The sequence below is a fragment of the Centruroides vittatus genome, unplaced genomic scaffold (genome assembly GCF_030686945.1).
Source record: "Centruroides vittatus isolate TY-2023 unplaced genomic scaffold, ASM3068694v2 contig_390, whole genome shotgun sequence".
Lineage (NCBI taxonomy): Eukaryota > Metazoa > Arthropoda > Arachnida > Scorpiones > Buthidae > Centruroides > Centruroides vittatus.
This window is the reverse complement of record NW_027122206.1, coordinates 8,581-80,669: the sequence shown is the minus strand read 5'-3', so window position 1 is coordinate 80,669 and position 72,089 is coordinate 8,581. Positions and strand designations below refer to the sequence as shown.

General features: G+C 30.4%; 1 protein-coding gene and 2 long non-coding RNA genes across 3 annotated transcripts; 1 reads left to right on the top strand and 2 right to left on the bottom strand.

Moving 5' to 3' along the window:
- Positions 1–39,206: 39,206 nt before the first annotated feature.
- LOC136975845 (uncharacterized protein F54H12.2-like) lies at positions 39,207–40,511 on the top strand. The gene has a single exon (XM_067270987.1). It carries the CDS (start codon positions 39,207–39,209, stop codon positions 40,509–40,511), a length of 1,305 nt encoding a protein of 434 aa, XP_067127088.1.
- Positions 40,512–49,646: 9,135 nt separating this feature from the next.
- Positions 49,647–50,440, bottom strand: LOC136975855 (uncharacterized). The gene is made up of 3 exons (XR_010880836.1): positions 50,379–50,440; positions 50,162–50,235; positions 49,647–50,086 (listed from the first exon to the last, which is right to left on the bottom strand). It is a non-coding gene; the product is annotated as an uncharacterized lncRNA (long non-coding RNA).
- On the bottom strand, positions 50,435–50,906 carry LOC136975856 (uncharacterized). Its single transcript, XR_010880837.1, has 3 exons — positions 50,810–50,906; positions 50,592–50,666; positions 50,435–50,507 (listed from the first exon to the last, which is right to left on the bottom strand). It is a non-coding gene; the product is annotated as an uncharacterized lncRNA (long non-coding RNA).
- Between the last annotated feature and the right edge of the window lie 21,183 nt (positions 50,907–72,089).

The following is a 72,089-nucleotide window of genomic DNA, read 5'->3' as shown; positions in this document are numbered from 1 at the left end:
TTCCCTTTTCAACCGGCTGCATTTCTTTTTGCCATGTTTGTGGATTCCACGTGGGGTGAGCCTTTGCGATATTAACAACTTTAATTTTGTGATCCGAAAAAAGATGGTTTACCTTTTTTTTTCTCCTGGTTCATATTCATCTGATGAGCTATGGTCTTTGACTTTTTCAAAAAATTCCTCGTCACAGTTTTCATTTTCATGAACATGTTCTTCATCAGTTACAAGTATTTTTTCATCCAGCATGTCTATAGTAAGTTCGGAAATTTCTTCATCCATCAATATTGCTTCACGAGAAACTGAAGTTGAAGATTCCGATGTAGTCAAATTATTTTCAGCAAGGAAAGTTTCGTGATAAACGACCGCATCTTTTAACCTCAACTTCGACATTTCACTGTGTAATGAATCTTGACTGATTTCGTTTGCAGCTTCTGATACTTTCGCGATTTTTCCATTAACAGACATTTTCAATTTACAATATTTTAAAAATTCCGATAATATTTCACAGTACAGAACGCTCCAATCCTGCGAAAGTAAAGAATGTACTGGCACGTTAGTTCGAGTTACTAGAGCAATAAGGGTAGGTAAACCTGTATGTATTGTACTGTAGCAGATAAAGATCATGGTTCGATTAGTTCCGTTAGAGTATTGAAAATTCCTGACCATCTCTGCCTATCTTGCAACGTATATTTTTAACCTCTCCACAGCTTCTAATATTTTAAAATTTGTAATAACTTTTTAATGACAATAGAAATTAAAAGTTTAATTTACTTCCATTAAAAATGTATTTGAAATTATTCAACTTTTTAAAAATAAAATATTATTTTTAACCTTCGGGGTGCCTGGTGAAAAAATTTCAGCCAAATTCCTGGTGGGGTCTCAGAGACCCCAAAATAAAACACTACATTATATGGCTTGTAAAGATATTTCCAATATTATGTTAATAAAAAAACGTTAACGTTTTTTGTTGTAACAGAAATATTGACTTTGTTTTCCTAGAAATCATAATGTAATCTTATTATAATTAATGTATTTTTGTTTCATTTTAATGGCACATAATATAACTATCTGTTAAGGCATAAAAATTAATCTTCTTCGGTTAAAATTTGAAATCGAGAATTCAGGCATTTTCCCCATAGTAATTTCGCATGTTCCATGCAAATATATCCGAATCATTTTTTATAGACGCTCAGTAGCTGCATAAAGGTTTATCTATTGACGACGTAAACATGTTAAAAATCAAACAAACAAAAAATACGAATTTTACACAAAAAATATTACTTACAATTTTGCAACGCCGCGCGCCTGGTAGGGTCTGTGAGGCCCGGCACTTATTCAAACACGTCTTGTTCGCAGGATATCGCCCGATAAACTAGAAATTTTGTGGGGATCGCAAGCGCATGAAAAGAACTGAAGCTACTAATAACCTTAACTCGCTAACGCAAATATTAAAATAGTTATGAACTTTTGAAAATGAGTCGGACCTCTCAGACCTCACCAGGCACTCCGAGGATTAATTCACACTTTTATTAGGTGTAACAGTCATTTCATAAATACAATAGAATTATTTATGATTTAATTAATAATACTTTTAGGTCATTAACTGTATTTAAAATTTGTAATAAGTTTTAAAAAAATTGAAAAACAAAAAAAAAAAAATGATGTTATAACGAACCCAGCACACGCGGGTGGGAAGAGAGGTCGCTACAGTCCAAGCCATTTCGCAATGTTGCCATGCCGTAAAATCGGTCGGTATAGGAGCTGCACTTAAAATTTTAGACCCTTTTTTTTCGGAATCTTCTGTCTAGTGCGCTTTAAAATTTTTCTGGGGGAACTCTCTCGAGGTATACTACTAACCTGCGAAGTCTCATCCCAAACTAAATTTCCGAGACCGTAAGGTCCTCTTGTTACTATTAATCGATTCGTTAGTTTTGACCGTAATGAATACATATCGAAGTATAAGCTCTAATAGTTACTAACGCCGAGTGGTTCGTATTCGTCACAGTGTAATCGGTGAATTAATATTTATTTATATTAAACAGTTAATTAAAACAATTAAATTATATCCATAGTAATTAATTATTCTAACATCGAGCGAAGTTCTTCGTATCGTAACTAGTAACGCGTAGAGTAAGCTTAAATTTCTTTCTAAATAATGTATTCAATTTAACATTATCAAGAAATTTGAATTACGTTTAGTCTAAATTGATTAGAATTTAACCAATTAGTTATTATATCAATGAGAAAACAATCCGGCTGTAACATTTAATATTGTGCTTTATTAATCATTATTAACACCAATAACATTATTAATTGAATATGTGAATACATGAGATTTGACATACATAGTGAATTCGAGCAACGCATAATCGAAGTGTTCATGATAACAATAAAAACAACAGTTATAATTCTTAAAAACGCAATAAAGTGTTACAGTTTTTAAGAAAGTTTTACATTTTATCCATTTATTTTTAATGTTTTTGTGTACAATAGATAGTGCTAGCATTTGTCTCAATATTACGATGTTGCACTGGTTAAGAGTCAGGTAAGCGTAATTCACATTCCAGCTTAACAGCAATTACTTCCAAAATGAATCTATGTTTCCAAGACCAGAATTCTACGGATGACAAGTAATACTTACTGTAAGTTTCCTGTTACAAAATATTGCAAGCAACCAGATTTTTTTGCTTCTAGCAGTGCTAGTTTCTCTTTTAAGACACATTGGCAAATGCTTATGAGTAAACCAGACAGAAGCTCAATTAACAATTGTATAAAATATTTTTAACATTTTTTTCCACGCCGTATTATAAATACCGTATTAATAATTCTCAAGTTCAGATCACGCACAAACTAACAACGAAAATTTATTAAATCTCCAAGACAATACTGCCGACAAAAGCGCCAAAGTGTGGGTTTCCATACAGGTAAAGATATTTAGAACTAGATCTGTTGCAGCAAATCGATTCTCGTTTACCAATAATGTACAACAAATGATCCTCCTTAGAAAGACGTGATTGGTTTATGTCATTTATTTCCGACAATTTCAAGAAATTGAGTGCGCGATTAGCACAACAAATCTGTTCTAGAATTTCTGAGTAAAATTTCTAACACAGTGTTGCGATATAGATTTTATTACCGTTTACAATGTTACAATTAACTGATACATAAAAGTACGAAGGAATAATTTTTCATCGAAAATAATTGGAATGTTTTATAAATATGCTGAAATCACTACAAATATTAAATAGATAAACGATTCTATATTTCTGTACATATACGATAAAAAGGTATACATATATTGTCAATTTTTTCACAGAGAAAAGGATAACCATCAGATATGAATATCAACGAACTAGAAATACTATTAACGGGAGCATTCAGCATGAATGTTTTTTCCTCCACCAAGATAAACATAAAGGCCCATACAAAGCCTTACCGTTTTTAAATTATTCTTGTTTTTATTACTAAAAACAAAATTTTAAAGCCGCATTCATTTATTAATGAAATATTCTACGTATTTCATTTATTCGAAATAAATGGTCAATGTGCCTGCATTACGTCCGCTCTACATGAAAGCTCTCGACAATTGTAAATATACAGGTGGATGACTATAAATGCAGTGTATTATAAATAAGAGATCGTTATATTTCGTGCTATTATGATGTAATAATTCACGAAGAAGTGACAAAACAAGAAAATTCACCTCTCACAGTACTACCTAAAACATATTTCAACAATTTGCATATTGAAAGTATCTTACATCTAATATCGAAACGTGTAACTGCGATTGCAATTTATAAACAACAATACACTTTCTGTTGAATATGAACTACGCTAACTAGCAATTGAATATTTAAACTTTTCGGTCAGTGAAAATGAATTTAGCTTTTTACTTGAACTTACATTTTTAAATTCAATACGCTTTTTACGGACATTGAAATGAATTTACGCACTGCTGTGTTCTGAACAAAGTAAATGATACAAATTTTGAAGTAGTTAATAATCATTACAAAACTCCGTAAGGGTAATGTAATCGTAAAAAAATGTAAGTTTACTAAAAAAAATTTATTATAAATATAATACGAACCTTGTGTAATTTACACAAAATTGTTCTCAGTGTAAAAATAATGATTGTTTAAAAATTTACGAATTAAACCTTTTGGGGAAGGAAGTGAAAATTATAAATTAATAAAAAATATATTTAATACAAAACAAAACATTTCGATCGGCAACACTAAAAATATAATTGCGTGAAATTTAAGTGTGGAATTATTTGATCATTTTTCCAATTATCAATTCGACAAGAAAGCAAGTAAACGACAGAAGGTAACCGATAACGAGAATTGCAAATGCCCCATAAAAATTGCTTAAAACCAACGGATCAACATCAGAACTAATTTCTTGACTCATTTGAGCATTCTTCTTAATTTTCCTCCAAATTGGGTTGTACTTCATCGCGTCAACTTCTCTATGATGATCTTGAACGCCACTTTCGAATATGTTGTAGAGACTGAAATGAGTATAAAACATAATTTCGAATTTTTTACTATAAGAATTCGTAGACTTAAAATACAAACTTACATTTTGTTGAAATATTCTTTATGGGAAAATCCTTTTCTCATAACGAATGCCGCCGGATTGGAAAATAATACATCGTCAGACACTGTCACACCCATGGCTACTTCGATATCGGAGATTTTATAAGAACCCATGTTATAAATGTATGCAACACGACTGTAATCGAAGGATTCGTCGTTACCGTTCATAAATAAATCGTATTCATATATAATATAATTGGTTAAAATTTCATCATATAAAATTTTCAAATAACTTTGTTTGGAATTCTGAAAGTAAAAATTATTCAAAATTTAATATAAATTGTTTTATACAGTCAGGAAACTATACATCAAATGAATAATGCCATTTAAAAAATTAATTTTATGAAACAAGCTAAAAACTCCTTTTTCACCTCTGCAGAATTGATTAGGTTGTTCCTCTCCGAGTTATTCACGAAAAACAGAAAGGACCCGTGTGAATTTTATGTTTAAAAAGTTGGATGCGACCCTCTTTTTTTTCTGAAATTTCTGAAACTTTTTTCTATTGAATACCGTCGGGAAACCGTGCTTGATGGACAAATCTTTTGATTAATTTCTCGGAGATTCAACGTATATAGAAAAAAATACACCGAGAATCAACATATTTTACAATAAATGATTTTTTTTTTTTTGTTTTTGTTTTAAGATTAGAACTTTATTTCGACGCCATCAACACAGTCCTATTTCTGACGTTAAAAATATCCGTTTGACGCCGTTTATAAATATATTTTTTATACTTACTTTTCTGACACCTTTACTCCACGCCAATTGCCCAAATTTTGAATCCAGAAAATGTCCGATTCTCGAAATGACGAATGGGTCGAGATTTATTTTATCCGAATAAAATTCTGAGGTACTTCCACGTAATCAATCTCAATCTCGTAAAAGTCTTCGTTTAGCATTAAGGTGCATTACTTAATGATAAGTACTCTCGGTTTATAAAATATATTTCAGATGGTGAAATGGATTATGCCAAATTTCATTTTATATATTACATCGTGCTTTCATATTTGTATACGAAGGTTTCTGATATAAAAACGGTATAATCATTTCATTGAGAATGAGTTTCTTTAAATTTTTAATAATTTTAAAATCAATTGTGAATAATTAACAAAAAATGTCATTTCCAAAGTTATTTATGAAAGATAATAAACAGAATGTCGTTATTTGTTTACGATTAGTTTTGAAAATCTGTCGTTAGTTCGATCGACTGTGGAAGAAAATTCTGAAGAATCCTTTTCCATTTCTCAATCATTTCAGTCTTCGGGTCAATCGTGTTATCATATTGCTTTTCATTCCCCTGTACTGACCTTATCAAAAATATCTAGCAATTTTTCATAGGAATTAAGTCTAGTACTCCAACTGACTGATTCTTGACTTGCATCCCGTTGGGGCGCACCAATCTCAAATGTTGACGATATGATTTGGACTGTCATAGATGACCCCCAGTCTTCCAGACTTTATACAAAGGAAAGTCGATGCCTTTCCAGCTGGTGGATGTGTTCTTTAGAATTTTGCCTTTCTCAGTGAAGGCAATAATCCTTTACACTCTAACTCCTAAAGGCTAACGTAATTGAAACCATTACGGAAGTCGCACCCATTGGTCATTTGAAAAGATTTTTTTGATTTTTGTTAATACGTTGCTATTGTATTTTCAACCATCAGAATCAACCAACATTCATTCACTGATTACAATGCTTCCAGTAATATCTTTTCGTATTACGTGATTTTGCAATAGGTAAAAACGCATTTACCTAGCTAGCTTCTACCCTTCATTGTGAAAAGCCTCGGATTTTCTCATTGTTTTGTGTTGCTACATATTTAAGCAGATTACCAATTGTCATTGTAACAGCCAAAATGAGAATTTGAAAAATCTTTGAAACAGCATTTTTAGCAGAACTGTCGCATTGTCAGCAAAAAAGTGTTTATCCAATTCAAAAATTAACTTGTTAAAATGATAAAGCTTTTCGCTTTTTTCAAGACAAATATTATTTATCTGAAATTAAATATTTCCTTAAAATCAAACAATGAAAAATAAATTGTTAATATTAAAATAACTTTAGATTTCCGATTTTTTATTGAAGCAATTCACGCAGTTTTAATGGTAAATTTGGGAGAACCCACAACTTCCATACGTTACGTAAATATATGGCTGTATACTTGACGGACTTCATAAAGAGATTCGAAATAATTTACGTAAGATACATTTTTACGTATTTAAGAACAGCAACTTGCCTTAAAAAAGCTCATTAGAACTGGATTATCAATTGCAGTACAAGTAAATTCTCCTTTCTGGACAGCTGATGCTAATTCTTCAAACGTTTTTGGCAATGACTGTTTTTCGTTGATAAGCATAAATGAAGTTAACGTCCCACCGTAAGCCCAACATATAATCAAAACGGGAAGTATCCAGAAGATCAAGGCCACCCTGGAGGAAGAGCGTCTTACTTTCAAATCGACTCCTGAAATAAAAACGAAAAAAATAATGTGCTCAAAATACAGTTTTTAAATAAAAATATTGTTTTGCGTTACAACGATTCTTACCTTGATTGAGAAAACTTCCGAACAGAAACCAAACAAAACCTTTTTTACTCCAACCTTTGTTGTTGTCTTCTGCTGACTTGTAAGTGAGTATTCTAAATATGAGTACACCGGCAACCAGAGTAGTGAAGAAAATAACCAGCCATACCTATATATGAAGGATTTTTTTAGTTTAGAATAATATTTAAAATTTTGTATCAATGAATTTATTAGGTGTTACTTACCCAATAAGAAAAAGGAGATATTATTGATTTCCAGGAAAATTCTAAATACGAGTTTTTAATGACGAAACGAAAAGGTGTATATGTGTTAATTGGAGTAAACTCCACAACACCACTCATATCAAGGGTGATTAACTGGATCTGGTCGGCGATGTCTGCGTCCTGTTGAAACGAAATATTGATAGTTTTCAAAGTGATAATAAATATGTTTCTGCTAATGCATTCGTAAAGAGCAAATAAAAGTATGTTAGATTTGACAAGAAATTGTTTATTTTGACATCGACTCAATGCGAAGATGGAACTTTTAATCATAGTATAATTTATTCAAAGTAAAATATACGCTGTCTATTTTGAAATGAGCGCAGTGTTGTTCCTGCACAATATCGTTTAGCTATCGAGTCGTGCTCGTCATTTTTAAAACTTTTTCAGAAATAATTTTGGAATTGAAATAACATGACGTCTGATTATTTTTCAAATGTTTCTATAGCGGGACATGTGGCCGTTTCGCTTTGCGAATCTGTTCTCGACATTCATTTTTCTAACTTCGTTCTCGAGATTGAGGAAGGGCATGCTGACAGACATTCGCAAGTGACAGTGGTGTTGTGTCTTGAAGATATTCTTAATCTAGATTAATAATTGTATGCATTGAATTGTTGTCATTACCCCTGTGTGTTACTGTGCTGTGAGTAATCATCCCTGTTAAGGCATCACCATCAGCTTTGATTATGTTGTCAATGTTAATGTAGTTTCATTGTGCTGTATATTTGTACATTTATATTCTGGTTATATTCTGTGATATGACAGCACTGTAGGACATGTTGGTGCTGTGATTGTTGCTGTAAATGTTATTTGCTGTATAAACTATAAAATATAATACTTTGCGCATCGATAAGACATCAATGTATAAGTTGTTTATGCAGTGCACTCAACTGTGGCTTCCCCACTGATGTATATCTGTACATAATTACTTCTTTATCATCGTTGATAAGACATCAATGTAACTAGTGTAATACTTTCTGTTTTCCACCCCAGTAATGCCTAGCGGTACTGGGGCTTTTTAAATAAAGAGTTTACAAAGTGTAAGTGTGACAGACATTCGAACAGACAGTGCGAGTTTTTATATCTACAATTAATTTTAAATTCGAGTCTAATTAGTAAAATAAATTGAAATTATGGAATCACTTTTACTGAAATTTAGTGTAGAAGTACTGCCAGTTTGCCGATAGAGAATATTGAGTTACTTACAAATTGTTGAATAAAACTTATTTTTTTTCCCCATGGCTTTTTATTCGGTTTATCTTATTCAACACAAATGAAACATTGTATTCAGAGAATGAAAGCAAACAACAATAATGTTATTATATATATAATTTTTTTTCGTCAACGTGGACATTAATTATTAATAGGACAATTATAAGCTCAAAACCAGTATAATTGTCCTATTAATAATTAATGTCCACGTTGACAAAACAATATATAATAAGGAAATAAATGACAGTAAGGCAATAATAATTAAGAACAATGCTACTTCTGCATTTTCATGATATAGTTTTGATAGTGTAGTGTATGAGGAGAGATATGCAAAAGTCACACTCTCCAGTTTTTAAGACTTTTAGAAGAACGCAAAAAATATTTATTGTTGACACTCACGTTACATTATAACAATTTTCTAATGATATCTTTGTTGGCATAGAAACTACTTGCACAAAGTTTCAAATGCTTTGTAAAAGAGGGTAAACTATGATTTAACTTTAAGATATGGACAATGTACGTTTTGCAGCGAATTCTGGTTAAATCTGAGTTTTGAAATAAACTTATATTGATAATGTTAGTTACGAACCAAGACAGTTACCATAATAGAAAACAAAAAGAACATAAAAATGAATCTTAACATTATTTTATTGAACGAATAATAAACATAATAAAACTGACGAAAACTGTCAGTAGGCAGCAGGCAATTATTACAGGAAGAGCAACATCGACAGAACTGGAGCACACAATCCCATGATGTTTTGTGTGCGCCAGAGGTTTTCTGATTGGTTGAATTGAAAAGTGTGAATTCTGTTGTAAATTCGCTGTTGGATAATGTGACGTATGCTGAAAAACGCGATTTTCAGTAATTTTTTCAGCTTAAAAATCTGTGTGTTGATCAACAAGATTATTTTAGTCTTAATCGCCTTTTACTGAACAAACACGGAACAAGCCAATCTAAATACCGCCAAAAATTGGATAATGTGACTTTTGCATTTATTCCTTTCATACTAAGATTAAATAAAAATGAAATTATCGCTTCGATAATTATCCGCTAATTTAATTACAGATTAAATGATACAACAAATAATATTTTTTGCATGACCAATGATTCACACTAGAAAAATAGTAATCTTTTTCACAAAAATTGTTGATAGATTTGGGAATTTGTGAAAAAATTTATAAAATAACATATACGTGATATTGTTTCAAAATGCAGTTTAAATGCTTCGACGTATTACCTTGCAAACGAGTTCACTGTATGCTTTCTTTAAAAATTATGAACTTCTGTATATGGTAAAATTTCAATCTACTGAAGAATACATAAATAACATTTTATTTTTGCCGACAAACGTATTTATTACACTAACAAACGTTTTCAGCCCGATTTACAAGCCATCCTCAGGTTGTGAACAAAATTAGAACTAAAGCATTCCATCAACACAATACAAAATTCAATTTAAAATTAAAAAATCAATGCAATAACATAAAAACAAAATCAAAATTTTAAATCAAAAAATTAAAATAATCAAGGGAATAACATAAAAAACAGAACAAAAAATATACATAGAACTAATAAACTCAAATTAACATAACACCGCTGTTACAATTTCTAGTTTAATTCGATAGCGTTCTTAGTAAGCTTTTAACCATAAATTTCCATGCAGAGAAAAGACTTTCTGCATTTTTCGCATTCAAACATCCTTCCTGTAGTTTTCTTCTATAAATCTGGAACTTTTTCTACTCAAGAATATTAAGAAAATCGAAAGAAAAAAAAATTAAACCACAAAATTTTGCTCAGCAGAAACACAAAGCATTACACTTGTTTATAGAATACTGCTGTATACAAAGAATTAGCTACTAGATAGTAATTTGTAGAAGCTGCCCACCTTACATGTAGTACGCTATTAACGAGTAAAGAGTGTTAAATAAGTAGAATAATTTTACTACAATTACAGAATGACCAACTCAATATTGCACTACATCACATTTTATTTATTTGTTTTCTTATTATATACGTTAATATAAATAACAAGAATAAAATTTCTGTTCCTGTATTCAGTTACGTAAATAATAAATAATTATTTAAAAACAAATCTTTCAAACTTCAAATTATTCCAGTAATATGTTTATAAGCACAGAAATTAAATAGTTTTTCTTTAAAGAAAAATTTTAAGTTGCAAAAAAAAACATTTGTAAAGGTTTACTTCTGAAGATTAAAAAGTAAGCGTAAAGAAAAATTAGGCATCTTCATTCGTTTTTAAACGTGTTACTGACTGCGAGTATTCAGGTCACATTGTATCATTGCATGAAAATAGAAATGCGAATAAAAACGTCTTTTAATTTATATACTTGATCATTTGTGTTATTAATAAACCGAAATTGACTCCTTTCAACGTATTTTTATTCGGTCAATTGATGACATGGCGTAACTTCGAGAACAGGGATAGCTCGGTTGCTAAATCATTTTTTATTTCATATATCTTCGTTCAATGCTTGGTTTTAACTGTTTTAATTCGCTTCCGTAATGTCAATTACTTTGTTTAATAATCTATGATTTGTTGTTGCGCTATAATGAATGATTGCGTGCACCAACATAAAAATTTTAATTACTAAACGAAATTGTTATTCTGACATTCAGAAGCATCAACGTACGGTAGAGCGAAATAGTAGATTAACTGTTGATAGACAACGTATGGTAGCGTTACAAAAATACTACAGTTTTCCGTTACATTAGGGGGACCAGGTTACCGAACATCGGTAGTTAGTTGCAGCTTCGCAATGAAACAACTGCCACTTCTGGCATCGGGTAGTGTTCTTCGGTATTCTGGCCCTTCTTAAGCAAACATAGAAATCTTTTCGCCCGATTGTGGGCCTGGCCGAACCCATAATGGGCCTACTAAAAGAGGCCCTCTTAGTGCCCACAGGGCGGAAAGAGTTAAAAAAAAAAGTAGATCAACTATTAATAACATGTTGTACGTTACAAAAATACTACAGTTTTCCGTTACGTAAGGGGGACAATTACCGAACATAAATAGTTTGTTGCAGCTTCGCAATGAAACAACTGTCACTTCTGGCATCGTGTAGTGTTGTACGGTTTCTTTACTTCTCAAGCAAACATAGAAATCTTTTCGTAGACATGTCACTAATCGTGGAGCATATGTTTGAGCAAACAAATTATATGGAAATAGCCTTTAAAAATATACAAAACCTACCAGTGAAATTAGCATGAACGGATAAGAAATAGAGGAAAATATTTTTCTTATGTTCTCTTTGTAATATTTTGGATTCCAAAATTTCATTCGATTGTTGTAATGCTCTTTTCGATAAGTTTAAAATCATCTTAAAATAAATCATTTACAAATGACACAATTAAAAGCACACTATTGTATTATGTATCATTATTTGATGGTTTTATTTAGTTGTGAACAACTATTGCACTCAGCTGGAAAGCATGCAAACGAGTTAAATTAATTTAACAACATGTTCATTAATTTCAGGAAAATAGTTCAACACGATTAATGAATTTTCTCGTTCTAAATGTATAAATCATTACAAAAAATGTGTAAGAAATTAAATTTAGTTTCTTTCGTACAATACAAAAGTTGGTATTAACAGTCTCCCTCGTGTCTAATAGTGAAAACATAACACTATTTAATAATAAACTGACGATAATTTATCATTATTTCATTTTTATATTTAGATACAGTTAATAAACTTATTTAGACTAAAAGATACAAATTATAGAATATATTAAACTTCCTTTGAATATAAAATTTTTTAACATACCCCACTGTTTAATTGTTCCGGGGAATAAACCAATTTCGTTGCATTCAGTTGGGGAAATTCACATCTAAATTAGAATATGAAAATTAGTTTAATATAGAAGAGTAACTTTTTATGAATGTCAGAAATACCTACATGGTTCTAAACAACAATATATTAATTTTAAAAAACAAGGCTAAAAAGTTGAAATCCTGTTTAGTGTCGTTACTTTTAACGCCAATTTTTATTTCTTTATATAATTTTGAAAAGCGTTTCAATCCGTTTTAATGTCACGTAAGAATATTACTGAGATCGGGTGATTTAGGGAAGTTACGTAAAAGATTAATAGTTTTCTTTACAGCAAATTTAATATATTGGTTATATAAAAGTAACACTTTAAATTAAAAAACAAGAGATAAACAATTTATTTTACTAAAAGAACTTAACTCACGACTTTATAAGAAAGATGGAAATGCATAGCAGTTCGAAATGCGATGATATAACAGTAAATTTCGAGTATTAAACTCGTGATACTTTAGTGTTTTTATAGAAAAGTAACACGAAAGCTATTACACCAGGTTGCACAAAAAGAAAATTTCTTTATTTCGAAAGGATCTTACGATTCTATTGATATAACGAACGGGTGAACGTAGTTCGATCGAACAATTATTGTTTAAAAACGCTTACTATCTCTTTTAATTTGTCTGTTATATAACACTACCTTAGACTGTTCGGAAACGTTACTATAATTAATGTAAGACGGTCCTCTACGACGACAGTGTTTCAAAAGTACAAGAAATGTATTTTAATTCTAATGACATTTTTTTCATTTGAGTTAAATATATGACGAAAAATACTCTGTGTATAAGCGAAAACGAACAATTATATTCTGCACTAAAAATTTATAATTGGTTTAGTTTCCGAAATTCTTTTTTATGTCGACGAATATTGTAATATATATATATAACACGTATATAAAGACCAACCAATGCCGAATTATCGGGCTTGCAAATGGCTATAGTAATATTAACAATTTAAGATCATTTGGTACTAGAGTTAGGCGTTAGGCGCCATCAAGGTCCTATCATATAAGGTTAGCTCATACAGCCGATTTCGCCACTTCCTGCCAGATTCCGGATATAAGTCATCCCTAGTCGATCCGTGGTCGAGCGACTGCTTCACCACAGTAAGCAAGGGAAGAAAATTTTGGAATTTCACTATTTTTGTTACTTTGTTCAGCGTTTTTAGACTCATAATCTTCGAAGGTAAATATATCTATCGTTATTACTATTATTAAACATAATTATGTCGATAAAAATTGTACGGAAGTAACAAATCTGTTCCTAGAACCGTTTGATAATCTGTTGTTGTCTTTACTCTTCGTTCTGTAGAAATTACAGAATATGGTTACGGATAAAATATATTTATTACTAAAATACTTAAAAATACTAAGAATAGTTTTCTGCATGTATAAAAATAGTATCTGCACGATGAAACGACGACTACAAATAATAAGCTGGCCCCGTAACAGGGTGGTGACACTTTTAAGATAACTCGAGGTGTAAAAAAGAAATATTGTTTATTATTAATTAATATAACTTTTTAAAATATGCATATTTACGTAAAATGCTTAGAAATGCAAAATATAAAAATGTTTTATATATTTAGTATAAATTTATTGTAGTGTTATTTATTCGTATAATAATTTTTATGTAAGAAATGTTAATACTACTTTTTACCACTTCAGAATATTATATCTTGATTAGACTTATTTGGAAAAATAAAAAAATACCTAAATTTTATTATTATTTTTTTTAGATGCCAAGAGCAACATGTGCTGTTGCAACTTGTAATAAAAGCTATTGTAAAACAAAGTTATTAAACAGGAAAGTTAGTTATTTTACATTTTCTAAAGATCCAATAATAAGGAGAAAATGGATCCATAATTGTAAAAGAAAAATAAATTTAATCCTGATTCTTGTCATGTTTGCTCTGATCATTTCACAGAAAATGATTTTGAGAGAAATTTAAAAGCCGAATTATTAGGTTTATTGGCAAGACCTAAACTAAAGAAAACTTCTTTACCGACAGTAAATTTAGGAAATATAGAAAATGAAAATATTAAGCAGTCAAATGAAAGAAAGAATCGTTTATTAAAAAAAAAATAGAAAAAACCTGATAGAAAAACTTTTAGATGTAAATAAACAGGATAAACCAGAAGAATCTCTTAACAAATGTAACAATTGTAAAACTTTAGAAGATCTTAATTTTAAATTTAAACATGAAAATTCTATTTTAAAAATGAAGATTAAACATATTGAGATAAGAATGCAAGCAATCCAAAAAAATCTGAAATTGTTGAAAAGTAAAACTGTCATCATTCAAAAAGAACATGAAAAATTGAAAAAAATAAAAAAGATTTTGTTATATCAATATTGAAAGGTACCTTTACAGAAACACAAATATATAATCTGCTGGAGAGAAAAAAGAAAATTAAATGGAAGAAAGAAGATATGAATTTGGCATTTACTTTGAGATATTTAAGCGTAAGATCATATTTATACTTAAGAAATCAAATGAATATCCCGTTACCTGCAGTTTCGACACTTCGACGATGGGCTTCAAAAATAAATCTTTGTCAAGGCATATTAAATGATGTTATAAACATCATGAAAATTAAAGGCTTTGAACTTTCAGAAGAGGAAAAACTTACAGTTCTTCAGTTTGATGAGATGAAGGTAAATACTGTATATACTGTACTCATATTGATAAAACCACATAATTCAATAATTATTTTAATTTTCTGTTTTAACATTTTACTGATATTTCAGGTAAAGAGTATATATATGAATATGATAAAGTGAGGAATAAATTTATTGGACCCAATAATCAAGTTTTAGTAATGATGGCAAGAGGACTATTTGCATCGTGGAAACAACCAGTTTACTTGGATTTTGATGTTAAAATGAAAAAAAAACTGTTATTTACTGTTATTTCAAAACTTTTTGATGCAGGATATACTGTTGTTGCTGTTGTTAGTGACTGTGGTGGACAAAATATAGGATTATGGAAGGAATTAGGGATAAATATATTCAATACTAAATTTATACATCCATCTAATGGAAATAATATATACTATTTTCTAACTCTACAGCTATTGCTATTAAAAGATATATTAAAACTGAAAATGCCTTAGCAGCTTATGAATTTATATCATCAGTTAATGCATGGTTTGATGTTATGAATAGTTCAACACCCAATTTTCATTACAAAATTGATTATTCCTCCAAATGTGCTTATGGCATTAACATAACTGAACAAAATAATATACTCGATAATACTTACAGAATAATTGAAAGTATGAGATGTGTATCTAAACAATCGCTTCAAACATTTCAAAAAGGAATGCTTATATCTATTAAATCTATCAAAGATTTATTTTTCGACCTTAGTTCAAAATTTCCTAAATACCATTATATCTTAACATGTAAAGTAAATCAGGATTCTTTAGAAAACCTATTTTCACAGATTCGAACTAGAGGTGGTTTATACGATCATCCTAGTCCACTCGAAGTAATATATAGAGTAAGAATGATAATTTTAGGCAAATCACCAGAAATATTGCAAAATAAATTAAACACAGAAGATCAGATAGTTGAAAATTATTTAATAAATGAAATGTTTGAAGAGGCAGATTTACTGCAAGAAGTTTCAGATATGTCTAGTTCTAAAGAACAAGGAATATCTGAAAATTCATGCAATGTAAATGATGATGATTTATGTGAGATATCTCAGGAAAATGTAGAATTAAAAAATGATGGATTACAATATTTAGCAGGATGGATTGTGAGAAAATACAAAAAAAAAATATATATTTAAAATATTAAAAAAATTTTGTACCTGATTTAATTGTTTTTACATAACGCTTAATTTGTATAGGCCTATCTGATATCAATAATATGTTTATAACATAAAAAATTGTCCTTTTTATAAAGTTATTTTTGTATATGTATGAGTAAATAATATCGTTTTTGGTACATGAATATTAAAAATTAAAAAATAGACCAATATAATTTTTAGTTTTAAAAAAGAAGTCGTTTGATGATATAAATTAAATTAATTCATTTATATATAAATCACCTTCGTAGGATTTACCAAAATTAATCTTTTAAGAAACTATTATTGTTATAATATCATAAAATAGATAAAATTGATTTCATTTACAAATTAGAAAAACGCATTTTAATTTCAACTTTACACGTAAAAATTACGAAGATTTGCTCAATATTCCGGATTTTTCTTATTTATAATCCATTTTTATTTACATTTAATAAAATATAAATCGTAATTAATGAAATATTAGCGTGTAATTAAAGCTACGAGCCTCTGCTCGGTAATGTTTTTACCATAAGGACATAGTAAGATATTTCCGTTTTCGACTAGGAATGACGTCAAATAAGCAACCAATGAGAAGCGTTCCTTCTCTATGAGCTAACCTTATATTCTAGGACCTTGAGGCGCCATCTCTTGCTAAATTTCAATATTTAAGATCATTTGGTACTAGAGTTAGGCGTTAGGCGCCATATTTTGCTAAATTTAATAATTAGAATTTAGCAAGAGATGGCGCCTAACGCCTAACTCTAGTACCAAATGATCTTAAATTGTTAATATGGGTGTACTATAGATTACTCCCTATGGAATTTCAGGACTCTGATTATATATTTGAACTCAGGGGACCGAGACGAGTTCAACGATACCCTACTTTTGGACCGGAGACGAAAAATAAAAAAGTTATCATACTTTTTTCGGCGATCGCGCGATGATAGGGAGTCGCGTCGCTCTCCGCTAAGTCGGCCTTGCTATCGCGATCGGGAGTCCCGTCGCTTGCCGTTAAAATTGCCTTTAGTAGACGTTTCCCCCTTTTTTACTTCGTTCAAGAACTACCGTGAATCGATCACTAGTTTAGCACATAGCGGCGTGTGGTGGCGCCCATACGAGAGGTCAGTCGGGCCGCCATGTTCGCTGCCATAACCGAAATGGCGATCGCGCGATGATCGGAAGTCGCGTCGCTCTCTCCGCTCTCGTATCGCGTGTTTAACCCTCCGGGAGATGACCGTAGTCCGACGTCATGGTTTGCAGACTTTACCGCAAGATGGCAGTACTAGCAACTATGGTGCTCGTCTTCATGAGTACATTAAAAAAGTATGGTAAGTGAAAAAGTATGATAACGTTTTTATTTTTCGTCTCCGGTCCAAAAATAGGGTACCGTTGAACTCGTCTCGGTCCCCTGAGTTGCAATATATAATCAAAGTTCTGAAATTCCATAGGGAGTAATCTATAGTACACCCGTTAATATTACTATAGCCATTTGCTAGCCCGATAATTCGGCATTGGTTGGTCTTTATGTATAACGGGTTAGTTGTTGTTTATTTATATAACATGTATATTTGAAAACAATAATTTATGTTCTAATAATTGTGGTTAAATATAGCTTGGATGTAATATGTAATTAATCATTATTCTAGTATTTGATTACTTAAACACAGTCTATATTACGACGAGTTTGCTTTTCATTACTTACCTGAATTTCTTGTACTTACAGAGCGTGGAAAATGGAAATGATACATGTTCATGTATTTCCTCACGTAAAGTAGTCACGTTTAAATATTTCCAATACTAAAAATTTAAGAATTCATTAAAAATTATAAATAATTATTAACAAATGATAACAATTATACGAACAAGAGGAAAAGAAAACTTTATCACATCTTCCTTGGATGGTTCTGAAAAAATAAAACGTATAGTAAAGATTACAAACTAGAGTTGTATCAATGTAAAACAGAAGTTTCTTAGATATGAATTTAACTGCAACTAGAACAATACAAAGTAGATAGAAAATTATAACTAGACAACTGACGTCCAGAAACTGAGACGACGTTCATAGGCCAGAAGTTTGAGTAGTACTATGTTCAAGGACGACGCCAGCCAATGGGTAAGGGGGGCAAGATGATGTAAATTGATAGAAGATATGAATTGTACGTAGGTAAAATAGAAACGATTCATAAAGTTTTAATCATTTACTATGTACCGGAAAAGAAATATCTCCAATAAAACATTTTCTTTAACTTACAAGAAGCCCAAGAAGATTATTTTAATTAAAACTTAGCATTTAAATGACTTTTTCAAATTTCTAGGGGAGGGCAACTGCCCCTCTGCCCCTCCCCCTGGCAACGCCCTTGACTATGTTACAAATGAAAGTAATTTATTGTTGAGAAAAGAACAAAATTGACGAAAAGTACAGATAAAAAAGTAATGTGTGATAAAAAATTTGAATTAATCTAAACTAAACTAAAGTAAAAGGTAAGAAATAAAACAAAATCCGTTGGCGTATAAACGGGAGAAGTCTTGGATATATTAAAGTCGTTCGTTAAAATTATCCGCGATTGAGATTTTGTCCAGTCTGGAATAAGGGAGTTTTCTCTCAAACATTACGTCCGCGACTCGCTTGACTCGGTTAAAAAACATATATTTGAATTAGTTACATAAAAGTTGAAAATTTGCAATGGAATGTGAGAATGGAGTTGATAGTAATTGCTGATCTGTGGACGTAACGTAATGATAATTTATTCAAATCGGTAGAAAACCCGGGCTGGCAGTGACAGAAGAAGCAATGAAAGAGCAAGGTAACGTGGAGCCATGTATTGGGGATTATAGACGGGAATCTGGTTGCTTTTTCTTCGAACTCCGATGACTTTCTCACAGTTTAACAAAAATTTTCCAAACTTTGCAGAATTATAAAGCACCGGACTGGTTCTGTATTCTAAAAAACGGTTTACATGTTCGACTGATAAATAGAAGCACCTAATTGTATAAATAAACTTATATATAATAACTTGAATTTATCTTTGTATACTAGTACATTTATCAATTAATTATTATACTGGAAAATTATGGTTGCAGAAAATTAGTCTTACACATCAGAAACAAAATTTTTTATTTAGTAACGTCGAGAAACGACGTCACTAAATAAAAAATTATACGACGTCAAATTATATACAGTCAAACCTGTTTTTATGCGCTCTTTTTATGTGCGATTTTTATTTGTGCGATTTTTTTAATGCGAATTTTTAATTTGTGCGGTATAGTTGGCGACTAGTCTCGTGCGATTCGTCATGTCTTACGTTGACTTATTATAGCTAAATAAACTTATTATAGCATAAATGCACTTATTATAGTAATATTATTGCATGAATATGCGAAAAATGAAATAATTTACTTTTTAAGTCAACAAAACACCACCTGGACAAAAATATGTAAAACAGACGATAGACCAGACGATGCAGTCAAGTGCTGACATCTGTTGTCAATAAATTCTATTTCGTACGGTTTTGAGTTATTTTCTATGTGAGACTTTTTTTATGCGGTCCCTGTTGACCGCATAAAAAAATATTTTTTAATTGTGTCGCGAAAACTATTATTTACAGCCATTCGTGAAGTTTCGTGAGATTTTTTTAATGCATTTTTTTAATGCGGTCCCTATCCCCCGCATAAAAACAGGTTTGACTGTATAATAAATATGTTGAAATAAAGTGTGAAATTCGAGATTTTATCTAATTATTCCAAATTAATTATTCTTACGGTTTTGAACGCGAACAATATAGTTCGTGGGTAATTTTATAATTCTTCCTATTATGGCCACCGGTCCCACACTGTAACATCATAAAATTTACACTTAACATTCGAATTCATCATTTTGTCCCTTCCCCGACAACAATTTCGTGACTAAGTTCTCACTGCGAATCTATGAAAACCGGGTCTTTTCCCACTCTTAGGAGAGTCCCTTTCGATCTGCCAGTCGAGCGTGCTCGTGGACGATCGCGAAATAATTGTTCATCGCAGTCGCGAACAATTGACCTAGTTCCTTTTGGATATCAAGCGCCTTATTCCGAAATCACGTCGAAAGTTCCCTCCAAAACTCAAAGAGGTATGATCACTGATTATTGTATCTCTCTCTCGACCTCCTACGCGTAATTGAAGAGTTAGAATTGTAGCTTAGAGAACTTAGAATTGTAATTAAAATTTTTTGTTGATTTTAATAAATATCGTTTCGTTGTTAAAATGGTGTCATCACTCGTCGCCCACACCTCATCGTCGGCTCCAATGACCTCCTACCCTCGCGTAACGCGTAACGAAACGTAACCGCCATTTTTTACAAGTGAGTAAGTCAACGACCTGATGCCGGAAGGAACAGTCCGACTTTCTCCGACTTTCCGCGGCTCACAAAAGTGTATGCAATTAAAACACTCTCATAGCGATTTTAATTAGAATAATAGCAATATATTACGACTTCGTCACAATGGTCTGAATTTTAGTGGTGTTTTTCGTCTGTACATTATTGTTTTCCTCTTAGAGTCATGCCATTCGCCTAACTGAATTTACCTGACTTCTGGAGTAGACAGAAAGCTTCTATACAGTTAATGGCAGTTTACTAGCATAACATTTTAATATCTAATCTCGGCATTCATCTATCTATCTCCGTTCTCGACATAAAAAAACCGTTAGTGGAAATTTATAAATGTACAATGTTTTCAAATTGCAGCCTAATGCCGTTAATTTTGCAAACACAAATGTTTGTGCATATCCTATTAATACTTTGTTTAAAGTCCTCCAATTTACAGCCAGAGTCCGTAAAAAGCAATTGGAGGCTCTAAATTGAAGTCTGATTGTACTGTATTATAAAACTGAATTTAATACGACTAGAATAAAATATTGTCAAGTTTCAGATAAAATTATGTACAGTAAATTGTATTAAATTTGAAGATATTTATAAAACTGGTAATATGTGACTTTTTAAAAGACATTTTAATATTATACATTCATCGAAATTTTTTGAAATTTTGCAGGGAAGAACGTTTATAAAGGGTTTGATACTATTTAATTTTTGTGGCTGAGGATCGACAGGGGTGGAGAAATAAAAGGAGTCTTGTGTCGTATTATGCAGTATATTTTAGTACTCGTAATATTCTTTTGTTTTTTTTATAGTTATAAAAACTTAAAAAGTCATTTATTAAATTATTAATTTAAAATACTAATAAGTAAACAACGCATCAAGAGTCGTTTCGATTTCTCTCAATCTTCAAATACAGAAAATACAGGCTCATGCTTTTAGCATGTCCGTCAAGTGTATGCATCAATCTGTACAAAACTAATTGTATCGAAACAATTTCGCTTTATATAATATAAATGTTAAAAAACAAAATATTTTGTTTCGTACGAAAATCGAAATTCAATTTTGTATAATAAAGTTAAACGGAATGTATATTAATGTAGTTGAATGCTTATAAGTACAATCATCTACATAACTTTTTAACATATGTTTCTTGTCTTGAATTTCTATTTACAAATATTATTTAGGAACAGGCTACTGTAAATAATAATAATAACCATGGAAAAATTTTGTAATTTATGAAAAATAAACTAAAATATTTTATGTACAAATTATTTTTTATGAAGATCGTTTCTATTCACAATTTAAAATTGTCGTAAAGAAAACAGGTATTTACTATGATAAACCACGTACAGTAAAACTTATCAAAAACGGCACCTGAATACAGCGGAGAGAATACTTCGGAACAAATTGATTTCGTGTGTTAAGAAAACCTGTTTAAAACGGAAACCTTACAAATCGAATAAAATATTCACTACCGAGCGATACCGGTTTACAAATATTTTAACTGTATGGGCTTTTTTTTATAGTAAATATATTTTTTATGAATTAATAATTTATAAATAATAAGTAAACGTTATAAGAAAATAAAATAAAATTATCGCCTTCCAGTTAGATTATCCATTACTTGTTTGTAAGAATAGAATCAGAAATAAATCGACGATTAATTTTACCTGATTAAGCTAAAGACATCTACAGATGTTAAAATTAAATAACGATAAATAGAACTCAAAACCGCAAATCTCTTGCGATCAAAAATAGATGTTGATAAAACGAAGCGGTAATAATTCAGAAGTTATTTTACTATTTTAACGTAATAATTTAATCAACGTCTTACTTACTCGCTTCTGTCACCAAGAAATTCACCGAGATCAATAAAATAAGTAAATTTGCGTATTTCATTTTCGTTTCCTCGAGTAGCCGCATTCACTTAAATGTTTCGATTTAAAATGTAGCGAATAATAGAAATAAATATTATTGTGTGCGCAATATCGATCATTGCGCAAAGAGGTAAAGCGATTACGTGATAATTGTTAAAGTTTATAGAATCAATTAATTATCTTCTGTCTGCCTGCAATATTAATTTTATAATTATTAAAACAATATACATAATGTAGGTTAATTTTCTAATATAAAACTATGAAATAAGTATATTTCTTTACTTTTATATAAACTTCAAGTGTGATTGACACAAGCAAAAAATTACTCCCACATAAAATGCAGTATAATTAGAAACAAACAGTTATGAAACTTTGGTGGTAAACATTCCGACGACAATTATTATAACATGCAAATTGTATGTTGAAATTATGTAAAAAATAATCATACCGATCAAGCAAAAACGTATTTAGAGAAAACAATTTGACGAAAAGTTAAGAAAATTAGCAACTCTGTCAGAAAAAAATCGTATAAAGTGACATCGAATAGACAACTCTTTATTTCATTAAGACAATTATACTTTTTTCATCTATTTCGGTAATTTAGCTTAGTGGATTTCATTAAATTTTTTATGCTCAGGTATATGTGGAAAGCGTTATTCGGCTACAAACGCACAAGAACGTATTTTCACTCTGTGCGAAAATCCGCGAAAAACTATAACAAAAAGTTTTCATACGGAGACGTTTTGCTGCATTTACAAATAAAACTGCTTGAAGTCAAAAAGTGTCCATAAGGCAAAACAATGCATCGCTCACTTATTCAGCGAGCAGAGCATTGTCTTTTCTTTGGAAAATGTTCGAATAGATAAGTGTTTGCCACATTAATGTATCTTGCCTTAACGAGAATGTGACCGCGAAGAGTCTTCTGATAAAAATTTGAATGTAAAAACGTAGCCAATATGACGAGATAAAGTAAGCTCACGAATTTTCGATGTTTCAATCTGCTTACAGATCATAATATGTAAATTGAACAATTGATTAGTGAGAAAGTATACTATATTTTTTTTTTGCTAATTAATTGTTGAATCTATTTAATTGAAAACATTTATTTTAAGGGTTATAAACAAACCTATGAAAGAGATTAAAACTACAATATTAAACTGTAAAATATTGCGTTAATTTACTTACTTTATATCATTAAGTAATGCAACTAATTTCACTTATCCAGATTGTGTATAACTTACTTTCAGTTTGCCATTCTCGTTTCTATTGTATTAAAACTTTTATTTTCTTACATATGTCGTATTACAAATAAATCAGTTTTCGTTTCAGTTTTCGGAAGATCATAAACGTAATTTTTAATGTTGCATTTATACCTTCAAGACTGCCCAGAATACTTCTTTTGACTATTACACTAGCAATTCCTCTATCGCCGCAATCGTTTAATTTACCATTTTACTAAAATAACATGTAGTCTTTGCTTTTGGTCAATAAATGAACTCTTTTATTATTGTTGTTCATAAAAAAAAGTCCCAATTATTTATCGCTAACGTGAATTTTTTTAGAATTGTTAATTTATAAATGTAGTATCGGCGACTTTTCTTTGGCCTATCGGAGCTGCAATTTCTCTTTATGAACGTCGTAATTTACGGCATCGTTCAACATTTACAAAACTTTTTCAATTACAATTAGTTATTGTTAAAAAATTTTTAATGCAGAATGTACGTTATCTACACTGACAGTCTTTTACTCTTTTCTGCACTCACACATTTCTCTTATTTTTATAAAGTATTTTCGTATTTATCCTGAAATTTTATATTAGATAAATAATTATTCTATTTTTTTGGTATTTATAAACACGTCGATATTAAACAGATTTGAACTTTTTCTTCCAGTTGCGAATATCTCTTTTGTGTTAATCGTATTTGCGGTTGCTTTTTGCGTTTTTGTACACATCTGAATCTAAAAGTAATATCAATTTTTAAACAATTTATGTGGCATAACTTATAATTAAGCCTTTCGATATTTATTAATTAATTTGTTTATCTTACTTTTATATTTGTGGATGAGCGATACAATATACTGCATTAAGAAGTTACTTAATTATTACGTTCGCACTGAAGCCAAGTGATAGCAAACGAGCCAATCTTTATTGTGATATTATCACAATGCCGGGATGCAATTTTTAATCATATTGGAATATACTCAATTTAAAATATGCTTTTCTTTTCAAATTAAATGTTCTCTGTTAAAACAGATGGAGGTCATCTATGTAACTCCTTTCGAAACAAATTTTTATTGATATAACGTACTTTTGGTGTATATCGGACATTTTATATACTTAAATGGAGCATCTTGTTTCTATGCTGTTTGCCCGTGTCCTCTGCGATTATTGATGTAACCTCGTTTTCCTGATTAAGCAAATATAGACAGTGAATCGAACGGACGAACTTAAGGAAGGAAAACATGGTTAATTTTGTTTTTAATTTTTGTAAATTGCAGACGAAATATTTCGTTGTATATTGTAACAGAGATGGATAAATGTTATAATAAAAATAACTTAAAATTGGTAACATCTTGTTCAAGTGGCCCGTGATTATTATACAGGTAGAATTTATTCCTATACAGCATCAATTAGTTTAGAAAAATTATAATCGAAATTAATTCTACAGAGAACGTCCGAAAGGTTTTAATTGTTTATTGTTTGAAGAATTTGAATATATTGTACTGTTAATTTTGTACATTTGAACACTTATGTTTTGTATTTTATTTTTAGTAAAATTAATATAGAAACATCAACGAAATTTATGAACTTTGATGAATATCATACTTCTTGAATTATTTGTTCACCAGACAGTACCACGTTACTAAAGTTGTCTAAATGCTTAATTAACGAAACGGTAATTAAGCTGAAAGGATACAATAAAGATTTACTGTTTGTAGTTTCGTTTTACTTTTAAAACTTTAGTTTACATTTATAATTTTGTTGAGTATCCATAATTGATTAATCCATTAAAAGCAACGGTAATATCTGTCAAAATTGAAATGACATACGAGCGAAGTCCATTTAGATGGAATTTCGACCATTTCTGTATCGAAAACAAGAATTTTTCGGTATGTCGATAACAAAAATTTTCCTAAAGATCAATTATTTAATCTGCTGTTTCTGGAGATAGTAATTTATAGTCTTGTTTCATATATAGTTAAAGCGTATTCGATCTAGTAGTGAATTGAAAACCAACACAGGTTATTAGAAATATCTCGATTAAATTGAACTTGACTGAAGGTTCGCTGTTCTGTAAAGTCATTGAAAGTGAAACAACGGGAGTCGATTTGTTTGAGATTGTAGATCGTTTTATGACTGATAACAAAACTTACTGAACAAAATATGTTAATGTTTGCACGGGTGGAAATTAATCTACGGTAGAAGCTACCAAAAGCTTCAAGCTCGTATTCAAGCCAAAGTACAGTACCTCGTGCAGTTTAAACCCATTATATAATATACTTATTATATAATTATACTAGTTATATATTTATTATATAACTTATTACATAACATACTTAAAAGCTTTGGCAGCAGAAAAATTCAGTTCAAAATTGTATATTTATATTTTGTAGTCAGTAATCGACACTGTCATCTTAACTAAAACGAGACACAACGTAACAAAAAAAGCACAATTCTCTGATAAAATGTTTGATAATATGGGTGCTGAACACTCGTGCTGTTTGTTTTACGGTAGTGTTCGTTGGACGTCTCTGGGCTGTATATTACTAGAACTTCTTTAATTCAGAAACAAGATATATTCCTACCAAAATAACGGAACTCATTTTCTTGCTAAGAGTTTTATTATAAAGATATTTTAATTCAGCTGGCCTTATTTAACTGATATATTTGAAAGGCTAAATATTCTTAACAAGTCACTAAAAGGTCGTGAAACGAATAATTTCCATCTTTCAAACAAAGATAAACGCATTAATAATAATGATCTTGTGAAAACACAATATTGAAAAAAAAAGATTGTACCACATCTTTTTTAATCAATTTTTACAAGATAAAAGATAAAAAAAATGCTGAAACTGTTATAATGAAGCACTTGTCAATATTACAGCTGTATATGGATAAATACGTCTGTAAAGATGAAATCAAGCAATTATAGGAGTGGGTTAGCATGTATTTTCAAAACATATTAATGACATTCGTGTCTACTGTTATGCATTAGTTGAATAAAACATGTTTCATTTCGCGACATACCTGAATTTTTATCTGTTATTATACTTATGAAATGAATGAAGGCCGAGATAAGAATAATTTCAGGAAGATTTCTCACAAATGCAGATTACAAAAATTCTCTTCCAAGATACAAAATAAAGTACTTTTTCGAAGAAAACTTATATAAATAATCAATTAATTCTTATTTGAGTATGAACGTTTAAATTGAAACAAAGACGATATTCTTCGTCGTTTAATGTCATTTTTGTATCATTATTATAGGTTATGATTATAAATGAAAACTTGAAAGTTGAAAATTGCTCATTAGTTTTATTTTACTATAAAACAAATACGACAGAACAAAACAAAATATTTGACATTTTATCGAATCTTCAACATTCCAGAAAGAAGTTTGCTTTTAAAATATCTGAAATAATTGTGATTCCGTGCAAATGGATTTAACTCGAATTTCAATTTTGTTTGACAGACGTTATTGGTGTTTAAACGAAAGAATTGCCATTTGTCACGGAATTTTTCTTTTAGATAATACAAGTTTTCACTTTTGAACTTTGTAATTTTTATCTGTCTTCAGTTACGAATTTTAACACTACTAAGTTTCGTTTATATTAAGATTTACAAATAATTTTGAACTATAGATGTATAAATTCCCACTGTCCTTTGTCCGGTGTCCGTCCGTTTTCATTTCAATTTAAAAATTTTATTCCGAAAACACTGGCATGACACTACTATAACAGGAAACTACGAATTTCAGATAGAGAGCATATATTTTAATATATTCTATAATTTGTATCTTTTAGTGTAAATAACTTCATTAACTTTATGGAGATAAAAAAAGTAATAATGGTAAATTATTTCCAGTTTATTATGACCGAAACGTCGGCACTTCTTCGATGACTTGTCCGATTGACACCACCGTGTCCTAGCTAACACGGAAGCCGCGGCGGTTCAAAGATAGATCACTCGAGTGCTCGGATTCGAAATGGAGGGAGAGACAGCACATTCAAAGTAACTTTTGCAGAGACTTCGTTAACTAAACAACGTTTATTTACACAGGATGGGAACATGATCGTCATACATTTAAAAACGGTAAATAAGCGTAACGTTGCGATTCTTGATAGAGAGAGTTTACATAAGGTTAGCGTGGCGATAAATACCTGAAGTTGGTTGCTCGTCCGATTTAGTGAAAACGTGATGGCGAAATTAGAGTACTTTAGCTTTCGGTATTCTAGTTCGGCGAATAGTCGAATGGACGAGAACCTGAATTTAATGTATCGCACATAAAGAATTGAAACACTACGAAATCAGGAGTAAACTTCAAAACATCCGATACGTACACTATTGGCCACCGACCCGTTGCGCCAATAACATCAGATGAAGTTCTGTAAGTTCGGTCAAAAAACACCGTTGATCAGGTTCGTCGGAAAGACACCTTGCGACGATTAAGGTACTTGATGGGTTAACTCGGGTCCAAAACCGATCGTTGAATCTTCTGCCGCTCACCAACCGTCCGAATAGCGTAACGTCCCGTAAGCGTAGCGTGGGCGAATTCCTTCACAACCCGCGTCTATCTGTCTTTTCTCTAACATTCGGAGAGTCAACTCCCCTCTTTTCGCCTCGACCTTTACGCTCCACACTTGTCGGCAACGGATCGGATGACCAACCAGTGTTTACCCGTCCACATTCCATCAGCCTCTTCCTTTTGGTCTGGGTAACGATCGTCGTTACCAGACCAAAAGAAAAGGGCGGGAATCATGTTTACTCGATTCTGCCCCGACATCAGGGATCCTGGCGGTTTTAGATCTGAGCGACAACTGACGAATTTGATGTGCTCTTTTATTTTGGATGAATAAAATCAGCACCTTGGGTCGAGGTGATAAGAAAGCGTCATTTACATACCTCAGAATCGAACAGATGTTTCGCTCTCAGGTGTAAAAGTTGACAGTTTGTTGACAAAAGTTGATGTGACGCTATGATAGCATGAACTAACAAAAAAGACATATAGAAGACGAATAATTCGGATCCTCATATTATTATTAAGTAGTGTTATGTTTTCACTTTTAGACACGAGGGAGACTGTTAAAGCCATCCTTTGTATTGTGCGAAAAATACTAAATTTAATTTCTTACACATTTTTATTAATGATTCATACATTTAAAACATGAAAAATTCATTAATCTTGTTTAACTGTTTTCCTGAAATTAATGAAAATATAGTTAAATTAATTTAACTCGTTAGCATGCTTTCTAGCTGAGTGCGATAGTTGTTCACAACTACATAAAACCATCAAATAATAATACATAATAGAATAGTGTGCTCCTACTTGTGTCATCTGTAATTGATTTATTTTAAGATGATTTTTAACTTATCGAAAAGATCATTACAAAAATGGAATCAAATTTACGAGTCCAAAATATTACAAAGAGAACATAAGAAAGAAATCTTCCTCTATTCCTTCTCCCTGCTTGTTATTTTCACTGATTGGTTTTGTATATCTGTTTCCATATAATTCGTTTACTGAAACATATGTTCCGCGATTAGTGACATGCCTACGAAAAAATTTGTATGTTTGTTTGAGAAGTAAAGAAACCCAAGAACACTACACGATGCCAAAAGTGGCAGTTGTTTCGTTACGAAGCTGTAACAAACTATCGATGTTCGGTAATTGTTTCCTTAATGTGTCTTGTAATGTAAGAGAAAACTATAGCATTTTTCGTAGTGTACAGTACGTTGTTGTTAATAGTTGATCTACTATTTCGCTCTACCGTATGTCGGTGCTTCTGGACATCAGAATAACAATTTTATTTACTATTTAACATTTTTATGTCGGTGCACACAATCATTCATTATAACGCAACAACAAATCATAGATTATTAAACAAAGTAATTAAACTAATGTCAATATTTCGTTTTAACAGGACGCAGACATCACCGACACGACTGAGTTAATCACTCCTGATACGAGTGGTGTTGTGCAGTTTACTCCAATTAACACAATTTTACCTTTTCACTTCGTCATTATAAACAAGTATATAGAATTTTCCTGGAAATCAATAATTTCTCCTTTTACTTATTGGGTAAGTAACGCCTAATAAATTCATTGATACAAAATTTTACATATTATTCCAAACTTAGAAAAATCTGTCATATAAAGGTATGGCTGGCCATTTTCTTCAGTACTCCTGTTGCTGGTGTATTCATATTTAGAATAGTCACTTACAAGTCAACAGAAGACAATAACAAAAATTGGAGTAAAATAAGATTTGTTTGGTTTGTGTTCGGAAGTTTTGTCAATGGAGGAAAAATCGTCATTACACAAGGAAATATTTTCATTTAAAAACTCTTTTTGGTGCACATTCTTTCTTTCGTTTTTATTTAAGGAGCCGATTTGAAAGTCGTTAGACGCTTTTCCTGCAGAGTGGCCTTAGCTTTCTGGATTCTACCGGTTTGGATCGTATGTTGGGGTTATAGTAGAACGTTGACGTCATTTATGGCTACCAATAAAGAGCAGTCAGTGCCGAAAACGTTTGAAGAATTAGCATCAGCAGTCCAGAAAGGAAGATTTACTTGTACTGCACGTCATCATCCAGTTTTGATCAGCTTTTCTAAGGTAAGTTTCTGTTTTTAAATACATAAAATGTATCGTACGTAAAATATTTAAAATCTACATTAAAAATTGCCGGGACGAATTCACATTTAAGAAAAAATTAATTTCTTACAAGACTATACATTTACACGAGTGGTTATCTTTCCAGTCCCTTCACACGCTTTTTAGAAGCAATAACAAGTCTACGGCAGAACTGACCTTTTATTGGAGGCTACTGTCCTCTATCTAATGTAAAACAGTTATATAAAAGGCCAGTTCCGCCGTAGACTTGTTATTGCCTCTAAAAAGCGTGTGAAGGGACTGGAAGGATAAGGACTCGTGTAAATGTATAGTATTGTAAGAAATTAATTTTTTTTTTTAATATTTGAAATCTGTTTATAAATATAATGAAATCCGTCAACTGTACAGACAGATATTTAGGTAGCGTATCGAAGTTGTGAGTTCTCCCAAACTTTCCTCTAAAAGTTCGTTAATTGCTTCAATAAATAATCGGAAATCTAAAGTTATTTTAATTTAAACGATTTATTTTTTATTGTTTGATTTGAAGGTAACATTTAATTTCAGATAAATTATATTTGTCGTGAAAAAAACGAAAAACTTTATAATTTTGATGCTTTCAAATGAGTATCTTCTTTTTATTAATTTCTTTTTTCCTACTTTCATTCTGTTATCTTTATTTGTTTTCTCATTAGGGGATCAGTTTAACAAGTTAAATTTCCAATTTGATAAACACTTTTTTGCTGACAATGCAATAGTTCTGCTAAAAATGCTGTTGCAAATGTTTGTACAAATTCTTACCTCAATAACAATTGGTAATCTGTTTAAATATGTAGCAACACAAAACAATGAGAAGATCCGAGGCTTTTCACAATAAAAGGTACAAGCTAGTTAGGAAAATTCGTTTATATGTATTGTGAAATCACGTGACCCGGAAAGCTATTACAGAAAGCATTGAAATCAGTGAATGAATGTTGGTTTAGTCTGATGGTTGACAATATAATAGCAACGTATTAACAAAGATAATAAAAATCTTTTCAAGCGACCAATGGGTGCGAGTTCATAATAGTTTCAATTGCGTTAGCCTTTAGCATTTGAAGTGTAAACGATTAATGCTATTACTGAGAAACACATCCACCAGCTAGAAATGCATTGACTTTTCTTTGTATAAACACTGGAAGACTGGGGGTCACCTACTGCGATCACATCGTCAACATTTGAGATTTGTGCGGCCCAACGGGGTTCATGTCATAAATTGGTCAGTTGGGATACCATGCTTGATTTCTATGGAAAATAGCTGGATATTTCTGGTCAGGTCAGTACAGGGAAATGAAAAGCAATATGATAACACGATTGACTCGAAGACTGAAATGACTGAGAAATGGAAAAGAATTCTTCAGAATTTTCTTCAACAATCGACCGAACTAACGACAGATTTTTGAAACAAATAATGACATTGTGTTTATTAACTTTTATAAATAACCTCGGAAATTACATTTTTTGTTCATTATTTACAATTGATTTTAAAATTATTGAACATTTGAAGAAACTCATTCTCAATAAAATAGTTATACTGTTTATATCAGAAAGCTTCGTATATAAATATGAAATCACGATGTAGTATATGTAAGATCTGAAATTCCATTAGACTCAAAATTGTTATAATTTTTTCCTATTATAAACAACCTGAATAGAAAAAATATCTAGCCGAGAAAATATGCGTCCCTGGCCGTATAACTGTCAACTATCCATCGTTCTCACGCTGTATACAGATCATCATGCAACTTAAGTTTATAGTTAACGTCTGAATTCGTAATATATTTTTGGTCTTGAAAACACCTATGACCCTAATCGCCATCAACCATCGATCACGTGACCGATTTTCTCAGCCTAAAGCTATAAAAGCCGCTTCTTTCCCACTTCCGGGAAGACTCTTATCATCAGCCAAATCAACGCCATTGCAGGTCGCCACGGCTCCGGACCCTAAGTTCCAGTGTCACTGCGCTCAGTCGCGATTTTATAAAAGTTTGCAATTCCCAGATACCTAGGAACACTTGGATATTTGCATGACAAATCGCTAAGGAAATTAACAATAAGGTATGAACTGACCCTGTAAATTCTTTCTCTCGAAACCCCTGAGCGAATTAGGAAATTAGTCAACGTTTGTATTTTGTCCATTTGTTTAATTCTAATAAATCTTGTTTTACTTGTTAAACTGTGTCCTCTTTGACTCGAATATCGCTTTTGCCTTTATAGTCGACCCCACCTCACCTCTCCACTTGCTCGACAAAACAGTACCGATTCTGGAAACAGCAACTCGTAAACTTAGCCATCTTGACAAGTGAAAGGTCAACGATCTGTTGCCTGAAAGGGGAGATACGACATCCTCTATCTCCCCGGCGTCTCACATATATAAAATAAAATTTAGCATAATCCATTTTACCATCTAAAATATATTTTATAAAACAAGTAAAGTTATCATTAAATAACCCACTTTACGGCTGAACGAAGACTTTAGCAACATATAAATGTATTACACGGTCTTAAAATGAATCTCGACCTTTAAAATTCGGCATTTCGAGAACCAAACATTATCTGTAATCGAAAATTGGGCAATTGGTTTGGAATAAAGGTGTCAGAGAAGGAAGTATAATAACAATATTTATCAACGACGTCAAACGGATATTTTTAACGTCAGAAATAGGACTGTGTTCATATTGTCCGGATAAAGAACTAAACCCAGAACAAGAAAAGGACATTTATTGCAAAATATGTTGATCCTCGGTGAATATTTGTCGTTGGATCTCCGAGAATCTAATTGAAAGATATGTCCGTCAAGCACGGCTTATGGACGGCATTCAATAGAAGGAAGTTTGAGAAATCTCGTCGAAGAAAGAAAGTCACATCCAGCTTTTCAAACACGAAAGTCACATGTCTCTTCACCGTTCTTCCTGAACTAACTCGAAGAGGACGAACCTAATTAATTCTGCAGAAGTGAAAAAGGAGTATTTAGCTTGTTTCATAAAATTAATTTTTTTAAATGGCATTATTCTTTTGATGTATAGTTTCCTGACTGTATAAAACGATTTATATTAAATTTTGAATAACCTTTACTTTCAGAATTCGAAACAAAGATATTTGAAAATTTTACATGATGAAATTTTAAGCAATTATATCATATTCAAATACAATTTGTTTACCAACGGTAACGACGAATCCTTCGATTACACTCGTGTTGCATACATATATAACATGGGTTTATAGAAATATTCGACATCGAAATAGCCATGGGTGTGACCGGGTCTGACGATGTATTACTTTCCATGCCATCAGCATTCGTTATAAGAAAAGGATTTCTTCATAAAGAATATTTCAACAAAATGTAAGTTTGTATTTTAAGTCTACGAATTCTTAGAGTAAAAAATTTGTAATTATGCCTTATACTCATTTCAGTCTCTATAATATATTGGAAAGTGGCGTTCAAGATCATCATAAAGAAGTTGACATGATGAAGTACAATCTAATTTCGAGGAATATTAACGAGAGAGTTCATTTGAGTAAAGAAGTTAATTTTGACTTTGACCCCTTGCTTTTAAGCCATTTTTATGGGGCATTTGCAATTCTTGTTATCGGTTATCTTCTGTCGTTTGCTTGCTTTCTTGTCGAATTGATAATTGGAAAAATGATCAGATAATTCTAAATTTAAATTTCACGCAATTATATTTTTAGTGTCGTCGTTCAAAATGTTTTATTCCGTGTTAAATATATGTTTTATTAATCCATAATTTTCACTTCCTTCTCCAAAAGGTTTAATTTGAGAAATTTTAAACAATCATTATTTTTGTACAGAAACACTTCTGTGTAGATTACACGAGGTTCGTATTATGTTTATAATAAATTTTGTTTTAGTAAACTCACATTTCTTTACGATCACATTTTCCTTACAAAATTTTGTAATGATTACTCATAATTTGTATTATTTGCTTTGTTTAGAATACAGCAGTGCGTAAATTCATTTCAATGCTATTAATAAGCGTATTGAATTTCGGAATGTGGAATGAGGTGAAAAGCTAGATTTATTATCACTGACCGAAATGTTTAAATAGTGAATTACTAGTTAGCATAGTCCATATTCAACACAAAGTGTGTTGTTGTTAGTAGTATAGATTCGATGCAAACTGGGGTATAAAATTAAATTAATATAGATTTTAATGTAAATGAATGATACAAACTGGGTTATAAAAATAAAGAGGATTACAGTCTGAAGTCAAATTGCAGTTCATTTTATTATTTTTGAAAAATTTTAACACGATTGCTGTTAATTAAAAACATGCGATTGGTTGTTAGGTTTTTTAAAAGTAAATATGATTGGTCAGTATTTTTATATAAATTACTTTTTTAAAAAGAGGGAACTAGTTTTATATTTAAACCAGGATCATGGGGATGTATGGTTTCGTACTTACTTACGGCGACTCTAAAAATTATTCAGCCTCTAAGTGCTTATATAAGAGCTTGGACGCATGTGTTTCTGCAGCTAAAAATTTCTCGTTCGATGTTCCTGATAATTTTCCATTTATCCTTCGTTATTTTAAAGTCAAAGATATTTGGAAAGGACAAGGAAAATATGGTTTTATAATTGTCGATGAGGATGGGGAAATTAATGAGGTATGTAATGGATTATATGGTTCGTTTGAACGGTGTGCAGAAGACATGAGAGAAATATGTTTAGAAAATGATAAGAAAACTTTACTGATGTTTAAAGAGATAAGTCCAGGAATGAAATATTATAAATTTTCTAAATTCCCCAAGGTTGACAAGGTTGATTAATATGTATTTCAAACATCCTAGTACTTGTGTAATTGTGGGTCCTTCCCAATCGGGAAAAACCACATTAGTAAGAAAAATTATTCACAACAAAATTTATGAAAATTCTCTGAAGAAGATTTTGTGGTGTTACTCTGTATATCTACCGTTTTTTCAAGAAGAAAGCGATATCACATTTATGTATGGGTTACCAGAATCTGTTGAAGGATGGGATTTGATAATAATCGATGATTTGATGCATGAGTTGTCTCCAAAAACAGCATTTTTGTTTACAACAGAATCTCATCATTGTAATGTAAGTGTGATTTTAATAATGCAAAATTTGTTTCCGAAAAATAAGATTATGAGAGATATAAGTTTAAATACTCATTACTTGATTTTATTTAAAAATAATCGTGATGAAAGTCAGGTGAATTGCTTGGGTCGTCAGGCTTTTGCAGGAAAATTTAATTTTTTCATGGATGCATATAAAAAAGCAACAGAAAAGGAATTTGGTTATTTGTTATTGGATTTTCATCCTACAACGGATAAGAAATTTTCTGTGAGAGATTCCTGTTTTCCTGACAAACAAGGTATTTTCTGGATATACTTGCCTATAAAATGAAGAACGTAAAGAAAAATTATCATATGCTGGCTTTTTTAGCGAAGACTACTCCTTCTCAACGAAAAGCAATATTGAAAGAAGCTACTCCAAATCAGATTAAAGTTTTGTGCGAAATATGTGATAATTTGCGGAGAGGAAATATACCTGCTGATGTTCGTAAATTAGGAAAATATAAAAAAATTATCAGGAAATTAAGTGAAAAACACATTCCTTTAAATACCAAGAAAAAAATTTTGGTTAATCAATCCGGTGGATTCCTTCCTCTTCTACTGGCTCCATTATTGTCTATGGCAGGAGGATTAATTGGTAAAGTAATAGGAAAAAGAATTTAATGGCGAAGCAGATGGCCCTAGTTCCTCCCGAATTACTGATGAGTTATCAAAAGCCTGAAATAAGAATTGGTTCTAATATCGAGGAATTACTTGAGAGTACAAATTTACCTGATGACAGTAAAGTCAAGCTATTAAGTCAATTGATTTCGAGATATCAGAAAACCGTTCACACTCCTAAAGAACCTGTTAGAGTATCTGTTGTGTCTAACCAAACAGAAGAAACAGAATCTCGACTAAAAGAAAAAGCTGATCACGACGATGGATTTATTAAACAAATAACTTTATCAGTACCTCAATTATATCAAAAATATATACCACATTTAATTGCTAAGCTTGATCGAAATCATTATGGATGGAATTCTAAAGGCGAATTAACAATTGAAGGGAAACCCATTATCGGAAGTCATATGGTAGACCTCGTTTCGTATGTTATGCGAAATAGGAAAACGGTATCACCTCCTGTTGGTTTTAACGAATTTTGGACTATTTTAAAGAAAATAAACCTTCCACAAGAGTGGATTGGAAACAAAGGTTTGACAACATTACCTGAAAAAATACAATATCAACCGAAATCACTGGAAACTCCAGAAGAAATTTTCTCTCCATCGCTATTTCATCAACCGAAAAAATCTAAGAGGAAGAGGAAGAAAAATTTTGAATGGAAAAACTTTTGAAATCGATATACTATAATCCGAAATCTCCAGCATCTTTTGGTGGTGTGAGTAAATTAGTTAAAGAATCGAATTTACCGCGATCTGATGTTAAAAAATGGTTGTCTTCTCAATTAACTTATACACTTCATAAACCTGTACGAATTAAATATTCGCGAAGAAAAACTAAAAGTTTTTATCCTAACGACTTATGGCAAGCTGATTTAATTGTATTAAAACAATTTTCTAGATTTAATAATGGAATAAAATATTTACTAACTGTAATCGATGTATTTACTAAGTATTGCTATGTCGTAGCTATAAAAGATAAAAAACCTCAGTCAGTTTTTAATGCTTTTCAAACCATTTTTAAAAAAAGAAACGTTCCGAAAAATTTACAAACTGATAAAGGAAAAGAATTTTATAATAGATTAGTAAAAAATCTTTTTAAAAAATTTAAAATTAATCATTATTCAACTCATTCAGATACAAAAGCAGCAGTTGTGGAAAGATTAAATAAAACTTTGCGGAATAAAATATATAGATTATTTACTTATCGTAATTCTTATAAATATATCGATAAATTATCAGATATTGTGAAAAGTTATAATAATAGTTTTCATAGAAGTATTGGCATGTCTCCATCGGAAGTTACCCCCCTACATCATAGCATGATTTTCGAAAAGTTGTATGGTATAAAAGGAGGAAATACGTTTAAATTTAATATTGGTGAGTTTGTTCGAATTTCGAAAATACGTAAAACATTTAGTCGAGGATACCTACCCGGTTGGACTAAGGAAATATTTATTATTCATGATCGTTTTCCATCTCATCCTCCAACATATATATTAAAGGATTTAAATAACGAGATTTTGGAAGGACGATTTTATACAGAAGAATTACAGAAGGTAACAAAATGATGCAATCAGACTTTTTTGTGACTCTGACAAGCAATGCCAGCATGAAGTTATTCCCTGAAAATAACCAATCTCATTTCACCGTGAAAATGAGTCCGCCTATTGATTTACATGGAAAATGGGTGGTTGGTTTGACAGAAGTTATTATTCCTAGAAATTGGTTTAATATATCTAATCATAATAATGATTATACTATTACTAGACATAAGATTAGGAGAGAAAAAATAGAAGATAAAACATATGTGATTCCATTAACTACAGCTAAAGAAAATGAAGGAGAGACTCTTTTCGATTGGATAAACAAGAATATAGTTTCATTAACAGGGTCTAACACGGCAGAATTCGTTTTAGACAAGAATTATAAAGACATAAAAATAAATTTGAAAGAAGGATTTGAGCTGCATATTACGAAAAAAAATGCTCACAAATTACTTTATTTATTAAATTTTCCGCTGAAAGAAATTATATTTAAACAAGGCACTTCAAATTTAATATTGCGAGCGGAGTCAGGGGAATATATATCAAATTCTAAATTTTATAAAGATCAATTTATACTTTTAATAGAAAGAAATAAAAAAGTTGTCGAGGAAATTGATGTAGAGGAAAAAATTTTTATTCCTATTGGACTTTATTCATCTGCAGAAAAATTTTTAGGGATTTTTAAATATACTAAATTAGCATTACTACCTAATAACAAAATCATTTTAAAAGTTCCTAAAAATATAACGATTGAATTTGGAAACGAATTAAAAGATTTGTTAGGGTTTAAAACACACAAATTTTCTGAGGGTGAATATGTGAGCGACTATCCAATCGAATTGTCTGCAGGAATTTCAGAAATTTTTATTTATTCAAATATTGTTGCTTCTCATCGTGTTGGAGATATATCTGCTCCTCTTTTAAGGGTTATACCTGTGATGGGGGAGAAGACCGATCAAATAGTTAGAGTTTACCAGTCCCCTCTATACTTTCCATTAACCCGTAATTATATTGATACAATTGAAATTGAGCTGCGAACTGCTAACGGGAAAGAAATCATCTTTTTTGGGGGAAAAACATTATTAGTTTTATCTTTTAAACAGATATAAATATCGTTATATTTTATTTATTAACGTTAGTTCGTCTTTGAGAAGTAGAAAATGAAGCTCGATCCTAAGGATTGTATAAATTATTACTGCAATCAGGCAGGAGGAACGATATGGAAACACGATTTTCCTTTTACACAACAATTTGGAAGAGGGAATTATTTCGCTGGACCGCAAATACAGAGGGGATATGGATTTTTCACGAATCTGTTTCGAAAATCTATTCCCCTAATTTCTAAAGTGGGGAAGTATCTGGGTAGCAAGGCTTTAAAATTTGCATCAAATGTAGGATCGGATGTAATTGGAGGGAAGTCGTTTAAAGAATCTACAAAGTCTCGTTTTAAAGATGTGGGATCTGAAATTAAGCAAGATATACTTAAAAAAGTCCAGACAGGATCAGGTATAAAAAGAAAACGAGGAAAAAGATTAATTCAGTCACAAAAGAAGAAGAAGAAGCGAAAACTTAACGATATTTTTGCTGATTAGAAATGGATCCTCATTCGTGTGGTTGTCTCAAATCAGAATTGGACCTATTTAATACTGTTTCGACTCAACTAGCAATTGAGAATACTTACGAAGTTATTGCTCATCCAGTAGCCACCATATCGGATAGCAGAGCACCTATTGAGTTTCTGATATCAGGATCGGGTGAGCATTATATGGATCTACATTCAATTTATTTATGCATTCAAGCAAAAATTCTAAAGAAGGATGGATCGAATCTAAGTTCTGAAGACAAAGTCACACCTGTTAATTATTTTTTAAATAGTATGTTTTCACAGTGTACGATGTTTTTAAATGATAAACAGATTAGCGCTCATGTTAATTACCCATATAAAAGTATATTAGAGGCCTTACTATTTAATTCGAAAGAAATGCAAGAAACTTTTTTAACAACCGCATTATTTTTTAAAGATACTGCAGGACAAATGGATTCGATAAATCCCTTAGATGAAAATAACACTAACCATGGATTAGTTAAAAGATTTAACATTAGCAAAGAAAGTAGAATAATAGATTTAATGGGGCGTCTTCATATCGATTTAGCAAATCAGCCAAAGCTTTTAATAAACAATGTGGACCTGAGGGTGAAATTGGAGAGATCTAAAGAAAATTTTGCACTAATGGCAAATAACGATGAGTATAAAATCATTATTAAAAATGCATCGTTGAAAATTAATAAAGTAGATGTCAGTTCATCAGTTCAAATTGGGATAGAAAAAGCCTTACAAACCGGTATAATAAAAATGCCATTTCGTAGAACTGATGTTAAAGTTTTTACTTTAACGAGTGGAATTCAGTCTACAAGTATTTCGAATGTAGTTATAGGTCAGCTACCCTACAGAATAACTCTGGGATTAGTTTCCAACTCAGCATTTAACGGAAATGTAAAGCGTAATCCTTTTAATTTTAAAAATTATAATTTAAATTATATATGTTTATCAAAAGACAATCAGATGGTTCCCGCTAAACCATACTGTCCGGACTATAGCAATAAAATTTATGCAAGAAATTTTATCTCCTTATTTGAAGATACTGGATGTATTCACCATCACAGATCTACAAATATATCTTATGATGAATATAAAGATGGCTATGCTCTATATTGTTTTGACCTCACCCCTGATAAATCAGGATCTGAGGGTCATATAAGCGTGAACCAGCTGGGAAACATTGCTATTGAACTAAAGTTCTCAAAGGCGATACAAGAAACGGTAAATGTTATTTGTTTGTTGGAATATAATAATACTTTAGAAATTGATCATTCACGAACTGTATTCACCGATTATTAATGAATACCGTTACTTTATGGAGATTAGCAGCGAGCGATCCGAAAATAAAAAGAAATTTTGGGGGAGTGTTTGCATCAGACGATCTCCCGTTTCGAGTTGGTAATAAGCAATCATTTATAATTAATTTAGATGAAAGAAATAAGCGAGGAAGCCATTGGGTATCAGTATTTTTTACGAAAGATAAAAATTCTTGCATTTATTACGACAGTTATGGATTAAAACCGAGGAAAGCAAATATCATCAGATTTATAAAACGAAATTCAAAAAAATATTGTTGGAATAATATTATTCACCAAAGTTTGTTTTCCTTAAACTGCGGTTATTTTTGCTTATATTTTTTATATAAAATTAATAGAAATCTATGTTTATCAGAATTACATGTAACGGATAAATTTTATAACGATGAATTCGTTAAAAAGTTTGTTAAAAATAATTTTCATTTGTCAAAACCGATTGTAACAACTAATAATCAATGTTGTAATTCAATAAAAAAATCTATTTAAAATATAAAATTGTGTTTTTATTTACAAAATTTACATTCATGTTTTTCTTCAATGCAGGAGGGGTTTTCAGAATACATCCAATAATTCTATGTAATAAAGTAAAAATATATTTAATATTTTCAAAATGGGGTAATATTTAAAACAAAATAATATATTTTTACCTGTTTTCATATAATGCTTATATGAAAAGACATTACACAAGCCGCAATGGTGTTGGAAATCCCAATGATAGGGACACAGTATTTTAATTTCGGAAGATTTTGGAACTCCGAATTTTTCCACATCTAGCGATTTAATGGCGGTATTACAGATATCATTTGCTCTATGAATTAAAAGTTTTTCTATCTCCCCCCCTTTAAAAAAAATAAATCCGTATTTTTGAAATAAATTTTTAAAAGTAAAAACAATATCATTATGATGAGTCCATTCATCATTTTCAGGCTTATACGATAAATATAATTTATGTAATCTATTGCAGAATCTAACAGTTTTTTTATCAGATAAAGTTAATTTATCCCAGCGTATTTCGGGGTGGAAAAAATTAATAACTCCAAAATCCTCCGAATTAAAACCTATATATCCCATTTGTCGTATTAAATATCCGTTGTATGGGTGTAAACATGCTTCATTTTTAAATCTGAATCCTTGACAATCTAGTATAACCCCGGGCTTATCTAAAATAGTAAAATTAATTTTATATATAGATTATTATAGCTAGGACTACTACTACTACTACTAAACATATTTTTTTTAAAAACTTACTATTCATTTTTGCCTGACTCCACTCATTGATAGTCGTGTTTCTCCACTGGTTGCTACCCTGATTTTTCTCTAAAAGCTAGTGAATGTCGGTCGAGTATTTATAGAAAAAGATTACTTCCGTGTTTCTTACCTAGGGGTAGGAAATTTCTCCCTCACCCATCAACTTGACAACCTTGATAAAAACTTCCGCATTCAGGTTGACCTGGTGAGAATAGCTCAGAGGATTTTCTCATCCAGTTTAATAGGTTATTCATTAATATACTGGTGATTATATTGATTTATGATTTTAGCTTTAGTTTATATGATATCATCAATACAAAAATTGAATTCTTAAATTTTAATATATACACCTATCAAACTGACTCATTCAAAATATGGTTTTTATCCAAAACAACTTTAAAGCATAATACATAAACCACATAAATACCCGAATTTAGTGATGTAGAACACTGTTTTTTTACGCTAGAAAATCAACCAGCATATGATAGGAACTTGATTAACCCAGCTATGATATTATATAATTCCTCTATTAAAATTTTTTCCTATGATGATTCCAGAGGAGAGTGTAATAAAAATTTTAAAATAAATTTTTGATTAAGAACACAGTTTATTTCACAGAAAATTTCTACATTCAATTTTTAATGAATACAAATTACAAAAACGTTTTTGTATGTAAAGATCATGTTAAAATGTTAAATAAAAATTAATGAAAATGTTTGACACACTTTAAATTTTGTGCTACCTTTAAATACTATAGACTCCAATTAGAATATAACAATTACAGAGATGAATTATTACAAAACATGACACATTTTTCTAAATGGAAAATATAAAATATTGTACTCCACATTACCCGGGTATAAAATGCATTAAAACAGATCTAATCGCTGGTTATAAAATTACTACTAAAATCAAATTAAATAAAAATTCTAAAATGTATTTAAAAATAAAGTATCTGTCTGTGGCAGAGTAAAATTCTGATTAAGCAGTATCGTATTATGGTGTGTGATTACATCTTTTTTAAAAGTAGTAATTTAAATATAGAATACCACAAGTTACAATTCATACCATTAAAAAATAATTTGTAAAATCATGTGTAATAAACATAAAACTAAAACACACGAATAGATTGTTGGACTACACTCAGTAAGTAAAATGAATACTGGTATCACTAGGCAAAGCTACATTAAATAATAGAGTTTAAATGAGATGATGAATGGTGCCGTCGACACTTTTGTTCTCATGAAGATACTATGCTGAAATGATTTAATTCCTTGATGTGTTTTTATGAGGGGGTTCTAGTTCCTCCGTCTTTTTGTCATCTAATCATGGTTCTATATGCTGCAACTGCACTCTTCTCACTCACCTCAAAGCAACTTTCCTCATTATTTTCCATGTCATATTTAAAAATATTATATTATACTCTCAGAAGGTTTTTGTTGTCATCGTGTTAGCGGTTAGTATAACAATAGGGAGATTATTAAAAAAGTTTGTAAGTTTAGGATAGATAGTTTGTTTTAAACTTGATGACTGCAACTCTTGAAGGTTAATAACCTAACCAGGAAAACACACAAACACTCCCCATGACCTAGGGTCGATGACACTTCCTCATACCGATTAAGAAGCGTTACCTTCGAAGACAGATATGTCCTAATTTAGTTTCAACCGTTACCTTCAAAGACGGATGTGCCCTAATTTACTTGCAAGCGTCACCTCAAACACGATTGTAGGTCACTAACGGAGGATAAAAAGGGAGCAATTTTTCCTAAAAACTTTACTCATCGATTCTTCACCCAGTGATTCTTCTACTCGCTAATTCTTCTAGTGCTAAAGAAAAAATGTCATCAGACGGAGGTACGTAATTCTATTTTAGTAATAATATTACCCATCTTAATTTAAATTATATATTTTTATAAACTAATTCTAGAATTTGACTTTGATTTCGAAAAGAAGACTACTAAGAAGAGAGCGTCAAAAACAAAAACTGGGGAGACTACCGAAAAAAAACAGAGATTTGACTTGGATTTAACCGAGGAGAAAAGTAAGCAACCAAAAATTCCTGACTTTAAAGTTAAAATTAGCGATTCGGAGAGAATTGAGATACAGGAGTTTAAGGCAAATTTTTATGTGTGTCTAAGCAAATCCAGAGGGTCATACCCTCCCAACAAATATAATATCAAGGTGACTGACTTCAAGAAGTATAAACAAGCATTTAACGCCATACAAGAACATTTGGATGAGTACAGTAAAATTTAAAGTTCTAGTTTTAATACTATGTTTTAAGTGTATAACGGTTTTTAGTATATAAAATTTATTAAGAACAACAGTGTTCAATTAATACTATGTTAAGTATATAATATTATATTTTAAGTGTATAAAATTTATTCTATGGTAATATGGCTTTCACATTTGCATTAAGAAAAACAGCGTTCAAAGGTTATGTGAGAAGTTATAGAGCATTTATCTCTAATTATAGCGATCCGAGTATTTTACTTGAAAATATTAGAGGTACTATTTATAGTATTTTAACTAATAATGATTTAATTTCGAGAATGAAATTTTTATTGAATTTAAAGATAAGATTTATAAAATATTTGGAGAATGAGATTATTACTCAAGACATATTTTTCTCCAGTCGGGTAGAACATATTTTATCTCAATATATGATCAATGAAAGGTTAACAAATGCTTTCGACACAATTTTAAACTTCATTAATCAGTTTATTAAAAATGGGTCTGGGTGGATTATTAAAGAATTATATTGAACATAAACGTACTCAGCAAAAAACATAAACTCCAATAACCACCACCTTATAAGTTGCTGAGAAGAATTTTAATTAAGAAAACGAACGTTTTCGGTCTATTCAATAGACCATCATCAGGTTAGAACATACGAAAATGGAATACATTATAAATGGAACATCACGTATAAAATTCAAAAATACCAAAAAATCGTTAACATCCGAACCAATCAGAATAAAAATTAAAACGTAAATGGTACATAAGTGTAAAAATAAAATAACATACTACATTGGCTAAACATTAATTAATAACCAATAACATTAATAAAATAATTGATACATTATAAAAGAAACAACAAGTGTAAAATAAGAACTTATTACTCGTACTCATGTACTAATATTACCTATCCTAACCGGATGGTAACTGTTCCAACTAATTAAAATTAGAATTAAAGGGCAAAAAATACCCAAACGTAAATTAACAAACACATAACAATATTAAAGTTATTAGTACACGCTAAAAATCATTTAACAGATAATAAAATATTAAGGATCTTCAAATACGAAACACATCGCAAATCATGAGCCATTTGTAAGTCTCTTAATTGCAAATTTCCAAGCTGACGGTAATCCCTCAGCGTCCCTGGCGTTAATGCATCTATTCTCGAGTCTACTCTTGTAAATTTCTATTTTTTCCGCCGTCTTTGCTAAAGTTGGAGAATATATTTGTTTGACGATTTCCGCCTCTTCCCATCCAACGACGAGATCCTTCGGCCTGGGCCATCTGGGCCAGAACAGTTGCGTTAGAACTTTTCCTTACATCATATTTATGCTCTTTGATTCTAACACCTAGGTTCCTTGTTGTAACCCCTATATACTCCTGTTTTAGTCCTAATTGCTGATTTTCATAAGGGATCCTATAGACCCCAGCTCTATCCTCTTTCTTAATCTTCCCTTTATCAGTTCTCAGAATTTTGTAGAGGTTCGGGGCTCGTATTGAAGATCAATGTTGATTTTTTAATGTTTTCGCTTCTAATCCTTTAATATTGTTATGTGTTTGTTAATTTACGTTTGGGTATTTTTTGCCCTTTAATTCTAATTTTAATTAGTTGGAACAGTTACCATCCGGTTAGGATAGGTAATATTAGTACATGAGTACGAGTAATAAGTTCTTATTTTACACTTGTTGTTTCTTTTATAATGTATCAATTATTTTATTAATGTTATTGGTTATTAATTAATGTTTAGCCAATGTAGTATGTTATTTTATTTTTACACTTATGTACAGTACCATTTACGTTTTAATTTTTATTCTGATTGGTTCGGATGTTAACGATTTTTTGGTATTTTTGAATTTTATACGTGATGTTCCATTTATAATGTATTCCATTTTCGTATGTTCTAACCTGATGATGGTCTATTGAATAGACCGAAAACGTTCGTTTTCTTAATTAAAAATTTTCTCAGCAACTTATAAGGTGGTGGTTATTGGAGTTTAAAGAAATTATATTTGTGGATATTTATTTAGGAATTTATAAGGCTGAGAATGGAGGTTGCGGAAAGATCATCCTACCCAAACGTCTATCAAATAAGCATTGTTTGTTGAATATTAAATGTAGTGATAATTACTGTTTTTTATACTGTATAATTGCTAGTTTGTATCCAAATACTAATAACAAAAATTCAATTTATTCGTATAGGAAATTTTTGAAATATTTAAATACAAATACTCTAAAATTTCCAGTAAATATTAAAAATATCCCCTCATTCGAAAAAAATAATTGTTTGAAAATTCAAGTATTTGGATACGAAAAAGAAATAATTTACCCTATTTATATAAGTAAATATCAATTTGAAAAAGAAATTAATTTGTTATTATATAAATCCCATTATTTTCTAATTAGAAACTTTAACAGACTATTGTCTGAAAAATCAGGGATTAGAAAATTCTGTCCCCGCTGTCTAATAGGCTTCCAGAGAAGCCATACCTTAAACGAGCACATAAAATTATGCTCTAATTATAAATATCAAAAAGTTTCTACTCCGACTGGAGAAAAGGCGATTGCTAAATTTAGTAATTATGAAAAGCAATTATATCATCCTGTGGTGATTTTTGCAGATTTTGAATCAATTCTAGAGGAAGTTCACGTAGATGCTGTAAATCTAAATTCTAGTTTTACTAAAACTATTCAGATTCATAAACCTATATGTTATTCTATTGTTATTATTGAAAATGATGATACTTTATTATATTGTAATTTTTATTGTGGTAAAGATCCTATTAAGCATTTTTTATTTGATATTCAGAATCAATTAAATATTTTATTAGATAAAATAAATACTTATGTAGAAATGAATATAGATACTATTCCCGATAATTATGAACATCAGTGTCATATATGTGAGGAGGGGTTTAATAATGATGATATCAGAGTAAGAGACCACGATCACCTGACAGGGAAATTTCGGGGAATGTCCCACAATCACTGCAATTTGAATTATAGATTCAAAAAATTTATTCCCATTATACTACATAATTTTACAGGTTATGACTCTCATCTGATTTTCAAAAATATCCCCCCAAAACTATTTTCGAGAATTCAGATTATTCCTGTAAATTCAGAAAAATTTACAACGTTTACTCTAGATCATTTTAAATTCATTGATAGTTATCAATTTTTAAATTCCTCGCTAGATAGATTAACAGAAAATTTAAAAAATGCAAATTATAATTTTCCTATTTTTAATCAATTTTTCTATAACAACAAAAATAAAAATTTGTTAAAAAGAAAAGGAATTTTTCCCTATTCTTATTTTAAAAACGAAGATATTTTATACGAGAGATGTTTACCCCCAAAAAAATATTTTTATAATGAATTATCTGGAGAAAATATTAGTGATGATGATTACCAGCATGCAAAATTAGTTTGGGAAAAATTTCATTGTAAAAATTTTAAGGATTATTTAAAATTATATCAATATGTTGACACTTTATTATTAGCTGATATATTCCAAAATTTTAGAAAATTAAGTTTAAAGTATTATAATTTAGATCCAGTATATTTCATAACAGCTCCAGACCTAACTTGGAATTGCGGGTTAAAAATGACAAAAATCGAGCTGGAATTATTTCGAGATATTAATATGTATCTTTTTATTGAGGGGGGGATGAGAGGGGGGCTATGTCTCTGCGGAAAACGATTTGCTAAAGCTAATAACCCTCTAATTCCAAAAACCTATGATAAAAATCAACCACATAACTATATCATTTCGATAGATGCTAATAATCTCTATGGATTTGTAATGAGTTCTTATTTACCTGTAAATAATTTCAGATGGTTATCTGAGGATGAGATAAATGCTTTAGACATTCGTAATATCCCTGATAGAAATGATATAGGCTATATTTTAGAAGTTGATTTAAAATATCCCCCAAATATTCACCAGCGTCATAATGACTTACCGCTAGCTCCAGAACACCTCATCATTCCTTATGATTTATTATCAAATTATCAAAAATCAATATTAACTAAATTAAATTTAAAATATAATAATAATAATAAGAAATTAATTCCAACTCTTTTTGATAAACAAAATTATGTAATTCATTATAGAAATTTAAAATTTTATTTAGAAGAGGGGTTAATATTAACTAAAATTCATCGAGTGCTCGGATTTAACCAAGAGCCATGGCTTAAAAAATATGTACTTTTTAATAACAAAAAACGCCAGGAATCGACAAATGATTTCGATAAATCTTTTTTTAAATTAATGAATAACAGCTTTTTTGGGAAGACCTGTCAAAATGTGAGGAAACGCTTAAATTTAAAAACAGCTACAACTGAAAATCAATGTCGGAAATATTTATCCCAGATATCTCTCGAAAATTTCCAAATTATTAATGATAATCTCACAATTTTTAAAATGAAAAAAATTAACTTATGTTTGGATAAACCAATTTATATAGGGTTTTGTGTATTAGAATTAAGTAAATTGCATATGTATCAAACATTTTATAAAATATTTAAAAATAAATATGGTGAAAATGTGAATTTATTATATACCGATACCGATTCACTAACGCTTCAAATCCATACAGATAACATATATGAGGACTTTAAATCATTTCCAGATATTTTCGATTTTAGCAACTATCCAACTACACACAAACTATTTGATGTAAGGAACAAAAATAAACTAGGATATTTTAAAGATGAGACATCATCTAAACCTATAATAGAATTTTGTTCATTAAAACCAAAAATGTATTCGTATATTTTTGATAATCAAAATAAAAAAACAGCTAAAGGAATTAAAAAATCTGTTGTTAAAACCTTTAACCATGAAAAATATAAAGAAGTTTTATTTAATAGTCAACTATTGAGAAATCAGCAGTTTGGAATTAAAAGTAAAAATCATGTTGTGACAACATATCTTCAGAATAAAATATCACTCTCACCATTTTATGATAAAAAATTTATTTCTGATAATGGTACAGATGTGACATCGTTTGGGCATTATAATTTTTATATTTAAATTCTTCCAGATTTTCTGATATCATCATACCCTCAATACGGTTATATATTATTATACAAGAGGAAACGAAATTCAAAAACTTGTTTAATACATGGTGTTTCGAGTAAAACATATCTTTGTTTAAAACAAGCTGTGAATAAAGCCGGATTATTTAAATTACCGGAGAATAAGAAATACTATTGTAAATTTTTTATACTAACTAACCAGATAACAATACTGTTATGTAATAAGAATTTTATAAAATGTGGTTGTGTTAATTGTAGTAATAATCAACTGTAATAATCATTACTGTACTTTTTTAAAAATGTTGTAACCAATAATATGTTTATGTAAAAAAAAAATAAAAACTTTATCCTAATACCGAGTTTTTTTTATAGAGTACACATACATCACTTCACTGGAATGGAAAAAATTCTCGAGTTTACCCATGGATGAAAATAACATCAGACGTTTTAAAAACTTTGTTAACTGGGAAATTATAAGCCAAAAAACTGATTTAAGTCGAGACTTCATTTCTGAATTTGCAGATAGTTTAAACTGGGAATTAATATGGAAAAATTATATATTCACTACTACATTCATCAAAAAACATATTAAACATGCAAACTGGAATTTAATTTCTGAACATCAAGTATTAGATGAAGAATTCATGGATAATTTTTCAAAATATCTTAATTGGGATAAAATAGCAAAATTTCAGCTTCTTTCTGATAATTTTGTTAAGAAATATATTGATAAATTAAATATGAGAATAGTTTTAAAATATCAACGATTAAAAACAGATACACTGAGGGAATTAAAAGATTATCTCCACTGGGATTTAGTTTCTCGCTATCAAATACTGAACGAAGATTTCATTCACGATTTCAAATATCATCTTTTCTGGTGTTACATTATAAAATATCAGAAACTAGATCATAAATATATTGCCGAAAATTCTCATAGTTTGTTAGTCTATATACTTCAAGATATTAGCAACATCGTTGATGACATAATGGATCGGTTAAATAAATTCGATGAAGAAGAAGAAAATCTGTAATATTATATTAGATTTTTTAAAAATAAAAAAATTATTAAATCTTAAAAAGAGTCAATTGTAAAAACTTACATCTTAAAAAAGAGCAGAGAATTTTACTTCTGTTCTTCTTACAAGGGCATCTGACCACATCGGTAAAGAAATCGCTTCAAGTTTGAATAGAACAAAGAAACAGAGTTCACCCCTCACGTTTTGTTAAAAATACTAATCATATGTTTTTAAATTATTACAAATACTAATACTAGATTGTATATTATCTACAGATTAAATATATATCACAATAACTTACAATATTTCCCAACTTTGTGACAAAAAATAATTCTCAGTATTCAAATCCAGCACCTGTCTACTATTACACAAAGAAAAGCAACAGGTTTACACAACTTAGTTCAGGGTACAAACTCTATGACTGAAAAGGCTAGTATAATTTTTTAAAAAAAGAGTCAATTGTATTATCTAGAAATATATTCTGATATTTCTAACATCATTAGTAAAAACTTACGTCTTAAAAAAAGAGCGGAGGATTTTACTTCTGTTCTTCTTACAAGGGCATCTGAGCACATCGGTAAAGAAATCGCTTCAAGTTTGAATAGAACAAAGAAACAAAGTTCACCCCTCACGTTTTGTTAAAAATACTAATCATATGTTTTTAAATTATTACAAATACTAATACTAGATCGTATATTATCTACAGATTAAATATATATCACAATAACTTACATTATTTCCCAACTTTGTGACAAAAAATAATTCTCAGTATTCAAATCCAGCACCTGTCTACTAACACACACAGACAAAGAAAAGCAACAGGTTTACACAACTTAGTTCAGGGTACAAACTCTATGACAGAGGGTGCTAGTATATTTTATTTATTTTATTTTTTAAAAATAATTCGATTTTATCATTACTTTACATTAAATTCTAACAAATTAAATTTTATTAATGGAGGGAGACGATTTTTAATCTCTACAATAGTTATTTCACAAAATGAAGTGTACAATAGAGGGCGCTAGTGTGTATATAGAAAAAATAGTTATTTTTGATAAAAATTTTTTAAATTTCTCATCAGAAGAGGTGTTTGTTCACAGATAAGTTAATAAAAAAATTAAAATGTATAATAACAATTTTTAAATTATGGGACTTAGAAGTCCCGTCAGGCTTTACACCACATTAGGACTTACAACTCCTTTTTTGTTTAATATAAAGAACTTTTTTCAGAGAAATTGACAGATTAAATTCATAATTACGTATTTGATAATTTTTACAATATAATAACGTTAAAATGAACTGCAATTTGACTTCAGAGTGTAATCCTCTTTATTTTTATAACCCAGTTTGTATCATTCATTTACATTAAAATCTATATTAATTTAATTTTATACCCCAGTTTGCATCGAATCTATATTACTGTTGTTTATAAATGTGCATCAACAGACACACAATTCGATATTAGTTGTAAAATTCTTTTAGTATGCAAATTGTTGAAATATGTTTAACATAGGCAATGTGAGAGTGAAATTATTTTTTTTCGTCACTTATTCGCGAATTATTTCGTCATAATAGCACGAAATAAAATAATATCTTATTTACAATACACCGCATTTATAGACGCTTACCTGTATATTTATAATTGTCGAGAGCTTTTATGTTGTGCGAACATAATGGCGGAACTTTGACCTTTATTTGGAACAAATAAAATACGTAAAAATTTAATAAAAATATAAAATACGACTTTAACAAAGAAAAAACTTTGCAAATTGTCCTTCTTTTTCACCGTTTGCACCATCAGCAGTCCTTGGAACAATTCACACAAATTTCGGAGACGACCTTCCTTTGTAGGCTGCTGCCTCCGCAAAAGAATGTAAAACAGGTAAAGCGTCCTCTGGTGTTAATGCCACAATCGTAAAAATTACATTTTAAGTAAAAATCCAATACAGGTACAGTCGTGCGGCGCTATTTACATTTAATAAAAATATAAATACGACTTTAACAAAAAGAAAAACTTTGCAAATTGTCTTTCTTTGTACACGTCGCATTTATATTTTTATTAAATGTAAATAGCGCCGGCCACGTACCTATATTGGATTTTTACTTAAAATGTAAATTTACGATTGTGGCATTAGCACCAGAGGACGCTTTACCTGTTTTACATTCTTTTGCGGAGGCAGCAGCCTACAAAGGAAGGTCGTCTCCGAAATTTGTGTGAATTGTACAAGGACTGCTGATGGTGCGAACGGTGAAAAAGGAGGACAACATGCAAAGTTATTTCTTTGTAAAAGTCGCATTTATATTTTTATTAAATGTAAATAGCGCCGGCCACGTACCTATATTGGATTTTTACTTAAAATGTAAATTTACGATTGTGGCATTAGCACCAGAGGACGCTTTACCTGTTTTACATTCTTTTGCGGAGGCAGCAGCCTACAAAGGAAGGTCGTCTCCGAAATTTGTGTGAATTGTACAAGGACTGCTGATGGTGCGAACGGTGAAAAAGGAGGACAACATGCAAAGTTATTTCTTTGTAAAAGTCGCATTTATATTTTTATTAAATGTAAATAGCGCCGGCCACGTACCTATATTGGATTTTTACTTAAAACGTAGGATTTTTTCTTTAATCGGTAAAAGCAGCTTTAAAATTTCGTATTTAAAACAAAATATAAAATATAAAGGTCTATAGAAAGTTTTACCGTTTTTAAATTATTCTTGTTTTTATACAAGAATAATTTTAAAAACGGTAAAGCTTTCCATAGGCCTTTATATTTTATCTTATTAATCAGAGAAAAAAATATTCATGCTGAATTGTCCCGTTTAATAGTGTTTCTAGTTTATTCATATCACATGGAGATTCTCTGTGAAAGTATTGACAATACATAGGGCTATATATATTTTACCCTTTTAATGTATATGGATAGAATATAGCCCTTTGTCTTTCTAAGTAAAATAATTTTCTGTACATTATTAGTAAACGACAATCGATATACAGCAACACAAAGTCGATTCTAAGTATTTTTATTTGTCTGAGAAGCCACAATTGGCGGTATGTATGGAAGAAAATTTTGGAGTTGCAATAATTTGACGTTGTTTGTTTTTAAGTAATGCGCGATTGAGGAATAGTAATACAGTATTTATAATACGGGAGCAAATATAAACTTAAAAAATATTTTAAACAATTGCTAATCGAGCTTGTTTCTGATTTACTCATAAGCATCTGCCGATGTCGCCTATGAGCGCTACAATACAAAAGAAATCTGAACGCTTTCAATATCCTGTAACAGCAAACTTTAAGGCAAACGTATACTTGTCATCAGTAGAATTCCGGTGTTGAACAGACTGATTCATTTTCGAAGTAATTGCTCTCAATCTGAGATGTAAATTATGCTTACTTGACTCTTGACCAATGCAGCTTGACGTGACGTAAACACAATTACTAGAGCTATCTATTGTACACGAAAAACAGTAAAAATAAACAGATAAAATGTACAAATTTGTTAAAAACTGCAACACGCTTTTGCTTTTTGAGTATTATATCTTTTGTTCTTATTGTTATAACGAACATTTCGATTACGCATTGCTCGAATTCACTATGTATGTCAAATTTCATGTATTCAAATATTAATATTATTAGTGTTAATATGATTAATAAAGCACAATATTAAATGTTACACGGGTTTATTTGTTACTGCATACATCTGATGCGCAGGATTACGGTCAGAATATATAATATATGCAAAATTATATCATTTACTACTAATCTATTATAACGTGATTTAATTCGTGTAGCGCCTTTTAAACGAAATTTCTTAGCGCGTAATCTTTGATTTTTTCTAATTATTCTTGAAGCAAGAAAACACTCATCATTTATAAACGTACCAGCAGATGAGCCCGGCGTTGATCCGGCAAAAGAATAACAACAGCAAAGATTAAGAATATTAAATTATTTCGTACTTATATTATTTATACTAATTTATTTATATTTACAGAGGTTATTCATCTCGCAGCAAATGCCCAACCTAATTCATTCAAAGTTGTTTTTTTAATTGTGTGAAGTAGAAATATAAAGAATTTTTAAAATGCGTTAGATTAAGCTCTTTGTGTGATGAAACTACGTAAGATAACCTGTGTACTTATATATAAATCAAATACTGTAATATAAGAAACAATAAAACAAAACCACGTAAAGTGTAGTTATTTCAGCGTACCATTGTCATCGGAGTGTTTCTATAACGGGATTCCGAGGATTAAAAGAACTCACAAAATCCCGGTTGTTTTTTAACCCGTGAATATTCCTGGAAAATCCTGCAAAGTTCTTAAAGAGTTCAGTTTTTTCTTATTTTGTTCTAAGGATAAGTTAATTTTGCAAATAGAAAGTATAATTAACTCGATAAACCATCAGAATTCATTTGTATTTATTAAGCCTGCTTGTTAATTTTTTAAATTTTTGCTTGCCATGCCATTTCACAGATTGTCAATCATCAATATGAAGCCTATTTGCGGCAGGACATAAAATGATATAAAATTTACTTGTCAGAACCTGTAATATCTGGAATACTTCTGCCGATTCGTCTTAATGTTCAATCACGCCAGTAGCTTCAATAACTGCGTTATGTCAGATGTGCATTTTTGTCCAATTTGCACAAACGAATATAAAGTATTCTAGTATGAACGTGATTATTAACTGAAAGCCAAACGAACTGCCAATTATTATCATGACAATATTAAAGCAGTCGGACAAATTAACAACATTAGACGGAAAAATAAGCACTGTAGCGCATCTCCAAACGAACTAGAAAATCTCTCCAGGCTGCAGACGAAAAAAACACAAAACATCTGCCTTTGTTAAATGCATAAAAATGATTTCACACGCATCAGTTGAATCGGAAAGGGCACTCTCGATAAGAGGTATTTTTCATTATTAAAAGTAAAAACCGAATTAAATAATCAATGTTATCAGTCATATTTGCTTTTTAAAATCGTATACTAAAAACACAATACATATATTATTGTATGTTCTTATTTAAAAAGCAAAATTAACCTTTTAAGTTAGAAGTTTGATTTAAGTTAAATTGTTTGTGTTCACCGTTTTCGATTTATTCAAAGGCATTTTTGTAATAACCAGCTTCCATCAAACTACAATTAAAATTTTTTTCTATTTTTTGAAAAATGTTCTACGTATTCAAGGTAAATTAATTATTTTAGGAGCATTGTGTATATTTTTTTAGATTGCAGAACATATTAAATTATTTTAAAAAAGTAATTATAAACTATTTAATATAACATATAAATAACATATTAAATATTGTTAAAAGTAATTATGGCATTCGATTTCAAGATATTTTTATATCTTAAAAATAATTAATTATATTCCGGAAATCCTCGAAACCCGGAAAACAGTTTACTTTCTTTCGAATCCCGAGACAAGCAAACGACCGAAAATAGAAACCCCAATTGTTACTAAAATTAATATATATGCCTTTGTTATAATTCCTATTTTTATATATTTTATCTACGTTTATTAGGTCGTATTGCACTGGTGTTTTGCTTTAGCAATCGAGGAAAAGCTTTTAGAGAAAACAAACAATCTTTATTGATCGCATTGTATTAGACCTGTATACACTTTACACATTTTTTTGTGTTTCGGATCTTGAGGTTCCTCTTCAGAAGGTTTTCAAACGCATGGTGCTTAAATAAATTTATAAAAATTAAGCTAATGTTAGCACAAAGAAACTTTTTCAATCACACCGGAATATCGAATGGTGATCTGCCAACGAATGCAAATTTCGCGAAAAATGCATCAAATATTTAATCTCGGCATTGTCGAAAACCTATCTTATAAACATATCTTGTACAGACTGGTAACATTGAGATTAATGTAATTCTTCTAATGCCGAATTCCATCATAACCAGTTTTAAACTTTATGCGGCTGCAACATTTACATTTTATCTCTTTAGATTTTTATCTGATTGTTTATAAAATAAAAAACCTTGTTTTCAGGGTCGAAATGAAATTTATAAAAAATTATATAAAACAACGAATTAAAATTTTTATTAATTTCAACGCCATTCGACATACGAAAATCGACTTCCTTCTTGCTCCCTACACTGTTTAACTTTCAATCACAAAGCAATTAATAGCATTCAACCACACGAACTGGTCCTGCAAAGTTTCAAAGATTTTCGACAAACGCCAACTTATTTATTAAGTTTTAAATTGGATAAACCAAATCATACCTAACAAAAACACACGTATACACATAGTCATTAACATCTATACTTAAAAAGAAAACCTCCGAATTTTTTTGCATTTTGCGACGTTCCAAGGGCCTCGATAGTCCAAAAACCGTAAAAATCTTGATAGGTTCATTTTTTGACCGATAGCCATACTTTTCCACTGTTATATATAACGACTGAAAAAATAAAAATAAAAAACTTTGGGCCACAAATAATGCATATTACAGCTACAAGAAAATTAATATTGCTGGAGCGTTAAGATTGGAATCTACCAGTCTCGAAAATTTGTTTTTATTAATTTTAGTTATGGCAGTTGGGCGACCTGTCTAGGAGGATGTTTTTCGGAGATTTTTTTAAGCATAACTGATTGGCCCCTATTCAGGCGTTACTAGGCACTAAAGAAAACCCGAAAATCCCCACGCGGACAATCTGTCCTGGCCGGGCGAAAACCCTGGACAAAACTTGTAGTCTTCAGGGAACGGAACCGCTTAGCTACTGGTGGGCACAGGTCTGAAGGACCCAAAAAAATTCCCGACGTGCTCTAAAAGTACCTGGAGTTTTTCTCAGATTAATCTGATCTGAACAAATTGTGTCACGACGTTTATTACCCGTTTCTCTCATAGTGCTCCTGGCAGACCTCCCCATAAGCTATAAAATTACATTTAGTATGGCTATCCCTGTTGAAAACTAATGTTATGTAAGGCCTGTGAAATTTTCGTCGTAAATAAAGTGCTCTTTAGGACGACTCAGTTTGATCCTGGAACTAGTAGATTATAATGAACTGGAATGTAACGTTGTTTTTATTTTTTAGAGTAAACAAGAAATAATGTGATAAAGTTTGCCATACCCACGGTGTGTTTACCTTTCATCGTATATTAATAATTATTCCGAACTTCTAATGAATTCTTAAAATCTTAGGAATAGACAATTTATAACATAAGTCCTTTGAATGAAAAATTACACGAATATTTATCCTTTCTATTTTTAACGCTCTGTAAATACAAGAAATTCAGGTAAGAAATTCGATGAAAGACGAGATCGTCATAAAATAGAACGTATTAAATTCTTATTCTTTATACGATACTAAACCATAGTATTCAACACTATAAACATAATTTTGATTAATATATCAATTCCATAGTTCAGAATAGTATGAATGTGGTCGATGGTATAATGTTTGTTCTTGAATACATACCAGAGAATTTTTTCCTCGTATTTATAAAAAAATTAATAGATTGTTAAGCTACAATATGAAAAAATATTAGACTTAAAATTTGCACTGTCGTTCTTTGTCTGGCAGATTGTCCGTCCTAAATTTCGAAAATGGAGTCAGAAAGACGATTGTCGAAACGGCCATGAAAAGATTAGGGACAGTAGGATCAAATTAACTGTATTATAATGGAAGCCTTCGCATGAAAAAAGTTAGATTGATGACCGGCATGACTCTATCGACAGCAGGAAGAGTATGTTGATATAGGGCAAAACACTTGTAATTTGAGGTGAAGAGCGCATATTTTAAATTAAATAATTTAAAGAAATACGATGAAAAATTGCAGCCCGGCATTGTGACGACGTCATAATAAATAATTTCTCTTTTTAATTTATTTCTTTCATTTTTAAAAACTGCACAATATCTATAAGCCATTTCACATTATGTTAAAAAACTTTTAAGTGTAGAATAAGGTAGATATGAAAATTACAAGGCAACAATAGAATAGCGTTTTCGAAATAGTAATTGCCTGATGAATGCAGAAATTTACATATTGTTGAATGACTCATTGGTTATAATCGTCAGATCTTCCTGAAATAAAAAAACTGCATCCTACAACCTGAAATGATATAAAGAATTAAGTAGACTAGCAACTAATTACACAAATGATAAGAATCGATAAGAAAACTTTCGGAATAGTGAACAAAACGTATTGCGCTGTCTGTTTAAATATAGTAAGACCTGGGTTACACCGATTCGTACTGTACCAAATACTTATTTTGGTTTGGCTGGCTTCCATTTTTTAAGGTTCCTTCTTGGACAGGTTTTACTGTATCTCAAAATAATAATCTCTCGTATGTCTCTGATTATAATTTAATTATCTCCCGCAGCGTAAGAACTGTAAAAATAATAACATATAAAAAGGTAAGGTTTTATTTTACAAATGCAAAGTCAGTCAAGTATTACGCGATCTTTTGAAATTTTTCGTTGAATAATAGCAAAAACCTTCCGAGCTCGGTGTATGTTACGAAAAGGTTACAGCTCTCTAAGCAATGTACAGTACATACATTCGTTTAAATTAATATACTTGGTGTTTTTGGTAACGGCAATACCACACACGGACATTTTGCCAAGGGGATTACCTCCTGGAATGACTTTGATGGAAAACTGGTCCTTACTTAGAGTGTTACTAACGTGAAAAAAAAACACGAAAAGTCTACATGGATTGACAAGACCATGACCAACCACCGGTGTTCGGTGGTTTTATCCATTCGGCCACTGGTAAGCCATAAATTAATAAAAGCTAAATCTAAAAGTAATATAGTTTGTCGCAAGAGATATGCATAATATTTCGCTGTGAAATGGCCTTTACAGGTAAATGTAAGTTATGGGGAGACCGGGGCTACAAGTTCCGTTTTTTAATCAACCTTATATTTTGTTAAGGAAACATAATTCTAGCATAAGTATTAAGAGATTAAAATTTAGTAATATATCTAACTTTGCTATAAATACAGTTTTTGGGGTTGATTTTTTGTAAGTTTTTTTATAATTAATAATACAATACCTAAAGTCGGAAAGTAACAACTTACCCCGGTTCGGGGCTAGTTGTTAACAGGGTGGGGCAAGTTGTTACAAGATCTATGGAAGGTGTAATATGTAAAAAAAACAATAATTTATTTAACTAAGTATGTATTTAAAGACTAATCAATAATATCTTATCAATAATTAGTTGTTTTTCTTAAATTTATTATAAAGAAAACATTTTTACGTTTCAACATTTATAACTTTTACTTAAAGAAAAGGGGAGAAAGGAACATCCTTTCCAAGTTCTTGTATAACACCAGAAGTTGCAGGCAAATTTACAACTCCTGATGACCCTGGCTGATCCAAGATTTGTCTTTCGTCAGTAAAGCTTACATTTAACAAATACTCTGCTAACTTGTTTTCCTGTTCTTCAATAAAGACCAATCTTACTTTTTTGTAGCCAATCGCAGCGTTTTCTACTCCAGATTTCAACTTCTTTACAAATCTATATAACGTCATATGACAAATATCTAATTCTCTGGCAACAGTTTTTATTTTTTAACCATCTTTAATAACTGCATCTGCAGCTCTTTGCATCAACTCCTGAGATACAGAACCCCGTGTTGTTTTTCGAATATAAGTCCGCATACTGCAAAAGGAAAAAAACATTATTTTTACTGCATTACCGGTACAGATGAACTGGGGCAAGTTGTTCCAAGGTCACAACATGCCCCCAAAGAAGGGAACATCTAGCCCCGATAACACATGGGTTCAAAACAGCAACTACTAGATTAGGTTACGAGACATATACAGTTTTAGCGTAGTATATCAAGATACTCGATATATTTTTGAATAAAAATACCAAACAACTAATCGCTAATTATTTAAATTCGCCAGATATACCAAAAATATCAAACACGAAAATATTTACTTATGTGGATCAGCGACGTACAGGCTCTCTTTCCAATGTACCGGACGTCACTGGCCTGATTAAGATAGCTGCCGTCGGTGCGCAGAAACGTTCGATTTCATGACATATTTACTAATTATATATATATTTTTTCCTTGTGGAGCTATTTCAATCGGAACAACTTACCCCGGGAACTTTTAGCCCCGCTCTCCCCTACTTTAATTGCAGTATTAATCGAGCAGAGTTTTTTAAAGGGTTCAAATATTCTAATTCTTTTTCTGGTCTTCTTGTAATCAACATCCAGATATCGTATATCAACTGCGTTTGTTCTTTAATTTTATATTAATTTATTATATTTTTTTTTCAATTTAACTTTTGCATCATTGTATATAGTATAAAACGTCAATTCAACATATCTTTTACAGTATTTTATGCCTGGTATATTATTAATTGCTTCATCGATATCGATCGTTATCATTTCGGCCAGCTTCGGTCCGATAACTGTACCCCATACTGATTCCATTATCCTGCGTGTATATATTTCCCATGTATCCGTATAAGTAAATTCTATGTAATTCTATGATTTCAGTTTCTACTTCTATTTGCTTAAGTTTGTTCTATAAATTTTTTACTTGTTAAAATTTCTTAGTTTTTTTTTTAAACTTAACCCAATCTAGAGTCACTATGATAACTCGTTCAGATTTTATCCGCTTTAATTGATATCTAGTTGGTTATTATTAAAAATGTATGTATTTTTTCTATCTCATTTTTATATTTATAGTAATTCTTATTTTTTTCTTGTTTTTTTTATGTCGTTTACCAATATATTTCTATCATTTTATTGCTCATATTAATTTTTTAGAATTTTTGAAATTTATATCTGTTAAGTCATTTACATACACGACCTAGAACCAGGTGTTATATCTATAACTTCCCAACTGTTAGGGCCATTAAAATCAAGTCTTTTCTGTATCGTCTCGAGAATATAATCTGTAATCTCAATCCGTGTTTTATTCAACACTAGAGATTTTTTCCATTCTGTTACCTTCTTCTATCGTTGGATATTGTAATCTTTTAACAAGCCTATTATGTTTGTTTATTTTATATCTTATCTATATACTTTCGCATAAATTTTTTATTTTTTCATTGTTACCTCTAAATAAACTTTCCTTTGTTTTAATCATACTTTGTAAAATTACGTTTCTAGCCTGTCTAATTTTGATGTGTTTAAATTTTAATATAGTTGCGTATTCCCTTGTTGGAATATTTTCCGTAATAGACTGAAAAGCGGAAAGTTTCTCAAAGGTCCGTTCTCATTAAGCTGTACTTTGAAGATATTATAAATCTATTAATAGTATATCGATTTCATCTTGTATCTCTCTCTGTATCCTTTATTCTTGATGTTGAACTGCACACATGTTTTCCTTTCGGATAATATAACTGTTCGTTTACCTATAATTAGTAATTTCTCACAATATTATTTAAATTGCTATATGTTAGATTTCAATGTAAAACGTCTTTGTAATCCAAAAAAATTATCGGTAGACGGTCTCCACAGCAATTCTCGGTTAGATAGAATTATGATTTTATTTTCAAATTGAACTACAAATGCACTTCGGGTTGGTATACTATATTTCCAACCCCTCTCTCAGTGATGTTTTTGAAAAATAATAAAAAAAACAAAAATATTAGAAAATGGCAACACAAAATACCACCAGAATTATTACAACAATCACTTACTATTTACAAGTATATAAATTTAAAAAAAAGATGAGAAACAACCTCTCTACCCTTATCTACATCTTAAATAATATAGATTGTAAAGACGGTATTCATATATAATGGAAATTGTATGTATATAAATTCGTTCTCTGTAATCCAAAAGGTTTTTGGGTAGGACGGTCTCACAGCAAATACGTTTTTGCTGTGAGACCGTTCTACCAAAAAAACCTTTTGGATTACAGAGACAGATATTATATACATAGTAACATACAGCAGTCCAGGTACACGAGAATGGAAATTGATTTGTTCTTCAAACCGTGTTTTTACTGTATATTGAGCATTGCACACGAGACCGTGTTACTTATCAAACACCTGGTCTTTTTTTACCTTTATTAGTCAACTTATAAAGGTAAAAAATAAGCCAGGTGTTTGATAAATAACACGGTCTTGTGTTCAATGATCAATATAATGAAAACTATTAAATAACATTAAACGTCAAAAATTATGTAAAAAAATAAACATTTGAATACTTACATAACTTCTAAAGCCAGTATAATTTCGTTTCTGGCAACATTTTCTTGATAAACTTTAATTCCGCCAATTCTGGGAGGCTAGAGATATGAATACATAATCATAAATTTAACGAATTTACTTACTAAAAATAAATGTTATAAAATCATTTACGTAGAAATTAAATAAAAATTATGTATAACATACAGTTGTTTGTGGCCTCCGAATGTCAATCATACATCTTCAGAATCACTCAAATATATCAGTTATAAATATTATAAGGAAACGTTCGAACAAGGCTGCCAACACAAAGATCTTGCACACGAACCTGCACTTGACATAACAATTGCTTGCCGAGGAACAAATAGTTTCGATTTTAGGATACTTTGCCACCGTATAAAACTAATAAGAGTATTATTACACCAGAATTTTCAGACAAAATTCCAATTTTAGTGCACCAGAAGATCGACATTCTCGTCATTTAAAGCAGTTGCAAGCTACCCAAAATCCACAAGTAGCCCCCGGGCTTCTGGCAACAATTCTATTTTCCTCATATTTCTGCTTCGCGCAACTCTTAATTAAGCTGATACTTGTAGCAAAAAGCAATTAAACTAAAAATTCACAAGTTAGTTATCCATTTAAAGATTAAATAACCCAGTAAATCGGTAGAAAATATTAAAAATTATTCAATATATCTTAAGAAACTTTCATTTTTGATGGGATAGAAGTATTCACGAAGGAAGAAAAAGCAAACAGAAAATTAAATTTATTTATTAATTTTTTTAATATAAAAATATAATTTAAGTTAAATAAATTTCACATCTTATTTCAACGTGCAATCATCATCTAAATGTAACTAAACTGAAGTTAATAGCTGCAAATTACTGCAAGGTCACTTATGGCTTTGTTACGTTCTTAATTTCTAATAAAATCCAACACCCAGACGCATTTTTTACAGGCTCGACTTCAAAAATTCCATCATTTCTCTACTTAATTTTTGTATTAAATGCAAATTTTTTTCTTATTTATAGTAACCGAAAGGTACGACACGGAAAGTATGCACTTAATACATCATAATATCATGTAACATTAATTTAAATTATAAAATTGTAATAGAAGTAATTAATTGAATTCTTTAATTTTTATAATTACTCTTGCGTATTTTAAAATTTAACATCATTTTAAAACTAATTTTTTAAAACAAATTATGTGTTAATTATAATAAATATTCGTCTGGCAACGTATTAGCGTTTATTAATGATAATTAAGAAAATTAGTCACTAAAAAGGTATTTTTTAAAAATTAAATACACTTTAATTCAATGGCGATGCCGTGACATTTGATGATAGAAGCTGTGTTTCTGTAAGAAGCCGATCTTTCAGGGGCAATCAGATTAATTGCGCGTTCTAGAAGTGATGGGTATTAGTTTCATATTGCAGTATATATTCGTGTCGAATGACAAAAATAAACAATTTATGTAACTTTAATTCTAAAAATACAAATAATAACATACATAATACAATTATAGAAAAACTTGTTTCTTTTTTTTATTTTCTATAAATTAACTCTATTCGGCGAGTGTTTTCCCACAAAGTCGTTAATTACTTTATTATAAAAGTCACTCGTCGTTGATTCCATTCAACGTATTATTTAAAACTTCTTTTCTATAGAAAGCAACGCTAGTTGACGACAATCTTTCCTCCGACCGAGTGTTTCCTAGCGAATGCTAATGAATTCCGCTTTCATTGTTGAAAAAACTACGCTCAACAGACGCGCACTGGTAGATGGTATTGTAAAATATTAATGATATTAAACCATATAATTCTATTAGTACGTCTCTGTTTAGGTCATCATTAATTATAATATTTTTTATGTCTAAGAGTGACTTCCCAATATATAGTCCGGACACGAATATAAATATTGCAATTCACTACGTAATTTACATAAATTCAAAAAATTCTCCATAAAATTTACGTAAAGCATTAAAACTCTCTTCGGGAAATTGTTTTTCATAATATTTAAAATTATTAAAATCTAAAAGTGATAAAAATTCTAGAGATTTTATGTTGGCAAATCTGTCAATACAATTTTGTATCAATGTATCCATTATTTCATAAAACAGACCTCTATATAAATCCTTTTTAGACTCAATATCAGTATGTCTCATTTCCTCTTTTTGGTTGAATTTCTAAAAAAATTTCATCTTTTTTTCAAAGCGTCCCAAATCAAATCAAAAATCATTCTTTTCTGTCGTAAAAAATCAATAAAGTGATTTATTCTAGTAATACAATATGCTATATTAAAAATTTTTTTTGTAATATATCAAAAAGGATATCTGAATGTGCAAATATTTGATGAAAAAACTAGTAATAAAAAGTGAAAATCAAAATCTATTAAATAATGGTATAATCCTCTTGCGGCAATTGTAGTATCAGAATCCCATTGTTCTGGACTTTCAACCATATTCAACAACAAAAGTTTTAATTCTTCTTTATACTCCATAACGCAGTTTACAATTCTGCTATTGTAATTCCATCTAATAGGTGTGGCTGAAGGAAAACGCTTATTGACTTCTAGGTCTAAGGCGTGAGATCTTTAGAAGATTTAGAAAAAAATAAAGAAAATCCTGTCATAGTTTGAAAAAATATTTTACATTCTTTTATATATCCAACAGATTGAGAGAAAACTAGGTTCAATCTGTGAGCATAACAGTGTACGAAAATAGCATGTTTGGATATTTCTTTAATTTTAGGCTCGGACACCATTATGTGTCCGGCCATTACGGCAGCACCGTCGATATGTTGTGGCCACTTAATTTTTTAGTGCATTGAAATTCGTCTAAGTAACTCTCTAAAGGGTAGAGTGAATAACAAATTTGCGTCTCTGTTTTCACTCACAACAGTAAAGCCCACAAATCTTTCTTCGACGTTACCGTTTTCTTTCACTAACGAAATACAGTCGACATCTGGGCTCTGTGGCTAATGTCCGTTGTTTCGTCTACAATTATAGCAACAAATTTTGGCGTTTTCAATTTATTTTTTAATTTCTTGCAATAAAACGTTTCCTAAGGAATTAACGAGCTCATTTTGAATTTTGTTCGACAAGCCAGTAAAAACTGTAGACTTCTCTAAAATGCATTTTTAATTGATTATCTGACGTAACTTAATAAAGAAACGAGTTCAATATAAATTACCTCTGTTATTAGATTCAATACATTCCCTATGCCCTCTAAATGCCAATTCTTGCTTTGCTAAAAAGCACTGTAATATCTATTAATTTTAGATACAATATATCATATTAGCCGTAACTATCTTGTTATAATTTTCAAATATTAATTTTATATTGTTTACTAATGTTAAATTCTATTCTATTTTGATTTTCAAATTGCTTCAATTTTACGAAAGAATCGATGTGACATTTACGATTTTCGTGTCTTTTTCTAGCTTTACTCAAATTATTTAAATCGTCAAAGCCATTCTTATTTCCACACACTAATTTCATTTGAAAATAATAGCAAAGGCCAAACAAAACAACTTTTGCATTTTTTATGCATCCACAAAGCCATTTTACGTCTTGAATAAATTTTATCGTGAAAATGTCGAACAAATTTTTTTTGTCGAAGTACTTATATTTAATTTAGGCGTTGGTCTTTCTCTTTTAATAATGGTTTCTTTTTCATTATATGGTCTTGAGCCAAAACTTTTTTTAAGTAAATTTTCAATATCACAATTACAGTTGAAATCGCTAGCCATGATATAAGGGCTAAAATTAAAAATAAAATTATTAAAACTTACTTGGTAAAATAAAATTTGTGATGGATATACAATTATACATATCTGGTACAAAAATATTCAATTGTATGAATATACTTTTGCGAAGAAACGTATATAAAAATAACATAAAATATTGTTTATTTTTAAAATATTTAAACAGTCAACTCAATTAAAAATTGCTCCCTGCGAATGGCTCACGAATGGAAGCAGAGACGATTTTGGTAGATGTAGCAGTGAATGCAATGCGTGACAAATCCCGAGGGTGCCGATACCGGGTCAATGTCAAATGCCTCTTTTGTCGCATCACTAGTATATCTCAAAGGACGCGACAGGGCTGTTGTAAATTTTAAACGTTTCTCACCATAGATGTAAATATGTTAAACTTAATAGTCATTTGTTTTCTAACTACTGCAATTCGTTTTAGTACCAGGTGTACACGGAAATCAGAAAACAGAAGCCATGCGTGGGAAAAAAATGTGTTCTTATTTAAATTATAATAAAATTTACTTATATTTACGAGAGATATCGATAATTTTTTTTTGGAAAAATGTATCTTGATAAAATTAATTATTTATATGAATGAAACTTACAATAATACATTAGTTACTATGACTGACGTTCCTTTCTTACCCTTTCTGTAGTATGTCTTGTGTATTAAACATAGTTTCCTAGATTATAGCATAATAATGTGTAAAAAAACGGAAAATTCTGTTAATTTATAAACGCAGATACTATCACATAAGCAAGCATACTGTATCCTCTGTATATTTAAAGTCAGTTAATCGCGATTGAATTTTTTTAAATAAACCTGTTTAATCCGTAATTTATTTGACAGAAAGAAATTGTTTATGGCCGTATTTCATATATCTAATGTTTTTCTCGTGATATTATTTCATGATTCCACAATCGGATCAATTCGTGATATCGGAAAAAATATACATTTCTAATATAAACATACATCAATATTTTTATTTCTGTATACTATATTTCGATACTTTTATCTTTTTCACTAAGAACAATGTACTTTTATTTTAAAAAATTAACTTTTTACCAACATAAAACAGTCGAAGTGGAAACCAGGCTGAGAATGACAATGAGTATATGAGCTCTGTTCGAGGGATGTCAGCTTATTCGTCCCATCTTCTGATATAATTCGTTTTTTTCTGTATTTACACTCAATTTACGTAAAAATTATTCTATTGTCCTGTTTATAATTAATAGCTTGTCTTTGTTTCTGTTTACTAAATGGAATTTCACAGTAAAATATTCGGAAACTAAATTATAAAAGCCAAACAAATTAAAGAGTTTAATTTTTACAATATTCACTTACACTGAATAAAAGCATTATTACATATTTATTATTTATTCGTTCATATCAACGTAATTTAGCGGGAATTTTTCCACATTGATCTTTATCATATCTAATTTACATATTAGTGATAGTACATTACTAATCTTTATTAAACAGATGTAGACATTTTATATCACTTAAATTTGACTGGATTAGTATAATAATTATATAAAGTTTTTAGTATTTTGCAGGAAAACTTCAATCCGGAGTGACATAACAGTCATCCATGGTTGGCAGGAGAATTTGAGCAATGATCTTTTTTATATCTAATTTGCATAATTATAATGGTAAATTATTAATCTTTATTAAACAGATCTAGTTATTGTGTATTAATTAAATTCATTGGGTTTCATGAAAGAATTTTTTAAAACTTTTAGCATTTATTCAAAAACTTTTCGATCATGTGATAAAATTTTTCACAGGAGCATCACAATATGAATCAGTTGGCGGCAAAATTTTGTAGAGTGCGGTTTGATGTTTCTGTGTTTCTCATTTCTTCGAAGTACACGGCGATAAATTTTTATGACGTGGATCGATACATTTTGCATTGTTTTTAACGGATAAAAGGTGGAAATTTTACTCTGAATTTAAAACTTGTTTTTCAGAATATGCTACTTTACAAAAAGAAAAGTTGAAAATAATTTATTTTTCGATAATTTGAGAGAACTGTTCTTTAGATATAACATACGGATATAAATGAAAGTATGTATTATTGGGCTACTAATTTATTTGTGTTTATATGTATTGTTGTACTGTAACTTACTTTGTTTTACTATGTTAGAGAAAGTAGGTCACACATTGGATTTCTGACATAAAACTGTTGGCTTTTTCAGAGTGAAGCGAGACCCTCTCAGTGAAGGTGTTTTAGGGAAGTTATGCTTTTTTTTCTGATGCATGCCAATGATGAAAATTGTTTTTAAAATTAAATATCGGTCAATGACGATAACATATGTTATAAATGTGAAGATGAATATAAAAATATTTCTACATTTTTTTATTGTTTTGTTGTTTCTTAAAAATTAATTTATTTAAATTTATTATATGTAAATTAAGTTTATTTACAAAATGCTAATATTTTAATCCGCTGTAATATTTCGGTGTAAATTTGAACAACGAATTTTAAAATTTTAAATAAAAGATATACTAAAATTTTCTTTTATTTACAATGATTACGTCACTTCTACAGAAAGTAGAACACGAAACGACCTTCACCCATATTTCAGTCTGAAGGGAAAGGCCGCCAGGCGTCGTAGTTGTAAACGTAACAACCTTTACGTCATCTATTGTTGGGGATGAAATTCGTTAACTGTCAATTACATTTTCTTGAATTTAATTCGCAGGTTGGAAAAAATCGATCATTACTTAAATGCCTAAAACTTTAAAAAATTATATAAAATTGAAAATAAATTCAAAACTTTTGAAAAACTTTCGTATCAGATGAAAAATCAAAAAAGAATTTAATATAAATTTTTAAAAAAAATTTAGCAAAATATTTTCGCGAAAAAAAATTCATATATAAAAAAATTATATGACAATAAAGAATGCTTTTTTCTTTACTTGACGTAACTGTTTAAATTTTTTTTTCTAAACGAAAACGAGAAAAACGCGTGGAAAAAATTCTTAAAAAATTTACCACGCTTCTTCTCCACAACTAAGTGGTAACACATCGTCTAACTGTTCCATTAAGAGGTTAATAACAAATGTTTTTACAGGGGACAAGATATATATGTGTACAGACTTTCATATATACAGTATAGTATAATCAAAACTTATCAGTGATTAGTTGTTAATATTTAATGGCTGAAAAATAAATGTATGATTCAAAATGTCTGACTGTCCAGATAAACTTTTGAGCCAATATAATGCCGAAATATAAATATCGAATAATTTATATTCTCTATAAAAAGATGGCCTAAGAAAGGCACTAAGGTGGCCTTCTTTTTAGCCAGTCCATTATGGGTTCTGTCAAGCCCACAATGCGGCATTTAAATGGTGAGGAACGGGCCTCGACATATCCAGACGGACCAAGCTCCCGAAAATATGCTGTCTATCCGGATTCGCATCAGTTCAGTTCTGTCATTCAGTCCAGTGTGTCGATTTCGTCATTTTTTTTCTGTTTTATTCTTCGTGTCAGACCAATCACGCTTTTGTTCAAGAAAAAAATAAAATAATTTGTAAAAAGCATGATTGGTTATTCAGTTGGTTAGCCTCTCTTGTCAATAAAGAATAATATGCGTCCACGTGACACGGATAACACCCCACCGGTCATGAAAAAGAAGAAAATGACAGTCATTTCCCTCATCTTTTCCTTCGCATGTTAACCGTTAATTATACTTTTCAGAGCGATAATCCTCACTTTGTTATAACTGACCCAAACACCATACCTACATGATTTATAAGTAATCGAAAAAAGTACGAAAGAAAATGTATGACGTTACAACCGGTGCATGAAAATAAGCTTCATTGGAAACATAAATATCAAAACTTGCATAAGACGTTATATTTACCGAAGAAAATGCTCATAATGGCTACCGTGTAGATCGAGGCATGCTTGTGCGCTGCGTAAAATGATTGATCGCACACCATCTTAATTGCTGGTTTACATGCTGCGTTTACTTTTGTGGACAGCACGATGCTGCATCGTGTATGGTCACTCATACTACGCCGTGAACGAACATGCTTCGATCTACGCGATGGTCATTATGAGCATCTTCATATGTAAACATAACGTCTTATGCAAGTTCCAATGTTTATGTTTCCAATAAAGCTTATTTTTTCATGCACCGGATGTGACGTCATACTTTTCTTTTTCGCATTTTCCTTGAAAACTACGGGTTGTATAGGTATAATTTTTGGTTAAGTTTTATGTACTCCAAGCGAGGATTCTCTTTGTATAGAGTTCATGCGGTTCGGACAAAAACCGTGTATGTACAGATGGAAAGTACGGCGATCAGTCGAAAAATGACCCCCAAAATTATTAAATTATTAAACTTAGGCCTCATTAAAACATCAAGAAATGTAATACAATTCATTTTCTTCCCTGTATGTATATGTACGGATGTTAGTGTGTGTGCAAGAGACACCATTTTACATTCTCTTTGTACCTCAATAACTCCTGTGCTTTTTGTCAAAAATTTTTGAAATTTCTCACAGAAGTTTGTGTGTTAGGAGATTGACGCTATTAAATTTTGATGGTCAAATTCGATGAAATGAGGAGATAAAAAAGAACGTGTCATATCTCCAACAGGGTTGACATTAATGACGATTTTACTGTTTATTAACATTTAAATTTTTTTTATAAAAATCATTGCTAGCCTCAAAATTAAGTTTTTTTGCGATTTTATAATAATTAAAAATATAATTTTTTTCACTAAGATATCCTAGTAGATGGCGCGATCAAATGTAGTCAGGAAAGGAAAAGCAACTCCTTGACGATTTTTATAATTGTTCAATTTTTATCTTACCACTGAAGATACCAGATCGGCTACACAATGGTATTTCCATTTTACTCTTTTCACCCATTAAAATCTAAAAAGCCATGTTTCAGTGCAGCTAAGTTTGAAATGGGGCAGCTGATGGGCAGAAGTTGAACTCTAATTACTCGCAAAGACCACGCTTTAAACTTTTTCTGTTTTTTTCGACAGCCACGATTTAAATCTTGATCTCCGAAGAGGTATACAGACACGTCAACTCCCTTGGCTATTTTGCAGACCAACTGCGTTTTAGCCGATAATGTATTAAAACTTAAAAAGGTAAAAATAAAAAAAATAGTATTTAAACAAATATTTAAAAATATTAAATGCAAAACGTTTTGCAAGCCCACAATGGGGAGACCAAGTGGTGAGGGACAGGGCTGACATATCCGAACAGACCACCCCCCAAAAATTCCTGGAGATTACTCGACCCGTTCGGATTCGATCCCGAATCTTCCAAAGCGGTAGACTGCCACCTTAACCGCTCGGCCGTCCAGCCTCTCCAATAATGTATTAAAACTTAAAAAGAAAAGAAAAATAGAAAAAATGAAAATGTATTTGAACAAATATTTTAAAATATTCTAATTAACATTAAATGCAAAACGAATGCGATGAAAAAATACATTATGACATAGAGCGGGCTTCACTGGTGTTTCATCTCTACACTAGACTCTTCATTCGATTTCGAATTCACGTTAAAGCACTGATAGCCTGCAGATGACGAGCAAACTATTAGTGAATATTGGAAATTTACCAACGTACTTTTAATGACGTAGTTCATTAGAAATTAGTAAAATTTTGAATATTATATTTACATGCTTATTCTCAAATATAAATATTTAATTTATTAGTTCCTGTTAATATTACAACGGAAACTCTACATTAACTTATATATCATTAGCTTCAAATCGATTAGTATATGTTTGGAATAGATAATTATAATGACAATAATGCATTAATGCATTAATGGAAGAAAATATTGAAATTCTTTCTTAATGAATATATTAAATATATAAGAATTTAATGGCCTTTTTCCATTATCCTCTGACAGTTTTCTGCAGACTAATGCGATCTTTTAGTAACTGCGTTGTTGCTAGGAGAATGTTTAAGAATAGAATATATACGAAGACGAATAAATGAGCCGACTTGATAGTTTTGCAGTATGAATAACTATAAAATAGACCCAGACATTGTATTTTCACCAACGTTCATACTATTCAAAATACTTGCAATCGATATTTCTAACCGCAACGATAATTGGCAATCATTTAAGAAATTCTATAGAGTGTGTCTTAAGAC

Coding starts and splice junctions, on each gene's coding strand:
- LOC136975845 (XM_067270987.1), top strand. CDS start 39,207: ATGGATCCTCATTCGTGTGGTTGTCTCAAATCAGAATTGGACCTATTT.